The sequence below is a fragment of the Trachurus japonicus genome, chromosome 6, assembly GCF_045865225.1.
Source record: "Trachurus japonicus isolate A0001 chromosome 6, Traja_1.0".
NCBI classification, from domain to species: Eukaryota; Metazoa; Chordata; class Actinopteri; order Carangiformes; family Carangidae; genus Trachurus; species Trachurus japonicus.
The window spans coordinates 19531033-19591523 of record NC_140912.1 but is presented as its reverse complement, the minus strand read 5'-3'; the positions used below and the strand labels follow the sequence as shown (position 1 = coordinate 19591523).

General features: G+C 39.7%; 2 protein-coding genes across 3 annotated transcripts; both read right to left on the bottom strand.

Moving 5' to 3' along the window:
• Positions 1-6132: 6132 nt before the first annotated feature.
• Positions 6133-33906, bottom strand: pdhx (pyruvate dehydrogenase complex component X). The gene is made up of 11 exons (XM_085779620.1): positions 33746-33906; positions 30546-30629; positions 28303-28403; positions 21992-22200; positions 20506-20604; positions 15561-15726; positions 14785-14932; positions 12922-12980; positions 11446-11604; positions 8056-8120; positions 6133-7130 (listed from the first exon to the last, which is right to left on the bottom strand). Exons 1-11 carry the CDS (start codon positions 33879-33881, stop codon positions 6875-6877), a joined length of 1482 nt encoding a protein of 493 aa, XP_085635746.1. The 5' UTR covers positions 33882-33906; the 3' UTR covers positions 6133-6874.
• Positions 33907-39703: 5797 nt separating this feature from the next.
• ehf (ets homologous factor) lies at positions 39704-47600 on the bottom strand. Of its 2 annotated transcripts, none has more exons than XM_085779618.1 (9): positions 47407-47600; positions 44600-44714; positions 43843-44100; positions 42680-42724; positions 42534-42578; positions 42394-42447; positions 42207-42251; positions 41914-42109; positions 39704-40540 (listed from the first exon to the last, which is right to left on the bottom strand). In XM_085779618.1, exons 2-9 carry the CDS (start codon positions 44673-44675, stop codon positions 40441-40443), a joined length of 819 nt encoding a protein of 272 aa, XP_085635744.1. In that variant the 5' UTR covers positions 44676-44714; positions 47407-47600; the 3' UTR covers positions 39704-40440. The 2 variants fall into 2 exon arrangements, with proteins under 2 accessions (XP_085635744.1, XP_085635745.1); XM_085779619.1 differs by having other exon boundaries at positions 44035-44100.
• Between the last annotated feature and the right edge of the window lie 12891 nt (positions 47601-60491).

Genomic DNA, 60491 nt, shown 5'->3' with positions numbered 1-60491 from the left:
TGAGGAAATCCCAAGACTATCTGCAATATCTTAAAATCAAGAGCGTTTCCATTTCCCATTATAATAAACATGGCAACATTTTTTTAGCTCAGGCTTCATGCAACATCTCACTTCACAACATAAGAGTTGGAGTCATCTCAGGTTTCTGGAATGACCTTAGTGACAACATCTCCTGTGCTTTTTCCGTGTGATTGTGCAATACCTCAAATAAACAACTGTGATAAGAGAGCATGACTATTCGTCTGTAATTCTGTGACTTCCTTACCAACGAACCATAAAGAATGTGAATGGCTCAGCATGGCCAGTAACTTTGTAGTCATGGGAACAGGACTCAAATAAACTGATGTGACCTGGAGCCTTCAGTCGAGGACCGTTATTAGGCTGCTACACTCAACAGCTTGTGGCACTCAGAACATTTTCGCCTCATTTATATCAGGATGTGGCAAACTGGGATTTTTGGGATGATTGACCGAGACCAGTTTAGTGGTTGGGACCATGGGGAGACCATGGGACTGATTGTTCAGTCACTAATGTAAATATACATAGTAATTGAAGCCATCAAACTATAAAAATTAAATGAGTTACTTGTTTTTTTTAAGAGACATGTTGACCCTCAGCAAGACAGCAGTGCTAATAGCTTAGAGTAGTCTTTTGGGAAAATCTTGATTCTGGGAATGAAGATGATGCATATACTCACATACAGATATAAAAAAGAAAGAAAGAAATAAAGAAAGAAAAGAAAAGAAAAGAAAAGAAAAGAAAAGAAAAGAAAATTGTGAGCAAAATCCTCATAGATCAACACAATGAAATTCTAAATGTTTAATGTTTATCATGTTCACCATCTGTGTTTGGTTTGTTAGCATGTTCGAGCTTCCAATGTAGCACTAAACACAAAGCATAGCCAAGAATGATGTTGAATCGTGTTTATAAATCAAAGTATTGAAGTTTGTTCTGGTTTTGAAAGTGGCTTGTTAATGTCACCAAGTGAAACTTTTCAGAGGGGAGGACCCTGTTATAGATAAAGATAAGAGATATTTAACGCCAAATGACAAATGACAAATGACAACCTCATAGGCTACTGATGTAAGATGAAAAACTAAGGGTTCACCAAACATATCATCAGGGCAGCATGAAGATCTGCACCACATTTCATATTATAACTGCGGTATTTCAGACTGCACTGATGGGTGCAGCTGTCTATAAAGCCACACGCCAGACTGTACCTGAACACAAAGAGTGACATCATCAAAACCCCATCGCACAGCTAATAATGATCTATAAATATACATCCAGGAAGAGGGTCAAGTGGAACTCAAACAATACTGAAGAAAAAACTGAGAACAATGTACTTCCACTGGATCTCTGGGACTAGCCCCTGGACTCCCTGTGACCTTAACTGACACCTGGTTGGGGGCAAAACAATTCAAGTGGTTTCACATGAGACTGATACTAACAAGAGTGGGGTTTTTTTGTTGTTGTTTTTTTCTAGTGGCAATATTCACGCACACCCATGATTTCACCTAAGAAATAAAGGTCAAAAACAACACTGCATATGATTCACACTTCCTACCCCTGACATACAAGGCACATCCTGTTTTAAAGGTTGTCATAGTGATATTTGCTTATAGCAATAACATCAAAGAAAATAAGGATGTTTACACCATATACTGTAGATAAAACCATGTAAGGTCGTATTTAGCTCATGGTTTCTACTTTTTTCTTTTTCTGTGAACCACAGTAAAAAAAAACTGCCCTGTGTAGGACTGAATATGAATATGAATACATTGAAAAAAAACAAAACAAAACAAAAAAAACTACACCTCAAACTATAACTATCTAACAAATAACTATCTAGCCCTAGTTAGTTTTCCCTCTCTGTCCTAATTTCTTACTCTGGAAAAACAACATTAACACAAACGACAACAATCATCCATTATTCTAATGAATGGATGAGTCAATGTGTAACATTTGCTGTGACTGATAAATCTCTTTTCAAACAGCTGAACATATATGCGGCCCCATGCAGGCTAAGAAAGGCTGAGTCGGTCAACACTACAACGCTACAACGGAATGCATGAAACTCTCAATCACTGTCAGTTGAAACAAGTAAAATATAAGTTCACCAAGTTGAACTTAAACATTGATGTTGAAGAGTTTGTATGAACATGAATATGGCCTAAAGTGGGTCATATACTAATTTAAGTTTGAAGTGGCTATCAAAAAAGACCGTTGGTCAGAAAAATAAACCGTTAACCCAGACTCCAGGGATATTATCTGGCTATGTTTGCTGTATGACATCACAGCAGCAGGAAAAGGAAAGAAGTAGGAAAAGAAAAAAAAACCCGCCAGAGGTGAACAGCTGTAAATGGGACATGACTGAATCCTGAATTAAACATCAGACTGCTGAATCAGCCAGCAACGAAAACAAAATTTCCATGATGGTTACTCAGCGAGGACACACACATACACACACACTCTTTCTCTCTCTCATCAGACGTCCTTGTGGTCGAGAATCCTTGTGGTTAATGGCGCTAATGGCACCTCCTCAGCATTCCTCTAAGGCAACGTGCCTTTTTCCTCCCAACCAGTGCAGTCACTGGAATGTGAGTAGAAGAGATTGCAAGATGTCCTTATACGTACAGATGAAATCCTCCAATCCCTATCCAAACATTCACTGAATATGAGTGTTTGCACTGTTTGCCTACGTGGTGCGGTGATGAGAACTACAGGGTGTACAGTAACCAAGTTGAGTAACAGACAACATGAGGTTTTTGTTTCCTCTTCCTTTTTTCCTTATGGCGGTAAGAGAAGCTATAGTGAGTCAGACTGTCAGTGCTGCAGCCTGTGCTGGGATGTATCTGAAGAGGTGAGGGAGGTTGCCAGGAGCACGTCCTTACTGTGTATATTTGGCCGATGGGCGAGCACGGCCTCTCCCTGCAGTGTCTCGGACTGGATGAGCTATCCAGGCGTCATGGGAGCATGACTGGACTGCTTCAAAAGGCCGGGCTTTGTGCAACAACAACAAAGCAAGGGCCTCGCTTGTGTTTGGGTGCTGGGACAGCAGAGCGGGCGTGTTTGGACAGTGAGTGTCACAGAGTACTGTATAGCCAACTGGAATGCCCTGTGTCATCCCCCATCTGGGTCATAGTTTCAGTCAGCACGGTGAGGATAAGCCCCAGTAATCTCACAGGTGAAATGTCTGCAGATGCCACTCTGGGTAATTCACATGTTTTTTAACCTTTTGAAACCTGTACGTTAGGGACAGTTTGGCCTTGGTAGTGCTACTTTTTGGTGGGTTTTGGTTTTTCCCCACTCGGTTTTTCACACAACCTTGACATATTAGTCATTGTTTGGAAGCTCTTAACATTTTAGGAGTCCCTTGTGACTGTAGCAGCTGTTGATATAGATGTGGCTCAGACTTGAGGTTATGGCTGAGTGTGCACCAAAAACAAATGAAAAAGAAACGTTATTGCACCTTTTCCGAGGGGAGAACACAGTTATGACGATAATCAAAAGGGTTGAAGAACATTTATCTTTATCACTTTTCATGGCCGTGCAAAAAACTGGAGGTTTTCTGCTAAGAGGCTGAGGAATGAGATGAGCGTTTCAAAGAAATGACATAAGGGTCCAAAAGTAGCCGACATGGCGCTCAGACGGTAGAAGGAAGTGGACACACAAGTTTGCCATATGACGGCTGGCTTTGCAAGCGTTAGTCTACAACCCAGTTAAAAGGTGAATGAATGGAAAAGTGCTGGTAGTAAGGGAAAATGGAGAGACCAGAGGAAATCCTGTCAACAATGGTTGAACAAACTTGAGCGTGAGATAATGTGGATGAGGACAAGCCACTCCCCAACCCTGATGATCAGTCACAGAGCTTATTCACACACAGATGCTTGTCTGTGCGAGAGAAGCTGTGGAAAGAGATAGGGATGGATTCCTGACACAAACCATTATTATTAGATAATTATTTTGTTTTGTTTTTGAGATATATAAGTGGGGAAATGATTTATCAATGATCCTCATATTACCCTCCAAAACACTGCCTTCCTTGAGAAGATATATCAATAAGAATACACTTGATTTTATTTGAAAGCCTTGCTCATACTGTACATTAAAGTTCCCAAGCTTTGATACAGCCTAGGAGGACTGGCAGGGGCAGGTAGCGGTTTAGAGAGTGGGTGGGGAGCAGACTCCAGACTCAACCACACCCTTCCACCCTGTTATTATTATTTTTTTGACAATCAAGATCTGGTTCCTGCTTCTGAAATGTAGTCACTAGGACCACTTCTGCTATTTGGACCAACATAGTCATTAGATGATGTATCTGAAGGACATCCAAACATTAGCTCAACATGAAACGCACACTAGCCCACTTTGGTCTCCATAGCAACTGCCACCATCACTCTGCACCATGCTGTGTGTCCATGAGTCTGACCTACACGTCCGCCCCAAGCCCCCGCACCATCTTCAAGACCCTGCACACAGTTCATCAAAACCTCTGCGGGAGCAAATCTGATTCCTTCTGTGCGGTGGCTCTCTTTTCCAGCTGTTACACATAACAAGATTGCTGGGCAGAGATTGGCGGGCAGCACTCAGAGTAGTAAATGTCAAACTGTGATGGGAAAGCTGAGGAAATGTCAGAATCTGTTTTTCTGCATTCACAGAGGTGATATTTGGAAAGGCGTTGTTCAACTGCTCCAGCAGCTGTCAAGCTAATAGGAAAGAGACACACTGTATAGCAGGAACATCTAATAAGGGAAAATGATTTCACCAGCAGACACTGCTGCACTAACAGATAAAATAATAACAGAATATAAAAGGTATAGAGAGCAAGAATGGTCTACAAAAAATCATGTCATTCATGAGTGCTAAAGCCACAAAGGCTAGCTTCACATAGTCCACATAGGTACATTTATATTCACCAACTGTCATTCAATTCTTGATTTGTATGTGCTTTTATGGAAGCTTACAGAATAGCTTCTGCTTTTTAAGCAGTTGTCTCAATTTCTGCTTTTGACTTGGTCTGATCTTGACTTGCACAATTGAGTGGCTGGATTATGAGCACAGCTCACCAAGCAATACCACATTTATATTCAATAAGGAGGAGATAACAGCGGGATGAAGGCAGGGATTAGTCTGTTTGAAGCTTGGAAGAGATGATGGCAGATGGTGGAACGTGGCCTTCGATATATTCAATATATTCAATATATTCAATATAATAACCAAGGTGTAACATTTCAAACTGAGGGAAGAACGTCAGGTAAAAAGTTAAGGAAAATGCTAGTGCTTGTGATTAACATGCAGTGACATGTGTACATCAGCGAGTCCTTTCCACATTAGGAGCCCCTTTTCTGTCCTTGTGTACTCTGCCATGTCCAAATGCAGAATGCACACATCTCTATTTAATATCACAGTAACCACAGAACAAAATGCTCTCAATCAGTCATTGAAGAGGTCATTAAAGGGTTGCAGTAAAAGCTGGATAGTATAGAAATAGACCATTATTGGAATTACTGTCACATTAGATATTAATGCTCTTCCTGTCCTTTTGCTGCCTGTATTATCCCCAAATCACCGCAGGTAATTTATATCCTGAATTAAAAATGTAGAGAACCCACCTTGTAAATGAGTTAATGTTGCACATAAAGAAAAGCCACTAATTCATGAGTGTCTCTGGAGCTGCATCTTGGTCAAATGACAAACAGCATTTCTATTTTCACTTTCAGACCTTAGTTCCTTAGTAGTAATATTTGGTTTGTAAAATTGAAGTCTACACTGGTCACAAAAGGAAAGTACAAACTTTTCCCTCTTCTGCAATCTGTAAAAATGAAACAACACCAGACTCTGCCTACACATGTCTCAGATAAGCTCTGCCTGGTGATGATACATATGTAAACAGCTGTTCAGCCCACGCTTACAGCAAAGATACACATCTGCTATCAGAGGCTGACCTGTATATTCAGCCCAGCAAATTATCCTAATTGGCTGGCTTCTTTGAAATAATTATTATGTAATCTCTTTTTTTAATTAAATAGAAACACACACAGACACACATCTGTGGTTTCCCTAGTAGTTATGCTACATCATGTAGGTGGGGAGATGGGGAAGTTTTTAATGAAGCACGCAGACATCTGAAGGTTGAACGGTGTGTTTTATTGGCATCTAAAGACACCGAAACCTACATGATTGTAGTCTAGTTAGACTTGAAAGATAAGTTTTCAGGGATGGCATAGCATCTGTTTCAAATAAGTTAAAACACATTAACATGAACAATTAATCAAATCATTAATTTGGTGGATTTCATAGCAATAGGAAATGTATGGTATGAGGGTTTTATTTCATTAGACAGTGCATTGCCAGTGATGGTCAGTAATAAATATCGCAGACAAATGTAAAATAGGGCTTTTACGCTGCCGTGTACTATTGCATGTGTGGCACAAGATAGATGCACTGGTACTGAAAATAGAACATGAACTCGAATAACCACTTTATATATATACGTATATACACACACACACACACACACACCACTGGTGTGATAGAACAACCACCCCTATTGCAGTGTGTGGGATGCACCCTGCTATGCCACTTCTGTCTTGGTAATATTTGGCACCACTGCTAGAATCCTGTACCAGTCTAGCAGAAGCCCACTTTTAACTCCTCCATCACAAAGCCTGGTATTCATCTGTCAGAAGCAAGCCATAAACTTGAAGTTTACACTATGTACAAGACTAAATTAAGCCTAAATCCAAGCCATGAATGGGAATCAACTTTTTGGGAGCTCTCTGCTTGTTAAAGCATGAAACAGGCTTTGTCATGCAGGGGTTTCCTGCTATGTCTTTCCAATAACTTTCACAGCCGTGTCTTCTGTTACTCAGGCTAGGGCCATGCGTTGCGGTTGTTCTAGGTTGACGCGGAATTTATCGAGAAACCGTGAGGCTAACTCGTCGTCCACTAGCCGTCCGTCGCTGGACAGCGTGACCGTCATCAGCTGCTGAGTGCGCAGGGTCTGGTCATCCTCGCACAGTCGCAGCTCTGCCCTGGAGGTCCCGATGGCGAGGATACACGCCTGGGGAGGGTTGATCACAGCACTGAAGCCACTGATACCAAACATCCCTAGGTTTGATATACTGCAGCAGGGAGAAATGGAAGAGGGAGGGAGGGGATGGGAAGAAAGAAGAGACGGTACACATATTACATCATTAGTCAAGCTCAGTTGGGGAGAAAATGCATAAAAATGAACTAAGTGGACATAACAGCGGTTCCAAAACCAGCTCCTTGATGCTAAAAAAGAACATAACCACTTAGAGAGAGTGAGTAAAAATTACAGGGTAAATTAAGTCTATAAATATAATTGGCTGTGAACATCTTGTTTCATAAAATAGAACATTGATCTGTTAAGATGAACAAAGCAGCACTAGCCTCCAAATCTCTCACTAAATATTGCATATGGTGAGTAAGACTGACCTGAGGGCAGTTTGCTGTTTGCCTTAATGAGAATTCTAGCTCAAGGGGAATGGTAAAAAAAAAATAGAGAGGAAGGGCATACACACATATCCTCAGGAGGACAAAGAAGTCTGCATCTCTATAGGAATTCATCGTTTCTGCCTGACACAGAAACCTCATTTATGTCTCAATGACACCATTAATTCTAATGAGCTGAAAAGCCTCCCTTCCACTTTTCTGCAATTGATGGCACAGTAACTAATGGGCCTTGTCGCCCCAAGACCACATTCACTTCAGGACCACATGAAATGTAGAATATGCATAATATACTGAGTCTTTGTGAAACCGGATTTCATCCATAATAGTGGAAATTTATGATAGCTATCTTATCTCTGAGCTTGAAAGGAAATTGAAGAGATTGAATTAGGTGGTAGAGACAAAAGCGACTCTATTCCAACACATAAGTAACAGAGATCAGTTTATCGGATTGAGAAAATTTAAAGACTCTTCGGAAAGAAGAAAGACTGGAGAATAACATTACGTTTTATGGTATAATCTCTTTCCATACACTTCCCTTTGCCTGATAAATGATGTGTGTCTTGAGTTTACCTGAACGAGCCTCCCTGATACTCCTCCGGTAGAAGTTTCCCATCTCGAGCCTTCTGGGCCAACGCCTATGAAAGAAACATTACTCATCAGTCATGAAATGTGTCAACATTCTTCTGATTTGTCCACATAAGCACACATGGCAGAGAGCTTATCATCAATGTATCGTCTTTGGATCTATCTAATCTGTACCATGTCCAAGCAAGATTCTTTGCCTGTCTCTCAAACAGATGTGACGATATCTCACAGGATGTCCTATTCCATCCAATAGTGGAGCAACGTGATGAACCATCGCACAACAGACATCTCACAGTGCCATCCCTTGAACCATTGTCACTAGTCAAAAAGCCTATAATGCTAAACAGGGCTATATGGATTTACACAGTATACATCAATTGACAATAAGGGTGCTCGTGCCATCTGTCTTATTTCTGGAGATAATTTCCCTTCTCACCATTGCTCCCTGTCTTTATGCTGTATAGATAAGGTGTACAGTTATAGAAATATCTATTTTTCTTTTATGAAAACATATTTTATGGAGCAAATTTATTCCCTCATTCTGGGAAAGATGTACTGGTGTGGGCCGAGTTGTGTTTTGTTTATCACTTTGGTTCATATCTTTGCTCCACAAATACTGAAATTATGCCATGATTGTACCCAATTGTGTTATGACCTCTGCTAATCGCTAATTTACATGTCTGACCATGGATCCATGAGTCTCACCAACGTTTATCACTGACACAGTGTTAAGCGGAAGTTGAAACGCAATCAGAAAGTGACACCATGTTTCCCCAAACCATGTCTAGGATTAGGGTTAGCTAGTCAACAAGCCACAACAAACTTGTATTCGATAAAACTTATTTTCCACAGCCAATACATCAGATGGAGAGGAGCCTTTCAGTCACAGTTTTGAACCATAATAAGTTTTAGATGAAAGGCTTCACGGGTCAATTTTCAAATATCATGTTCAAGAATGATTACATGTCCACGAGATAAATGGAAACTATCAGACTGTGCAATGCCTACATGAGAAAAGGGAACTGAGAACTCCCTGGAGTAATATGAGGTACCTTACGAGAAAAACGAACGCTTTGCTGCAGCCGTGTTCTGTGAATCCTTGTTGTGTCAGAGCATGAATGAAAGTGACAGCCTTGAAAAAAACAAAAGATATCTGTCGTATGAGAACGCGGTGGAACGATGGTATTGTTTCTGTGCATACTCGTGATCCACTTCACCTTCACCAACACAGATTCCTGTGTGTCTAGAAGTACACACAGTCAAATCACTGATGCAGCCTTTGAATCTGCAGGATATAAAGACTGTGTGTGCATTATACTGAAGACTTTCCTCAAAATGTACCGGTAAACTCATCTTTGTCCAATATATTGCTCTCAGTTATAGGTTGAAAAATACTGGATGGCTCTTGTTTCAACATGAACTCCATTCAAATGTAAATGTACTTTGAGGTTAATGTAGGGACACGACCAGCACAGAACATTGAGAATGAGTCACAGGACCTTTGACAGACAGTGGGACACGGTGGGCACATCTGCGACAAGTACAAAAACAGTTTTATGTTCTGCTCCATTATCAATAGCTTGCAGCGACCTCACCGTGCTTTATTCAAACCACATGTTGGTTTTAATTTGAGACCAATAAGAACTGAGCTCAAGGCAGCAGCGGAACTAAACTGAATAGTGGTGGGTGGCAAAGTGCATTTTGAAAGCTTCAGAGGACTGAAGTGTCTTTTAGTGTAAGAGCCTTCAAGCACATATTGGGGTTAGAGTTAGTAGACTAGCACATTTCAGCCATTAATATGACCTGCAAATTAGAATGATCTAACTTGAATTAAACTTAATGATCCAATCAAAAACACCCAACAAATAGCATAAAAATGCTTTTCAATTCACTCCAGAAACAGCCTCAAAAGCAAAAAAAAACCCTACATCACCCTGCTTAACATCCATAGCAATAAATGGAACAAAAAATGCATTTATCTTTTTTTTTAAATTATTATTATTAATAAAGTATGGGGACATATTGTAGCAGTTCCATCTAATTATGGACACAGGAACATGGTAGAAATGTAAATAAAAGAGGTTTGATGAGAATAGAAATAATTACAATGTGGTTATAAAATATCCTGTGCTGCATTCAGCTACAGCATATCAAATAATACTATTAACACTCATACTCCGTAATATCTTAAACCAACTAACTACTGATCTGCAGCACGTCATACTCACATTCGCAGCTAGTTTTTTGCTAACACGTTATTTGCTTACACTACAGTTTAGCATTTATGTGCTAAGATGCTATAACCTGTCCAGACAGACAGCACCTCACAGTGTGAGGCAACCAAATCTACTGCAAAATCTGATTGCATGGATTTACACCATTGCAACATAGTCATAAATGCTGGAATTTGAGTAATAGCATGTCTAAAACCTAATTACACACCCACTGACTCCTCACTCCATCAACACAACCTGCAACAACTCTCACTGATAGTCACAGACGTTCTGTGTATGTTTTCCAAAAAAAACTACCACACATATTCCCACCCCTGCAAAGTTGAAATTGATATTGTCACTACTACAGAGATGCGACCGCTGCCATCACTGCTCCTATTACTACAGCTGACACCGAAAAGAGATGGGAAAACTCTTCAGGCAACATTGTGTCACGAGGATAAAACGCAGTCTGACAACACTGTTTTTGTGTTTTATGGAAGCACTTCAGAGCCTTCCATGTTTGGTTGCTGATGGTTGATGAGTCAGGATTATATTTTCACAGGGACATAACATGCATAAATATGAATATCAAACATTTGGGGAATGTTAGAGCTGGATCTGTGTGTCTCTTTAATGAGAAAGAGATTGAAACATGACGTGAAGTGTGCATGTGTATCAGATTTTCAGAGCATGTTCGTCAGTTTGTGAATAAATGTTGCGCATCCTCAGCTGCTGACTGTGAGCAGGAGAAAGGGCCGACCATTGTTGCTCTGTACTCCACCCAGTGACAGCTAAGAGCTGCAAGCCTGCAACCCAAGAATCAACTTGAGCTGAGTCTAAAGGGGTCTATACTGTTGAGAGTATTTCGACTACTGGTGGATAACAGGGGAAAAAATGTACCAGCCAGAGGGCCTTAGATGAATAAAACCCTACAGATGCCAATACTTTGTTTTCCCATACTGCTTAGCTACAGTCAAGTCTTGACTCCTTATATATTACCACATACAGACAAACAACAAACCTTGGAAACTCAACACCCCCACAGCCTGAAGTTATGATTAACACAAAGAAAATTCCTTGCAACACAGCATCAGGAAAACAACTTTCACATTCAAGTTTATGAAAAACACACTGTACCAGAATGGCAGATAAAATCTACCTTAGCATTGGCTGAGATCTCCTGGACTCCTTTGACTGCAGCATCCTTGATGATGGGGGTAATGAGGCCCTTGTCTGTCGCCACAGCGATTGCAATGTGGATGGAATCAAGTGCACGGGGTCCATCACCAGACCAGGTCACATTTACTTCTGGCATCTCCTAAAATAAAGAAGTCAGAGTTCAGCCCAGAATAACAGAGACAGATAAAAAGTCTCCTGCTTTGGTTTCACGGGTGTTTGCATGCAGTTCATAAGTGTGGAATAACAAATCAAAGCCAGTTTTCAATGACAAGCCCTGTAGCATGCCATGGACTCAATTATGATAATAGTCAGAAAAGATTTATATCATTTATATTATGTTGAATGTGGCAAATTATTATTATCAGTTTGATGTTTAATGTAGACAACTGCTTTAAGGCCAGCTATATTTACTATGTCTATAAAGAAACTGTAGATAACTCTACTAGAATGAAACCTCTGTGGTAGAGCATCAATAACTGGGTTACTCTAAATCTTTGTTGGGTTATGGACATCCGGCCTCAGATGCCACTTCCTGATTTACGTAAGTCAACTCAGGAGAAAGTACATTATGTACTTATCATGTATCTCAGTTTAAAGCAGAGGCCAAAGAGGTATTTTGGTCATGTGGGATGTTGTACAGTAAAACATTATGTCTGGACTATCTTGTGGTGCATTTTACACTCACATTAACTGGGAAATGTACACATTTTTGTTCCACATTTCTCACATGTCCTGCATCACAGACTCAGTTGCTGCTTCATATATCAATGTGTCTACATGTCTTCCTGCAGTCTTCACAGAGAAATGCGGAGCTCCCATGAAGTCTAGTAGATGTGAATGCTTTAGGTTGACACATATTCACTGAAGCAGATGTAATACTCCATGATAAGTGATAAAAAATATGTAGGTTGATAGGCAGTGCTGTCGTTATCAGATGCTGCTGAGACATTCTTTGTTGGAATAACTACATTACCAGGAAGCGACATCTATTTTTAACCTGCATCCCCCCATACATTCCATGAATCAAAACGACAGTGAAACAGTAGCTTTCTTTACAGTACCCCCTCAAAAAAATAAAGAAAAAGTGCAAGCAAACATTCATTTTGGAAATTCTTACTCTATTTGTGTTTTCTTAAATCACTCAGAGAGGTGGACGTTTTAGGAATTTCCACATGTTTTCCATAACGAAACCAAAAATGAACTAAGAGTTTCCATCTATATTTAGTTGCGTCTTTAAAGGGCAAAGCTGTTGTTTCACCATCTGAGTAAGTTAGCAACAGGAACAACAGGGACTGATTAGGAAATCATTTACAGTACAAACTCTCTGTGTGACACAACGCATCCCTTGACAGCAAGTTATAACAAATAAACAAAAAGCTTGGCTTTAAACTTAAACATGATGCTTAGGGAAAGAAAAAATGACAGCAAACAAAGAAAGATTGTAAACAATACTTACTTTAAGTGCGACAGCGGCTGCCTTGATAATGAAATCATTAACGGACACTTTGATCTGTTCTGAAAAGAAAAAGAAGACACAGTGTGTGAGACTGATTCAAGCTCCACTGAGAATCAACAGAGGTGGTTTGTGCTTGTTACAACGGACAGATAATAAAGCCGCTATTGTAGGCAACATGTAAATATGTACATGTGCATGTATTCTGTACAAGACCTGTGATGTGTGACACTGTACAAAGCAGCTCCTTTAGGAGCAATTTCTAAATGGAAAACATTATCACAGCATGTCTCCATTTCTCAGTTGTGGAAATGAATAATACTGCACACTCCCTTGGGTGGAAAAAAAAAATCAAATCAAATCAAATATTGGTTTGACCTGTACTCCAACTGATCAGAATCAGTCCCTCTATATCTGACTCAGTCCTCAGGATTTGCTTTGCTTACCTCTCTGTGTCTGACACCAGGAAACCAGGCTGGCTCAGCCCGGCATCGCTGCCAACTTTTACTAGTGTCCATTAGTGGTGTACCAGACAGTTATGAATGCTGTGAGCGGGATGATTAACGAGCTAACCGTGAAATTGTGCTGCTCCTGAACAATGAGAGTCCACAAAAACAACCGGAGAGAGAATCCCTCAAACACACACAACCTCGCTAATAGGTCTGGAATGGCCGTCCCGTTTACTCCATCAAAAAGACACGACCCAGAGAGATTTACTGTTTGTTTGACAGCTAGGCAAAGTTAAGCTAAATAAACCCAAATATGTGATAGTGTGTTGAACTAAGTGTTTAAAAATAGGAAACTGACCAAGTGCTCTTGCTGTATCAACATGAAAAATGGCCCAAAGTAAGCAGAGGGTTAGATTTAAGGAATCCATGAAAAGCAGCCGTTGAGGATAAATGTTCTCTTTGCTGAATATGGCAAAATGCTGAAGGGTGGCTGCTGTGACACAACTTTATGTTAAAAAACACACACACAGCTGTGTGTTGCACAAGAAGTTTTACTAAATACCAGGTGGCAAGCAAGAGGGAGATATGGAGCTGAGAAAGTGAAAGAGCTGCTTGCAAAAACATGAAAAAAAGAAAAAAAAACTCCAACTAGCTCCTGCTGGTATTTTATTTATTATTCAAGGTCTACCAGAGTTCCACTATCCATATAGTACCTGCCTTATTGATAATGTATGGATGGGTCAAGCTTATTTTTTCCTCCTGCACACGTTGCCCTCATAAATCTATTTCTCTGGAGTCTTTTGATGCTCATCTTTGTCATAAACACTGTAATTTACCACACAGAACAAAGCACAGAGTCATGACTTAATAATCCATCCGAAACACTTTGAACCAAAGAGAAATAATTCACTTTGGTAAAATAGTTAACTCTTCTGTAAACTCAAAGAAACAACTATATGAATGAAATCTCAGTGCTGTGGCTGAAAACATCTTCCGCCCCCCACTAGTTTTTGAGAGTGAAAATGTTTGTTGATATCATTTGCTGCAAGGCATTTTGAAGTAGCAGAAGCAGCCACTTTCAAAATACCGTTAAGAAGAACTATGTGCTAAGACAGTACAGGCGTCTTATCCACATATGATCAGCCTCATGTTGATGATGTGTGGTGTGAAGGAACATCAGATCTGAAGAACATGACTACCCTGACTGAGAGGACATGTACCACAGGTTCTTTCAATGACTGTGGCCTTTGTCAAATGACAAGTCATGTGAAAACCCTGAAATCCACATCTTCATGGAAAAGTTCCCTTCTAGATGTTATATTGACTGAAGGAAATGTCACTAACGTGCACGTAAGGAATTGTGACGATGCTTTAATGTGCGCTAATAGTATACATATAAGTTTATATTTCTTTTTACCTTTGGCCATGTCACTGCGAAGCTTCATGACGGCAGCCATGTCACAGTCAACAGAGGCGTATGCGTGGGGGATGGTGGTCTTCGATTGCGTTAGTCTTTGAGCAATCACGCGGCGGACATTTGAGGCGGGGATCTCTGTGAAAGTGCCCTGAGGAGGACAAGTGGGGGGAAGGAGGGGTAAATAATCGAATGAGGACATTTTGAGACAGACAACAGGGGAAAATGAGGGACAAGAAAAAAAAATGATGTTGTCTCGCTCGCCTGCTATAAAACTATCACTGAAAACATACGTAGTGCTGACAATGTAAAGCCTGTTCCAGTGAGTTTATGGAAAAAGAAAATGTGCCCTATTGGTTATTTATAGTTCATGCCCTTTAGATCAGTGGGTCTTAAAACAGTCACACCCCATGATAGTTAAATGACTATGGTGCTGAAAAATAAGCCAAACTAAAAAGGTCAACAAGATAAAAAGGAAAGAGGAAACCAAGATAAAACCTTGTTGGTCGATTATGATGCTTGTAGTGTGCAGCGCGCAAGCCAAAAGAAACCTCTGAGCTATCAGAAGTTACATAACAACAGATGCACTTTATGTGCTCGCAGGAAACAAACACATAAGGAGAGATGACGACGAGAGTCAAGATACCAACTACAAGTGTGGTCCCTTTAGTGCCCTGACACAAGATAAAAGTTTGAAAATGTGTTGTGTATCACAAAAGTGATGCTATACTGTGTCAGTGTTGTTGTGTAAAGAGTTGATGTAAATAAGGAATGCTTACTGGTGCTCCTGGCTTCCCTGGTACAGAGAGAGGAGGTATGTTGGGTCTGCCGCCTGGGGGTGGAGGGGCAGCTGCTGGGGTGGCAATAGGACCTGGGGCAGGCTGGGCAGCCATGGCTGCTGTTGGTTTGACAGCAGGAGTTGTCTTCAAAAGATTCAATGCATCTCTGGGAAATAAAATACATCATAGTAGGTAAAATGTAAACAAAACCCCAAATTAATTGCACACTTTCACAAAAATGTGATCAATCATATTACCATGACAACAAACGCCTCCTCTGATATTTTGCAGGCTTAGATCATGCTTTAATGACAATTTTATCCGGGTCTGCTGTTGTCGAATTGCACCAGCTGATTCCCTGTGTGCCACTGCTTAGGAGGTGAACTCTGACATTTCAATACCAATGGCACACTTTTTCTTTTCATCAAGTTTTTCTTTATTTCTGATATTTACCCATTGCAGCCTTGTATTGTATGTATTGTAACTATTTACATATCTTCTGCATTAAATGCTGTATAGAAGAACAAAATAACACTGACACAGATAATGATGTACTGATACATTATTAACCCATACACTCACACTTGGGAAGTACACACGTAGCTCTTAGTCAGTTTTGTCTGGTTTCTATTTGTGTCAGACTTGCAGAGATTCAGGGATAACGTGTGGTTGTCCCCTGGTGCATGAGTGTCATGAGAATCATTTGCAAGTCACAAACAAACCATCAGGCCAGGAAGGATCAGGTGACAACTGCAGCGAGGGACCAGCTTATTCAAAACCCTGGCATCATTCCACCTGCCACTGGAAAGGTTCCGCCACACACATCCCTACTTTTCATACAGCATCTTTTTCCAAAATAAACTAACACAGACTTCTTGGTGAAGAAGCTGTTTCATAAGATTGTGTGTGTGTTTCATAAGTACAGTACTGAGTGATTTGCCCTAGATTCTTTTTTTTCACCCATTAATTTTAGTCTTAGCAGCAAAAGCATTGGGAAGGGTGGGTATCAGGTGTGCCCGCTTGAAGCTCTGCAGTTTCAGTTCAATGCACTGGGGTCCACCTACCCACACGCATCCAGCCTTTTGTCTGGACCAGCTGCCTCTGACCTCACCATGTAGCCAGGAACCGTCTGGGCCCCACAGCTATTTTTCTCCCTGTTCCTCTCTGAGCCGTTTCTTTCTTTTTTTTTCAATTTCCTCCATCACACTAGTTCCTTCTTGTCTCACACTGATAGGGTATTTGTTTGCAGAGGGACTGAGGCAGTTTGGGAATCCCCCAGCAAACCATACTGACATTTTTACAGACCACCACAAACTAATATATCAATAAAATGCATCACAGAGATTAGATATGACTTATTTGAAAAAAAAGTATATATGCAAGGAAATAAAAAAAAATGTCATAATGAAATTAAACATTACACAGCAGATTTTTTTGTAAAGTACATAGGAAGGGGAAAAAACATATCTGAGGATTTAATCTGTGTATAAATTCAAACAATGTTTCTGTTAGGAAACAGGAGGAGGCCGTGTCAACAGCAGCCTTACAGTGACCACTTGACGGTGACACAGATACCTTTTGTGTAGCTGGCTGGCATGTGCTTTTCATACCCACCATGTACACCCCTACTGACAACCAAGGCAAAGGAGCCTCCGAAAGGCTGGGGGAGAGTGACTGGAATATTAAGAAGGGGGTGAGGCAGTGCTCACATGCACGCTGGCACACATGCACGCACACACACAAAATGAGCATCAAATGTGCGCAGACACACAAGTAAACTTCGTCTTCCACTGCCTTCTAAGACAAGCCAAGATTGGAGAAATGGTGTTATAGACAACTGCTCCAATGGATCAATGTGCAGGCTGCCCTATTTTGTCCACATTCAACAATCTCAAATAAAAATGCTTGCAATTAAAACAATCCAAATTGAGTCAGACGACAATGCTGTTTGACATTTAATTAACACTAGGGAAGTATCAAACACATAAAGTAAAAATATTATATATCTGCATGGCAAACATCAAAATATAGAAAAATTGGTCCACATCAATATAGCAGTACTTTTACAGTCTGCAAGACAGTGACATTCTTTTGCAAGACTCCCTTTTAAAACTTAGTCATAGGTACACAACAGTATAGTTACACTGCGTTATTTTCAGTTCATTCTGCATCTATGGTCTCAAGTCAGTTTGTCCTTTATGCATTCTGAATAAAATCCAAGGTTTGAGCTTCAGCTAATGACAGAGAGAGCCGGGGAACAAACAAACCTCTTGTTACCAATGAATACCTGTGTTGGTCAAGGTCAAACATGTCAGAAAAAAAAAGAAAACTACTCTCTTGGGCCAACCTCTATGCTATTTAACCCTTTTTTGTCAGTTTCACCATACAGGATACTACGATGCTATTTTGACACAGTAAGTGAAATAAATACAGTATAGGTACCACAATTCAGTAAGCCTGAACAAATATCAATTCATTATACATATGTTAACAAACTCATGTATCCCTTCTGAATCTTTACATTGAAGCAAGACTATATTAAACTTACTGGCACAACCATAATAGCTACTTGTAACCAGTAAGGGAATGAGCTGGTGGTTTAAATGCGCAACTGTGTCCTTCTGAACTAATGGAATACTAATCATTGAAATCATAATGGATAGTGATTAATGTATTCTCCTACTTATCTCTGATTAAAATCAGTGTGGTAAAAACAAAACAAAACACTGAAGGCTCTACCTGTTACTGTGTTGGCCTTGCCTCAGGTAACATGGCTATTAATGGCACTGATGAATGAAGATAATGATGAAAGATAAGAGAAAAAATGTAGTTTCTCTGTACCTAATCTGTTTTTAAAGCCTGCTGTGTATTATGTAACATGCTATGATCTCATCTCTAGGCTGCATGACCTCTGCTATTCATGCCCACTATGGGGCCTCACTAGAGCAGAGGGTGGAAAGGGGGTGTGGAGGGGGTTACCTCTCCCTGGTTTCAATCTTATCTGATGTGCCAAAGGACAAAAGAAGGGAATTCAGGTCCGCTTTGCCCTCTCTTGAAGGAGCTAAGCCAATGTGAAACTATTCGCACAAGGAGATTTGGTTTCCGACAAGAACAGAACTGTTCAGTCTCACTACATACCTGATGTAGCCTGTGCTGTGAACCCACGATCAGTCATCTTTATCTAAGTGTCCCAATGACATTGGCGAGAAGGAGAAGGGGCTAAATCACACCACCTTTGGCATCAATTGGTTACCATATTTGTTCTTCATGTTATTTTTCCCTAAGCTTATGCTAAACAAACATTTCCATTTCCAATTGACCATTGCATCCATGGGAGTGGCACAGTTTACCTACAGAGTTTTTGTAAAAAAAAACAAACAAACATAAAATGACACATCAAAAATAGGGGAAATTCTCTATTCCAGGGAAGCCAGTGTGGTGACTTAAGAGTGAAGGTTTGCAAATGTTCTGTTCACAGCCCATCGCTCCGTTCGAGAAGGAGTCACAATAAAGTGGTACATTGTTTTTGCTCAGAATTCTTTGCTTGCATGTACTTTCATCTCCTGCTGAACCCCCATCTGCCTTCTTTCAGCATCAGCCCTCCTGTCTAAAGACATTCGGAGCTAATTAGCCAGTTTATGTGCCAATAAGCAAATAGGCAAACCATTCATGCGAGTCCCAACACATCGTTTAAGGAGAGCCGACTGAGAAATCATGTCAAAGCAAATCATTGGGACATAATTAAATGGCATTACTAAAACAATCTAAATTTCAAAACCTAGAAATCATGTTGACATTTATACAGCGAGGAGCACGCTTGTGTTTATTTAACCCAGTCAATTAATTACAGCTTTTACACAGAAGGAATTGGCTTCTCTCAACAGTGCTCCCTTCTTGCTAGTTCATAGCTTGTATTGTTAATTTTGATGTGTACTTTTCTTTAGGCAGGTACAAACTTGGCACCAGAAATTAATATAATATAGTATTTTTTATAAATATTATTTTTGCAGTTCTACCATTCAGCTTTGCATGAGACAGTTTGCTACATTTAAACAGAGTATGGCTAAGAGGAAAGCTTTTGCTGAAGTCCTATTTGTGAACATTTGTTTTACAGGCTTCAATTACATGTATTTCTCTTTTCTGACACACATCCCTGAAAACATATGGTCTGCGTTTCTATGGTCACCAGTGGGTCCTGGAGAATGGGTTGCTATGGCGACAGAAGTTCTTAATGAGATTCCCCAGCAGGGTGTTAGGTGGGTAACGAGAGCATTCAATCAGGTCCCCACTGACAGCAGGTAGCATTAGAGCTGCGCGTTTGTTTGTGTGTGTGTGTGTTCACAGTTTTCTTTAGTCTGAATTTACCACTTAACAGGATTAATGCACCTCAAATCTTATCCACCTCTTAGTCACACTTTTTCACTTATCTAGTCTTCCCACATTTTCATTTTCATTCACACTGCCTACACTGTGGCTACGACCTGCTTGCTCTGGCTGACATCTCATCCCTGCAGAGATACTATGATAGCCACAAGGGAACCCTTCCAATCTGCTGGGCCTATTACAATGCTGAACAAGCACCTACCGCTGACACATCACTTCCACTTTAAACAAATGACAGAGTGTTGGGAAAATATGAACCCAATTTATTTATCCTGGCTGAATTTAATTTTTTTTTTTTTTACCTAAACAATTGATCTGCAAGGCTTTTCCTTCTATCATTAAAGCTCCATTGCATGAAGCAACATATATGCCTGCTGCTGAGCTTATTTATATCTAGGTTTCCATCTGAGACACACCAAATTCCCCAATGTTTTGGTCCATCACCATCAGGCTGCCAGGCTTGGAGTAAATGTGTGAAAACTGAGATGATTATATATCAGAGACTGTTGCGTTACAAAGAGCAAAATTTGCATGCACTATGAAAGCTAACACATTCACTCACTCCTTTGTGATAAGTCCTCTTGGTCCAGTGGGTGTGGCCAGTTTTGGATCTATACCATGGGTGTCCAGGATGTGTCTTGCTGCCGGACTCAGACGTAAACTGAACAAACAAAGAGAAAGTATGATACAATTAGAAAATAGTCACAGGTAAATATTTATGCTTTTTCTTTAAAGACTTATTATTCATCCTTGTAAAAATATCACACCAACCTTTATTGTTTTACTTTTAAAAATAAAAGTAGATAACCAGAAAATGTATTTATAAACAAACCAATGAAAACACTGTCAAAGTTGTGTTTACATCATTAAATCAATTCTTACTCCTCAGATCAACATGCTTCTATGAAGTATATTACAATCTGTTACTGTTGTTTCTTGTTCAGTCTAAATTAGAGTGAACACAGTTACTGCCAAACTTTCCATTAGTGTTACTTAGATAGACTGCCTTAAAGTGACCCATTTCTGCATCTATTTCCTCATAATCATGCTTGCAGCACTGCACATTTCATCTTTCACCCTGTCAAAGTGATGCATCCAAGGTGCAAATCTGAATATGTGGACGGGCTCAGCATCAAATGTTTGCATAACAAATAAGCCCTGTTTGTTCTGTGGCAGCTCTTTTGCTTTCCATGACAGTATTGTGAAAACAGCAGGGGGGAAAGATTTCACAAACGAGCAGAGGAAGATAATTGTATTCACTAAATTACATGGTAGTGGACAAAAAGCCTGAAAATACTGAATCTGTTTAAAGGTTTAAAATACTGGCATGACCCCTTGTCTCTAGCATCAGCTCATTTGCTAATCAGATGTTTTAACAATGACAAAGAGCTGACTCATACTGAAGGTAATTGGACAACATGCTGACATATGAGCAAAGTCAAACTTATTTAAAAGTTCAATATAACACTGTTTTTCACCCATTTCACATAGATCTAAGTGGTCCAACCACATTGTATTCGGAGTGTATTGCCCCCAAATCAATCTGTGGTTCTAAATCTCAGTAATCTAAAAGTAGCTCTCCAGAGCTCTCCTGAGAACAAGCTCTTTCTGTGTCTGCACCTTGAAATGCAAATAAGATGTGTAAACCACGTCTACACCCGTCACGGGGAGAGGGTGTGGCTTTCGTTACCTGTACCATGTGCTAATGTTGACATTGGGAATAGGGATGGGCAATGATTTCCGAATGTTCGAATAGTAGACACCTCCAGGCGTAATAGAAGAAACAAATATAACCGCTACAAAACCAGAATAAAGTGGATTTTGCATAATATGGGCCCGTTAAGGCCTGATTTATGTTTACATGGCTAAATTTTAAATGTACATGTCCACCTCCACCTCCGCTGCAGCCCACAAGCTTATGACCCTCCATTATCACCACCATGGTGTGTTCCTAGACCTCTTTTCACTCTAATTTACTATTTGCGGACAGTTGATTAATAGTAGACAGACATGAGGTAGAACAGTTTGGAACAGTTTAAATGACTCACGGTCCTGACGTGGCTGGTTTTGGTGGAGAAGGTGGAGAGGGAGCGGCAGGGGGGATGACCGGGGCAGCAGCTGCATGTGTAGCAGGTGGAGCTGCAGATGGAGGGACCGCATCTGGAGGGGGGATCTCAACCTGCTTCCAGTCTTGCCCTTCCTCCACCATGAGGGCGATGAGAGTGCCCAGGCGCACATTGCGACTGCCCTCCTCCATCTGTAAAGAGGGTGAGAGAGGTACTCGTACATTATGGGGGTCTTTTAGCAAAACAGATTCAGTCATTTTATGTGCAGCTGAGATTATTATAATCAGGGTGAAGGTCTACGGTTGAATAATTTTAAATGAACAAATAAATGAAGGGAAAGTGATACTGAAGTTTAATCAATTTGCCAGTGGACACTGAATAGATAAACCTTTTGACAGCCATTATTAGAGAACCTCTTGAAAAATAACACCGACTTCTCGGTCGCATCAATTTCCATCACTTCTCTTCTGCTGCTATCATGACAAAGAACCTGACTGTGCTGGAATAGGTTCTTAGAGTGCAATAGATGTGTTTTCATGCTGTCCAAAGCTGTCAACCATTGATTCACTATCTTGTTACAGCGTACTCCAAATCCACTGCAAGCCTTTCGATACTTTCCCCAAGCTGTGCAAGGTGTTGTTCCTCAGTCAATATTGATCAGTGTAAATAAAAGGCCAGGCACAGCACACAGGGCAGGTCTGCTGCACTTCGTCTCCTTTCAAAAAGGCATCCACTTAGTGAGCTGCGCAGCTCAATACAAGGAGAAGAAGAAGAGATTGGAACGACAATGGCAAGAAGACACCTGATTCTAGCTGTGCTGTGTCATTCATCCTCCACCCACACAACTCATCAGCAAGGAGTTGACAACCTCCAATAAACTAAAATATAAATGAAAAGGAAATGAGACTGAATTTCACAATAATATAGTGCAAAGTGAAAGCATTATTAGGGTTAGGGTAAATCCACAGTTATCATACTATGATGTCATCCCCTCCTTCTAGCAGATTTGCAAAATCATAGGTGCAACACTCTAATAATCATATTCACCAAACTAGCAAGGAAACTAAAATATATAAACACCTGCCAGGGGTGGGAGAAAAAATCGATACAGCGTACTATTGGGGTATTTTGCATGGCAATATTGTATCAATATATGGACGCCAAGTATCGACCTGAACAGACTAAGACGTTTATCTTATTAAAAGAAACAGACAAAGTTTTCATTTGGAGATATCATTTGCAGTTGCTGGAAAGCTTATAAATGACCATTTATCGCAGCTCATTGCAATATTTTGGATATTGCAATCATATCAACACACAAATAGCGTGATAATATCACATCTCAGGGCCTCTGGTGATTCCCATCACTAACACCTGCGCTCACTGGTAGAAAGACATGCAAACACCTGCGCTCACTGGTAGAGAGACATGCACTTTTGCTTATCCTGTGCTACTTTAACTTTAACTGAGATGATGGAGATGACGGAGATAAAAAGATGATCCTATATATATTTTTCTAGCAGTGTTATGCAAAGGACTGTCCCAATGAGGCCGGGCAGACGATTTAATCAGCAGATTATGCTTCCCTTACGACACTGAAATTCACCTTGAAATAATCTCTCTGCAGCACACGTAATAACAATAATATCTAAATGACAATTAACACAAAACTGTTTTAACCTACTGGAACCACACAACAGTCAACACAACAATATGCTCCAGGTTTTAAATGACAACCTGTCATGTGTGCTTTATCTTCACTTTTTTAAAATTTTGATTATCATACAATCATATTGATTATCATGGGCTTTTTTGTGCATGCGTGTACGTTTGTGTGTTGTCTTACGCCTCGTTCTTCATGTTTAATGTCTCTGCAGCACCTCCCTCAGCTAGTGGGAGGTGATGGATGAGGGTAAAGCCTAAGGGCTACTCAGGGAAATCCGGACTTCGGTAAATTTCCACAGAAAATCCTTCGTTTCAGTCGCACAGGGGTTTTTCCACCTGGTAGAGACTAACAATGCAACACATTTCCTACAATAAGTGTGGTACCCATGTCACAAGCGACTAAATAAACAATATGTGACATGTTGTTAGACCATACCCCCAAAGAGAACAAAGGACCAAGAGAAGGGACACCTAATACCGGTATACTGCATGTGTTAAATGCAATGTGAAGTGCTTCCATGTATAAAAAAACAACAGCATGTGCTCGTGCTTAATCAATTTACAACCACAAAACAGCAAAAGGTCATAAGCAAATGCGTCATAATTCTTCTCCAAGTGAAGCAACACAATATGTTTTAAAAAATGACACATAATGCAGAACGTATTATTTACCCCGCACAAATCATTTGCAGCCTGTCATTTGCATGGAAAGTTTGTCAAATAAAGAGAATAAGTACAGACAGACTGGGTGGCCTTAACGGTGATGTTTGGAGTTACCAGTTAGCTTGTAATTTCAATCCTGATTCTCTATGTTCACAACTGCACAGTAGAGGAAAACTGTTCCAGAGAAGAGCAATAGACAGAAAGTAAAAACAGAATATAAGCCACATTTAAAACTCAAACTACATCAGAAAAACCAAGAGTGGTTTCATGGTTTACCACTTTAGGAGTAGTTTCACTCTTTCTCTGTCTTTTACTCACTCACTTGCACACACGCGTGCACACCGCACACACAAACACTGAGTACAGTGGGTAGCTGCAGAAACAGTACACTGTAGTGGTGTGGGGCTCAACACTGCCATCAAATGGTTACTGAACACAGTGGAACCTATGGGAAGTGTAAATGATGGTTAAACCTCAACATCTCCGCAATGGTTCATACATTCACTGTGTTTTTTGGAAAGGCTGGTTTCACTAGTGCCTGAAGAAGTGTTGCTGTCAGAGGAAAAGCTAGATGTAAATTCCCATCTCATATTAGAAGAACTATTCACCTTATCTGTCTTTTTGTACTTATATCTGGACATGTACAATGTTGTGCAAACCTGCAAAATGCCAAATGTGAAAGGTGAACCTGTACCTTCAAAATGTACTAATTGTTCATGTGTGCATGATGCATTCCACGTGGGTTAAGCATGGGTGGTCACCTTTGAATGAAATAAGTGGGTAATGCATGACCTACGATCATGTCATGTCTTCACAGCCATCTCTTCTCTGGTGCCCAATGTAGTTTGAAAGAAAGACAGTCTTCAGCTCTCATTCAATCGTTTGCCATTTTAAAGGCAACATTCTCACTGTGAAAAGTCGAACCGATCTTTGAAAGGGCTCTTAAGGGAACCTCTTCAGAGCCCATCAGCAAAGCTAACGACATTATAGTCAGACTAGACCATTTAGGAGGTTTAACCTTCTTATTACCAAACTGTTATCATGCAGCCATACAAGCCCCCTGAGGTCTAAACAGCTCAGTTACAATAAGCCAGACCTCAATAGTTATCAACATTACTTTTAACTTCAACGAACTGCTGGATGCTGTAGCCATGAGGCTTTTGAGACATCCCAAAAAACCTTCATGGTAGTCAGTCAGTTGTTCCAGAGACAACCGCTCATGGTCAAATAGCATGCAGTGAAGGGTTTGATGGATTTAGCCTCCACATACACATAAACAGAGGAGAAAGAATAGAGATCTTGTTTTTTGGGAGTGAGACATGATTTTCTCTGATCAATAGAGCATGACAGATATTGCACAAAGAAGACTGCAGCAGCATCCTTAGTCATAGCAGCAATATGTCCAGATCAATGTAATCTAAACAAACAAAAAAGGCAACTGACACAAGATGTACAGCATTAATCTCCTGGTCTCTTTTTTCGACTCATACTTGAGCTTTCTAACCATATTACTGTGATGGTTTCCAATTAAACTGTCAAGGAAAGGCATGATCCCGTAAATGCTGTGTCACCTCTCCAGGTTTCAACAATGTATTGCTGATCTTTCTTGAAGAAAAATAAAACATTTTGTCACCATCTCACAAGTTATGTGCTCTTGTTTTGACCAAAACACAGGCCTCTCACCTATTTTGACCTTAGGAGGTTAGAGAGTGATTTACACCAACTATTGATTTAGAGGACAACACATCTGTTGGTGTTTAAATTGATCTCCTGGAGGGCAGTGTGTGGAGATGAAGAGAGGAGGGAAAGGGAATGACGAATGGGAAACTGACAGGCCAGTCTCACAGAATGTGTTGGACATCTTCATCAATTTAACAGTCTTAGACACTATCTATCAGTCCTAACTGCCATGTAAGTCATTATATCAGCAACCAATTCATCCACTTTTATCTGCCTATCAAGCCATTTTTAAAAAGACGTTCTCTTTAACATACGTCTGAACACAGAGGAGCAATGTGCATCTGTGGTTTTGCAAACGTGTCATTTCCCACGGGCAATGATTGATCGTACCCAAGGCAGATTTTCAGATTGAAGCCCTCAGGTCAGGGTAGAGCAACGCAGTAAGAGTATGATGAGATACAGTAATCTGTGCTCATGGTGCTGGTGCTCCAACCCCCAACCCTTAGTTCCCAATATGAGCTGGATCCCCCCCTCCATTCTCTTAGCCCCAAGAGCCATGGCTGGAAATTGGTGGAGGGCCATAGTGGTACTTGACCCCCATAAATAACCCCTGTGGAGAGCAGGAAGTTCCACGTCTACTGCAGCCTTTCCAGGCATTTGGCCACAGGCAGGTAATTACAGCAGCCTTTAAATTAGAAACTTACAGGGCGCTAGGAGCCACAATTACACCATTGAGGGCTAATGTAGTCTGATCCAGACAAAGTGGATGCTACATTGCCAACGCCATGTTAAGGGAGTGTACAAATCTCCCGAATTATTGCCACAAGCTGCTATTTCTTTCTTCATAACAACACATATACTCTCTATCGAACAAAGCGAGAGAGAGAGAGGGATCTATGGGGCTTATCTAATGCAGACCATCTTTCTCTGCCAGCTTCAGCGCTAAAGCCCTTACCCCCAGTTCTTGGGTGGTTGCTATGGAAACTACCTCATCCCCACTGCATCCAAGATGGATGGAGTAAGGGAATGTGGAAGAATGGAAGCAAGTGAAGTGAAAGGCAAGAAAAAATGAGATATACGACTGGTTTGTAGCTGATACTCATCCCTCTGATTATTAATTCATTCATTTCACTTCTATGTGTGTGACATTGTTTTAAAGGAACCATATATTCTTAATGGACAAAAGGGGGGGGCGGGATCATGTATGAATTTGCTGTTGCCCAAACAGACACGTCGCCTAATTAAAACCTGCTCCGCTCAGGCTTCACCAGAACATGAGCATGTCCAAAATTACACGGCCGAGGAACATGTCGTGTTATTAGATAAGACACTCTGTGTGACATGGAGCAAGGCTTTTGGCTTGTTGTGCACACATGGGAAAACAGAACAATGCCTCACCATCATCCTTCAGATTTTAAGATGGTAAAACTGAAAAAAAAATCATCTCCATCCCCTTCCAAGTGTATTTAGATCTCTCACAGATAAGTCAAAAAGCAAACATAATCTTAATTTTTCTGTTCAAGGGAACAAATGTGGCTGATAAAAGACAGCTGATCGCTCAGTCTTTGGCAGCTGATTAAAAATTCAAACAACAAACAGCACAATGGGGGATGGAAGGAGGGACATATTTGTCACTGAAGAAGCCCCCTCAAAGCTTTGCTTTCTCTGTATGGGGAAAACAGATTTAACAAGCATGGCCAATTACTATAGGCAACTAAGGAACCCTGCAAAACTTGCACGCAAATGTTAACAGAACCATTATCTATGTGAATATAAACTCAATTTAAAAATGTCCCTATAGCTCTTTCAAATTGCTGACTTGACATATTTTCAAAGTATAATAACAGAAGAACTGAAAACCAAAGACCAATCTTGTCTAAAAACACAATTTAAAATCCTGGTGCTGACACATAATTAAATACTAAGAATTTAAATACCCCCTCAACCCTCTGCTTTCCTGGGCAATTCACCAGAGCCATATTCAATGTTTAAAGGTACAGTGTGTAAAATGTGGGGAAAACAGTGATATCTAGCATTGCAGTTGCAGTTGCTCACTCGTTCGCTCGCACCTACCCCTCCCGTCGGCAAAGTGATGGTGGCTACGAAAACCAAACAAATGTTATTTTATAGAAATTATACACTTATACAAATATATTCAGATTTTTCCAATAAACCTTGCCAATTATTACACACTGGACCTATAAATGTGTCTGTTATTTGGAAATGAATTGCCTTATCTAATCATCTCCTGCAGAGGAGGTTTATGTGTGTTTTTGCTCACTCACCAAAATCTTTGCCATGACGCCGTCATCATTCGACTCCATGGTAACAACAGCCTTGTCAGTCTCAATCTCACATAGGGCATCGCCTGCTGCCACTGGTTCACCTGATTTGAGTAAAGAAACACATCCTTGCGATATAACATAAACATTTATTTGGAATTCCAGGCAACAATTTACCAAACTCATACACACATAAGATTGGAAATACATGGATAATATTGGAAATACCGTACATGAAACGTAATTATGAGCAGCATGTTGAAAACAACCGCTTTCTCTGTGGCTTTTCACACACAGAGAACAAATTAGTAGCTATAGAAATGAAAGAGATCCATTGAGGGGATGGAAAGGTTATGCGGGAAGATATATGCTCTGGCTTTGGCTGACATGAGCCTAATCAATGTTTCATGGGAAAGAATGAAAGATACTGAAATGCAGTGTGTCTGATAGAATGAGAGATCTTTGCCTATCCCTAGTCCCAGTCCCAGTAGATTCCCACTGGTCTACTACATGAGAAAGCTGGAATATATTAGCATCTGCTTAGCAGTGAGAGTGGATGGCAATTAGGGGCCACTGCCTCAGTTCTTCTTCCATGCTCATACAGCCTTTCTGTGCTACACTTGTTTGTGCAACAGCTCAAATGGGCTTCCAGTCAAAAAAATGGAGCTTATTGTGTCCACTGACAAAAAGAAGAGCAAAACAAAAAGCACTGTTGTCAGTGGCACAGCTTGCTGGAATCCCTAGTTTAATATTGAAGTTAAAGCATGTTTTCATTACAGATAATCAATAGACAGTGTCATTGAGACTTCTCTGTGACATGTGTCCATGTGTTAAGATGCAACAGAAAGGGTATAGGGTATATGAAATGAAGGTCAAGGGTTATCCAGATCTCACATTTGGTCATGTTTCTATCTCTTAACAGAAAAATCTGTGAGAGGGGTCCTTCTGGGGATACAGTAAAGAGGAGGAAAATCAAGGGCAGTGCCATGACAAAGGCAAAGAGTATCTCATAAAACCTCACATTAGAAGGTACATTGAAAAAGACATGATTTCGTGGGCTGTGTTTAGGAACGGGAGACGTGTGGGAAGGAAAAGGGGGCGGGTCAAGGGAAGAGTATGGGAATGGGTGAGGGGAAGGTTGAAAGAGCACAGGCAGTATTGACGTTGGAAGCCCATGAGAGCGGGCAGTAGTAGAGTCAAGATTGGATTTGTATGAGGCTTTAACACCATATGACCCCAGGGGTTAGGTGTGATGTGCAATATTAAAGATTAAACAGGCAACCCCGAGCCTTTTCACCTCTGCTCTACCATAAAGGCAGTGGGAAAAACAAAAAAACACACCCGCACCCCTGTCTTACACTTTCCTCAGCCCCTTAAAATACTGGCTTAAAGTTTGTAGGTTGTTTAATACCTTAGTTAGAATGTATAGGTAATCTAGCCTACATCAGATTTACTTTGTATAGTGTTAGGCTGTTTATTAACACAAACAGTTATTCCTTCTGGTGCAGCAGTGGTGGTACAATACAATTTACAATACACAAGCTAATGTATGACCATGTTAGCAAATCATTAACTCATTATTCTTTTGATGACAAGCCTTTCCACAAGATCACGTGATGGATTTGGGGACATAAAGTAGCATGTGTTGTTGCTTGTTGCTGAGAATTTATATTTCCTTCTTTCCCTCTTTCTCTTTTCCTCACTTATACACACACGTACGTATCTCGCAACAAGACACAAGAAGCACATGGCAACACAGCAGAGCAGCCAATCAGAAATCGGTGTGCTGCCTCCTGATAAATGAGAGTGTGGCTGCGGCGCATGGGTGAGCAGAGTTGCTAAGCAGTGATGAATAGTGACTGCTGCGCTTCCTTGAGCCAATTAGCCACCAGAGGCCCTCAGGTGCTCCCCCTGCTCACGCCTCTGCCCTATAGAGCAAAGTGATGTCACTGATTAAATAATTAGCACAGCTGTTGGTCTATCATTTTGAGAAAGAGAGATGATCAGCTTTTGGATCTAAAGAACACAGAGTGCTTATTACCTTTAGAATTGCATGTGTTTTGATTGGGAGCAATCGCGCAAAGGGAGAAATTACATGTGGAAGTAAAAGAAGCAAGCACTCACTTTGGATTACATATGATAACACACAAAAGTTTAAACATGTTAGTTAAAATAAAAAGAGTCAAGCAGAACAGTGTGGTAATGAGAGCTTGCAAAGAAATAATTAAGTCATTTATTTCTTTTACCTTCCTTCTTCAGCCATTTGACTATGTTCCCCTCCTCCATGGTGGGGGAAAGAGCAGGCATTTGCACTTTGAGTGCGCTGACATCTAGAGGATAGAGTGGAAATAACATGGTTTACAATGGGACAATGGCAGTGTCAGGTCATCATGCTAAAAGAAAATGAGAAATATTTCCAAAACTATCATATTCAGAACCGTTCTACAGCTTGGTTTTAGAGCTTTAACTTGGCTGTGTGAATGTCAAAGTAAATCATGTAACAGGCCCAGAAGAAGCAGTGTTTGTCGGCAATTTGGCCTCAGGGTTTTAAACATGTTATGCTGGGCAGGGAAGAGACACTGCCGCTATGACAGAGGAATGCTGGCAGGTCACTTATGTAATTGTGATTCTGGCTGACACAGCACCGGAGGCTGCAGAGAAAGTCCTGCTGTTGCAGGGGATTCCAGCTACCGTCAAAGACCCCTAGTGTCACCAGCTGCAGCCACTCACAAGGCCAGGGTTCAACTAGCTCACAGCTCTGTGTTGGACACTGGATCGTCAGACTGCTGGAGGAAAGCACAAATCCAAGCGGCTGCGGCGGCATCACTGTTTTACTACAACTAGCCTGCGGTGCAGCAGATGAAAAGGCAGCGTGGGTAATTTCCCCAATATCAAACAATTCAATGTGAATACGCTTTGTTGAGAGTATTCTGCACGCTCAGTTAACTACACAGACTCGACATTTAGGATTTATACTTATAGCCTAAGGGAAGGTGATATAAATGCAATATACTGCTAGAAAGAGTGAATGTCTTAAAAATATGGTGCTGCTTGTGCCGGAAGATATTTCTCAATTATCCATCATAGAATCTCAATGAAATCACTGTAACAAATGTGATGTGTTGTTATCAATTCTGTACCATGAATCAAGAATAAAAAAAACTGGCATGTGGTTTTGTGAACCCAGTTGTATTTTTCCATGGCTTAATGCACTGAATGAATGATTAAAACACAAACAGCAACAGACAAACAATTAAAAACACATCAAAGTAAAGTATAATAAATGCTGTAGGGTTTGCTGCCTGTGCCTCACATCAATAAATCCACCTTTCTAACAGGAGCTGTGTGGTGTCTGGTTGTGTTGTGTGATGCTGCCATCTGCTGGATATCTGGACATAATTCTACACTTTTGAGTGGACAGAGGCCAGAATATTCCTATATATGTTATTTCTTCACTTGTTATTACATTTTGCAAGATTAATCTGATATTTAAAAATGTTCAACCTGTTCTGTGAACTTGACAAATATGATAATAATAAATATAATAATAATAATAATAATAATAATAATAATAATAATAATAATAATAATAAAATGTTTAACAAACATTTCATACTGATCTATTCATCAGTCATGATGGTGCCATTTCAGTGAGTCACCACATATAACAACATAGTGTATGAACTCTGAAACCGGCTCACCTACATGGAATGCAGCCTTCATTAATTCTGCTGTGGAAAAAAGTCCAAATATCTGCCATACAAAAGCACTATTGTAGTAATCCGAGCACTGGATCTGATCACTTTTTTCCCCCCCATCAAAGACATACTTATGTGTCACAGTGAGAAAAGAACAGGTTTAAGTACTAGAATTAATGATGGCTGAATTCCTTCTAACTGCTTTCATTTCACAGTTGAGGTACAGTGTGACCTGAACTGTCAAGGCTCACTAGGGCACATAGAAAGAACAGAGCCATTGTGATCATTATTAGAAACACCTGCAATTTCAGTCCAATTAGAAGTCTTCATGTGTACTGTGAAATTTCTCTTTTAGTTTATATACTGTGCCAAGAATTCAGTTCTGACTTTCATGTAGGGCAACCTCTGATTTAAACATTATGAATGCAGAATTGCAGATTCTTCCATACACAAATGTGTAGATGACATTTAGTCATGCTATAATGCAGGTATAAAAATGCCGAGGAGGCCGAGCTGATTCTGAATTGTGTTAAGATGGCAAGAGATTAATAATAGCTTTAATCACAGAAAGTGCTCAACTGTTTCAATACGAACAAGTGACTAAAGTTGGCTAGTCTGTGGGAAAGACATCTGTTGATAACCAAGGCACAGGTGCATTATGGAGAAAACGCAAACAGTTTCTTGTTTTAAGAACGATGCAGGATGTGATCTGGCCATGTGTCAGCAAATATTATCATAGAAGGGTTAGGCTACACTGTAAATCAGTAGAAGTTGTTGTATTTACTCCAGTGACCACAGATTTACCCTTTGACGAAACATTTCAATCCTGTTCGGAGTGGTCACTTGGATAAAGGTGTCAATTGTGCTCCGATCAGTATGAAAATGATATGAATCATATGTTATTGCCTTTACATTCACCAGATCTGAATTCCTATGGGCAGGGTTGTTTCTAGGAATTTTTGGCCCCAAGAAAAAATACTGCCCCCTGACTTTCAATCACCATATTTTTAATAGGCTATTGTCTTTTCTTTTTTATATAGGCTATCAACTAGGTCAACGATGGCAGTGAGAGACATTAACAGACAACTTTAGTCAGTCGGTTATGTTGAATAATTTAGTCATAGAAAAATTAGGCCACCTTTCTCCCCTATGAAACGGCCTGCCTATAGGAGATTAAGGACTGGCATGCCAGCGCCCTCCATCACCATCATCAGATCATTAACGTTAAATGAGGAGATGTCTTTTGGGACGATGTTGTTCATCCCTTCAACAGTCTTGGAGATAAACGCCTGTGAGGACGGAAGCTCTTCTGGCAGTAGTGACCCAACACAGACAGCTACTTCATGTTGTTTTTTTTCCTAATGTGTCACTCGTCCGTACATGTTTTAAAGGTTGAAGATGTAGGGTTGCCGTTGCACACTCTGTTGCAAGTGATAAAGCACCATCGGGATAAAACCCTCCGGCTTCCAGACTGACAGACCAGAGACAGGGAGCATTGCTGAAGAAGCTGCTCCTTCACCTCGCATAGCTAAGTCACCTACAGTCTACCAAATAAGCCGTGACAGTTGAACTTGAACCCAACAGAAACAATCTTCTGCTCTTTGGTGACACGTTACGTCCACTTTCCTTTAACAACACTATTATTTTTTTAATCTATTACGTTAAGAGAAAATGCCATAAGTGACCGATGCACCAAATAGAAGATGCTGCTAGCTAATGTCAGCGTAGCAATGGACGACTGCACTCACCGAGATGCCATGGTGACTGAAAGAAGTGTCTGACTTGCTCCTGACACGGGTTAGTTGTCCACAAACATTTGTTTAATTTAGACAATCTGAGGCCGAATAAAATTCCTTGACGACCCAGACGCAAGGAGGCCGCCATGTTGTCGTCCTCACCGTCGGTGAGCTCTGTCCTTGCTGGTGCCTGATGGCAAATCACCGGGAATGGAGGGAGGAGAGCGCCGTGTAAAAATAGAGGCAATACTGGGATTACCTTCACACCGGGAAATATTGAGACAGACACGGTACGTTTTTAAAATGTTCACATCGCAGATGTGATGTTGTGCTAGTTTTAGGGATACAGACGACCAGGCTAAAAAGAAGTAACATCTTGGGTCCTTCGAGGACATCTACGACGCTCTTCTTTTGCCTCTCAAATGCTCCAAATCCCAGTGTTCAGTGACCTACTGCCCCCTACTGGTATAATGGGTTTAAAATACACTGCCTCCAGTTCATGCTAGAAAAAAACTTCCAAAAAGAGAGGGACTGCTTGGCATATTTGACGTCTCATAAAACATAGGCTACTTGGGCATCTACAGCCAGGAATGACTGATTGGTCTCTTCATTTTGGTCTGTACCCACTGATTAGCCTATACATCAGTCACATAGTTATACAATGTAGCTGCATGAAGTGAAGGCAGCGATCTTTTTTGAAAGATGTAGGCTGTATGAAAACATAACAGATTTTTCTTCTTACAATTTTTCACATTGTGTCATGGATAATCTGACTTTAGAAAGACTATTTTGACTTGAGATAAGCTTATTTAGATATTTTCCACTCCCACCGAAATATAAACCATAGGCCTAAGTCCCTTCACACATTACGGGACATTTTTATAACTTGGATAATTTTACCTACAGTAAGTAATTTACAAATAGACCATGCAGATTGAGCTGATAGCCTGAAAAAAGTAAACATGTTAGCTTTCAGTGTTTGATATCATTATCTAGCACTACGCAATTGAAAACTCCAAAGTTTTAATTAGGCTAGCTCTTTATGTAGTGCATGACTGTATGACTGACAGCTGATCCAGCTGTGATCCAGCTGAGCTATCATCATCAGAGGCTTCTGTTGCTTCAGATGAAGATGTTACATCTCCTCTTTTGTTGGGGACACAGTAGCCTACAAGTAAAGGGGAGTGAAGTGGGAACATTTTGATATGAAGAGAATCATCGGCTATTGTTTGTGTGCCTAATAGATTGAGTAGGCTATGTTTCCCTGTTACCTAATTTCACCTTTCCTTTCTCATCTTGCTCTTGTAGTGTGTGATTGTCATTTTCTGTCACCTAATTGATATGAACCATGAACAACTGCTGCATTTTGAAAATACTTTCAGAATAAATTTACATCACCGTCACCCTGATTTCTTGGCTGATTGTAATGAATGAAATCAGCCATGTGTTACGACCGCAAAAACACATATAGAATTCCTCTCTAATATAAAACCAAGAACTGCATGCCTGTGGGGAAAGGCGTGTCATCAATCAATAACTATGTAACAAAGGATGTATTATTCCTTTGCTCCCCTAGACACTTTTTAAAATACGTTTCTTCCATGTGACAGGACTTATTCAAGCCAAGATGTGAAAGTACTGTGTGGTGAAGTGAACTGAATTTTGTTTGTGAGTAGGAGTTTTCCAGACATGTGGAAAAAAACAATGCCCGGCATGGAAATCTGCACATGACATCACACAACAAGGAAATCATTAGGCGAGTTAAAGGTCATGGGGTATGTGGGGAAACTAATATTAATAGAAAGCATACACATCTGAGCAGGAAATTGGTTTCAGAAGAGGCATGACAAAACATCCTTCCATTGCCATGAACACTTCCTCATATTTTGACCTCATCAAAAAAAAAAAAACTGTCAATCACCCATTTACTGTGAGTTGTTTATACTAGTACTTTGACACCTGGGTTTGCCTATATTACATAAATGCAGAATGAGTTGTACGATTCCCAATTGTTAACTCCTCATCAGTGCAACCAAACTTTGGTAATCTTGTTTTACCTTGATGCCTTCCCACACTTTTCCATAGATACATATGTAAAATACACACACACACACACACACACACACACACACATTCACATGCAGATGATTCATCGGGGGCAACTTAGAGACAAGGACACTTTTGACATGTTGACCAGTACAATGCAGTTCCAAACCCCTGACTTTCTGATTAGTGGACAAACTGCTCAGCCCTGAGCCATTGCTACACACACAACTTTTTATTTGTCTTGTTTTCTAAATGGGCAGTGAACTGCAACGCACAACACCCCACAAAAAGCAAAACTGCATCCTTGACACAGTTTTAATCTGTCCAGCTCACAGTTTGGACTGAATGCCTCATAATTCCATTTGAGTGTGAAGTGAAAATGATGAGGCAACCTGATAAGCCTGGCCTGTATATCTGCTGAGAGAACACAATAGGGCCACTGAGCAGTCATGGGATGGGCACAAAACCTCAGCTGGTTGTCTTTATGCCCATGCTTAGGCTATCTTTCATCACTTCCTTGTTCTCCCTCTTTCATCTATCTGATTGAATTAATGTTTCCCCTTTTAAATAATAAAATAGGCCTTGCGTGGCTCATTCAAATCTGAAAATAATTTACTGACAATAGGAGATAAAGGCACTTGTGGACTGATACTGCATATTGTTTCTGGCAAAACAGAGGCAACCATTGTCTCATCTAGCCTAGTGTGACACACCACACAGGTGACCTTTTTTTCCCTCATCTACCCAGATACTACTTGGTCTTCTGAGGTGCACAGGTTTTATTTTTTTCCCCCTTCCTTCACAGATCTATTATAACCAGTTTGGGTGCATGCTTGCTTACGTGCCATCAATGCCTGCTGCCAGTGCCCTAAAACCAAATGTTGTAAATACCAGTCATGCTGGTTTAACGGTACTTATTAAATCATCTCATAATTACAGGTAACTTTGAAGAATAATTAAGGTCAGACACGTCAATGAATCACACACCTTGTGGCATAAAGTGCCGTGCATGTTACAGTGTCATGATTTCAATCAAATGTCAGTGGCTGACATGGAAGCTTGCACACTGCAGACATGCCAAGTTTGCATTCACAGGGCAGTAGCTGGGTAGGAAAATCAAGCACCTGTCTCTCTGAGCCGCCAAGACCAGATCAGTCTAGATGATTTGCCTAACTGTTCACTTATCTTCAGTCAGTTACATCAAACATGCTCCCATATTGCAGCTCAGCAGCATTTGCACTGTTAAAAAAATAAAAGTGAGACCAGATTGCATTCTTTAATTCCTAACTTCCCTTCTGATTACTCAATCGAAACTACCATTAATATCCATGGCTACTTCTTTATGTAATATTAATGTTCATGGACAATGCACAGTGTCTCAAAGCTATGGCAATGCAATACAATGAAGCATTTGAGCTAATGGTTAAATAATATGTTTCCTGTCAAGAAGAACACATTTTTTTTAAACTTAAAAAAAAAAATTAACTGTCAGGGCAGTTGATTGAGCTTGAAAATAAAAGGTTTTGGTGATTTTTGAACAATATAAAATATATAAATTGTTCTAGTCAAACCTACTTGATATCAGTTCAGTTTTAGGCCTACTGAGATGATTTACGTAACTTTCCAATTCTCCAGCTGAGTCACCACAACCTAATTCAACATGTGTTTTGAAAAATATTTAGGTTAAGTTGTCTGCACTTGAGGGCATGAGGCCATGACATTCCTACAGGAAAGACACAAACTATTAACTCTCAAACAATGTATGCTGGGAATGCTGCTGTAATATGCTAATGTGTGTCTTTCAAAACATAACGTAATGAGTTGAACAAATGCATTTCATTTCAAACCCAGACATCAAGTTAGAGCAGCTCACATTTTATATATGTTGGCCTCATCAAAAAAACTAAAATGAAAACTTGACTGTCAATCACCCATTTACTGTGAGTTGTTTACACTAGTACTTTGACACCTGGGTTCATAAATACAGAACGAGTTGTACAAGTCCCAGTTGTTAACTCCTTATCAGTGCAACCAAACTTTGGTAATCTTGTTAGTTTTACCTTGATGCCCTCCTATACTTTTCCATACAGATGCATATGGGAAAATGCATACACAACATCAGTAACTTGGAGACAAGGACACTTTTGACATGTTGACCAGTACAATCCAGTTCCAAACCACTGACTTTCTGATTAGTGGACAAACTGCTCTGGCCTTGAGCCATGGCTACACACACAACTTTTTCTTTTTCTTGTTTTCTCAATGGGCATTGAACTGCAACGCACAACACGCCAGAAATAGCAAAGCTGCATCCATGACACCTAATCTGCCCAGCTCTGTATCTGTGATCTCTTTTCTATACTTGTGTAATGTTAACAAGAAAAAAACAAACAGATTCCACCAAAGTGTTTTGTATATGAACAAGTGAAACATTAATCACAGGACCATTTAATGTTGTATATGTTTCAAACTAAAAGTACATGTTGGTAATTTCAAGTGTGTCTTCAGAGAATCTAAAAATTGCTCCATGTGAATAATGCAATAATGTAGAATCTGAACAATAATGTTGAGCAATTTGATTTGAATTAAAATTCCTGCTTTTTTCATGTTGTGTAACAATATGGCAATCAGCAGCTATTATCTCAATCTAAGCAGAGGTAGGTTTCACAAATTCCAAAACAACAACTAGCAATCAAAATTACACCAAAATCCTCTAATCATAGATGATTTTCTGCCACCAGTGAACAGTTCCCTTTGATAAGACAAGATCATTATCTACTTTTTTACTAAAGACGTGATCTAATTTTCTTCAGCTCACATCACAACATTGTAAGTTTCTGACAATGATGTGTGTGCGAGCAGAGCGACAGACCTGGGATTGGTACAGCAGTGCAGTGGGCAAATTTTGAATCCATTTGGAAAGATGATAACAGAACATTGTGTCAATCAGTGCCACGATATGTAAAGAAGGATCACAAACGTGAGATAAGTCAGAGTGAAGATTAGACACGGATTTGCCTGTGAGCGCAGGTCAGAAAAAGGAGCCGTTTATTGACACTGCCTTAATCTTGTTGGCCATCGAGGCCCAGTCATTCATCCGCTGCCTGTAGGAACCTGCATACCAGCTATGCACTGGCGAACAATGAAGTGTGTGGCACACACTGTCACACACTGTCATGGTAAAACAGAAACCACCTGTACTATCTCTAAGTGCATCAGAACATAGTTTAATGGGAGCAAGGTGTACAGCAGTAGATTTATGTTGCGCTCTGTTGATAGTCTGACCACATTTGGGAAAGAATATTTGCAAATTGTGTTGTAGATTGAAGCCAAAATACTGATTGATATAACTGATTAGAATAACATTGTTCAGTCTCAGTGTACTACAAGACTAGGTCAAAACTAAAAAAAAAAACAAAAGTAGGCTATAAATCTGTTCAAATTCAGATTTTGTAACTGACATGTTGTTTGATAAAATCTCCCAACAGACAAAGACTGTGATGCATTTACAAACACAACACAAGAAACTTAGGAAACTATATTTCAGGCCTTTGCCTTGGTATAGAAGAATCTATGCTAACGACAAAGCCCATTGTGTGTGTGCTGTACCAGATGAGTGACCAGCGCGACCTAAGATAGACTATATTTTCTATTTTTATCTCACACACAGAGCACAGAGTAATTCAGCCTTCATTTACTTAGTTAGTATAACGTCTCTTTATTGATGACTTAGTACCTATCCTTTAATACATAATGAACGTAGTTAATTTGCTGCAATGTTGTGGAGGCTAAAGTGCTCCTCTGTTTCCCAGCAGATCCCAAGCGACCAGGTAAACCAGGGCAACTTGATAACTCAGTGGTTGAAGAACCATTCAGTCAGTCAGTCAGCCAGCCAGTCAGGGATATTGATGTTCAGTCAAAAATAGCTTTCATAAAATAAAAACAATCACAAACTTTATTCTTATTAAACATAAACAAACATTTACACACTTATTTTACATGTCAGTAAATGAAAACGATGAAATGAGCCAAATAAGACAAACCACAGTGTTATATTGCCATAAATATTTGCACCTTATCACCTGTTTCTGTATCCTTTTTTAGTTATTGCTACATTTTTCTAATTCACATTTTATGTTCATTATCATTTCTTCTTCTTTTTTATGTAGAGATCAGGCATTCTTCCTGCAGGATACTTCACATTATCAGTGTCAACACTAAATATACATCTGTTTGCTACTTGTGCTTGAACGTTATATGAACAACATGTGCTCCTGTGGGATGTATGTGATTTAGATAAAAAAAACAAACAAACAAAAAAAAAAAGCAAAAAAATAAAAATAAAAAACATTCATCAGGTCGTGTTTTGGTTTTGTGTCAGTTTTGATATTGGTTTCTTCAATATAGTATTTTCTTAACACGTGCCTGTGAGGTTTCAGTGCTGGCATGTACATATAATAAGAAAATGTATTTTAATAAGGCACAGAACAGCTCAGTGCAGTGTCACAAAGAGACAAAGTGAAAGGGAAAAAATAATGAAGCAAACACACAAGTATCAACAAATGTGTAAACATTTCAAACTTTTTTTTTTTATCAAAACAGCAAATAAAATGAAACATCACATTTGCAGACATTAAATAAAACATAAATTAATGAAACTGTCACTTCTCTGTCTCCCTCCATCCTCTTGCATTCCTTCCAAACTTGTAAACGAGTCTGCGTCCATCTACCCGTTCTAGGATTTCCCTTTTGTAGTAATATCTGTAACAAAGGACAGATGTCATTACTGGTAAATTGATTTCAAAATGAACTCATGAAAGATAGCCAAAGCATATTTGATTTATACCTGGCTAATGCATGATTTTAAACTGCTTCCATGTTTTTCACCTGGCAGTTTAATTGCTTTAAATGCTTTTGTTAAATGACATCTCAGCTGCTTTTATTTTGTCTGTCAGCATACCTTTACAAATGAGGCATGAATTGACAGTTCAGCGTCATTTGGTTATACCTGAGGAGGTTTCTGTGTGAGTGACACAGCCTCTTCTTATTCATTTATATAAAAAGTTGGATAATTTGATTATAATTACCACATCTGAGTATTTGATAGAGTATGTGATGAAAGAATGAGAAGAAGGACATTGGCTATTTAATCATTTTAAATCACTCTATCATCCAATCACAATATCCTTTTAAATATATTTTTTTCTAGTTTGGTCATTAATTATCCCTGTAAATGGATGTTAATAGGTTTTTAGAGAAAAAATACACAAATGGAAAATGATAACGTAATCCTTCGTTAACAATATCTTTAAGATTTCCTTTAGAGATAGGTCCAATAATGCATTTAAATAACTTTTGGATGGTGCATGTTTCTTGAGTTAATGGAAGTAATTTAAATGAAAGGAATTGTTTGAAACCAAGTTAGAGTGGTTCTTATGCCTTTGCATTTGTTATTCATAACTGAGAGGACCAATCTGTTCGGTGATGCCATCAAGCTGCAAATCATTTTGCCGCATCACAGTAAATAGAAAATCAGCTTTGTGGTCACAGTGACAATACCTGTGGGCACATTTTGTAGTTCCCAGTGGTTTGCACTACAATGAAATTAAGCTCATTAGATTAGCTAATTTGAATGTAACGCTGTGTGACTATTGCAGCAGAAAGGAAGATTTTTGGAGGAGAGATTTCAGTTTATTTGGAGAGAAAAAAAAGTGAAACTTGTAGCAGTTCAAAAATGACTCCATTTAGGTAATCAGCAATGGGGATGGTAAATATGTGTTTTAAAGGCTAGAGTTCTTTGGTTTTAGATGCATAACTTTTAATGATGTCACCAATAGACTATTAGGTAAATAGGATTAGGAACAATGCAGTGTGAAATTTATTCTTCATCACAGTGTTTACCAGCTATTGCTAAACTGAAGAAAACCCCAATGTAAATGGAGGGTGTTGACTTATTAAAAGGGCACGGAGCTTTATTTGTCCCACTTTCACAACCTTGACGGGAAAAATTACAAAAAAGCTGTGTCACAGCATTTGGTGGCTACAGTCTCGGTGCCTGTGTGACTGTATGTTTATGGTATGCAAACCTGAGGGTTTTATATTTGTGTAACAGTGTGATAGCTGTTTGTGTGTACCTCATTGCCCGACTTAGTTTCTCATAAGTCATGCTGCTGTTATTCTTCTTCTTGCCCCATAACTGTGCCACCGCTTCTGACTTCAGGAAGCGGAAAACCCCCTCTGTTCGATCCTCCCACTTGATCAATCCTGGGTTTCGCTCTGGGTTCAGTAGAATGTCCCTGATGAACTCCCACAAGTGTGTTCCTCGTGGGTCTGTGGGATTAGGGGAGTAGGTTCAAGAGGATTATATACATATAAATTCTGGAAAGAAAATATAATGAAAATGCAATTATATATGTGTCAAACTTACTGTGTTTTTTGACCTGATGTGGGCGGCTGTAAGATCTTTTTATGTCTGAGGAACAGAAATGAAATTATTTTTGAATGTTGTTGTGGAATCCTTTTCTTTATCCCATTTGAAGTAGGATCATGTGATCAGGCTTTAATATGATAGCATAGGAGAGCACATTTATGTTGGATGTATCATAATCCCTCACCAGGACTAGATGGGGTGGAAGAGGCTACAGGGTGAATTGCTGGATCGTAGATCTCTAAGGAAAAAAACAAGTTTATCTGTTATATGATTTTGAATACAGCAATAGTTGTACAGTAGCAATGACAAAGACATCTACAATACCTCCAGGTGGATAGCTGACATCTGGAAAAGGACAGGAGAAATCTACTGTAAAAGAAAAAAAAGAAGGGAAAATGAATATTTTAATATTCTTTACTGTCTGTCTGTTCTATTTTATTTGCTCATAAAATTAATTGAGAGACTCTTACATTCTGGTTTGAGTTCCAGTTGACCTATTTCCACATGGTACTGGCCTGTGTGGAGATGAGAAGGAGAAATATAACACCAGCAGGAATGAGGAAACTAAAATCATCAGTGTTATGAAATACTTGAAGATTCATCGTTCACATTCACATTCATTGTGAGACATCAAATATATGAACCAAGCCATTGTATAAACCACTAAAAGTCCCTCTTTGGCCCTGCGTTGCATGTTAAACTGTGAGGCAGTCTGGGATTTCTTTCTTTATGTGAAATTCAGACACTGTTTCAGAGGCTTAAACAAGTGGGCAGTGCTACACCTACGGCCAATGCCAAAACATCTCACTAAACAGGGTAATTTATAATAGTGAGAGTAATTGAAAAATTACACATCACACTGTTCTTCACCCTTTAGAGAATCAGAGGTACAGTAGTCACAGTTTACAGCAGGAAGTAACATAGTAATTAAAGTTTTGATTATCACTGGGTCTAATAATTCTGGATCTTACCTACAACACTCGCTTCAACTTGGGTGGTAATTTACCCAGATATTAACGATCAATTTGACTATTGTATTAAATTTACATTATACAACATCTTGGCCTAAATTCTCCAGCTGGCTTCTTACGGACAGCAATAACAATAGCAGTATTGTGCACTTGTTTGGTTTCCCCTAACCTGGAGGTTAAACCTGTAATGCCTGGTCTACTCTACTGTTGTTTTGAAATGCCAAATTCTCAGAAATGACATGATGATATCATTTACTACATTTGTATTCCTTTAGCTTCTTCTAGGTAACATCTACAGAATTACAAAGGTGAAGCCTCAGGCCTGTGAACTGCAATAAACCTCAAACTCTAATTAAAAAAAACAGTGGATGAACCAGTTCTCAGCTTGTTTCCTAGCTTCACACCCCCTCTGTGCTTTGTTAGAAGATCCACTCCAGTAAGAGCAAACAACAAATCCATCATCTCCCTTACTTTAAGCAGTCCTTCACCCCTTTACAGCACCATGCAGTGCGACCCCTGACCGGCTCTGTGATCCCTTCTCAGCATCACTTCATCACAACTGCTGCAGACCCAGCTCGAATCACACAGCTCCTCTTTTACTGGGACTAATCACCATCCTTTCTTTCACCCCCTTTTAGCCCCCCTCAGACTTTCAGACGCACCGCTCCACTTGAGCTCTGTGATGCTGTGGAAGAGAATGGGTCCCATGCTGCCGGCAGCACGGATGAAATCCTGGTAGCTCAGGCTGCAGAGCTGATGGCCGTCCATGTCAAAGTTTTGGAAGGGAATGTTGGAGGCATCGATCTGGTGCATGTCCATGACTTGCTGCAGCCACTCCCACACCTGGTACTTACTCCAGAACTGAGGCTGGGAGTCGTGAGGCCACAGACGACTTGTGTAACCAGACATCATCATCGGCACTGGAGAGACACACAAGTGAATGAAAACATCCTAAAGACCCCATTTGTCTTCATCAATGAATTAATTTAGTTTTATGTAAATAGCATCTGATGAGGGAAACATGAATTCCACTACCTAATCTATTTATCAATAATTTATCTAAAGAGCAGTTTACAGGAAGAGCTGTTGAACTGCTTCTCAGCTGGGAATCCCTAATTCATGCCTTGTGTTTCTGAGCTCTGCAATCAGCAGGTGAGCAATACATCAGCAGTTAATTCTTGAATGATTTTCATTTTACATTGCAGTTTCACAAGCAATGAGAGAGCACTGGATTGTTGAACAGAGAGCAATCAGAATCCTTCAGCAGAACAAATTAGCATATTTTCTTGAGGCATTTTAGGATATTATTCAGACAGTTTAATTAACTGATTCACGTCGGTAAAGAGTGCATACATAATGCCTACAAGGCATACAGCAGGATTCATGATGAGTGCATTTGTGTGGGCATAAAAGCCTCACCATCAGGGTAGGAGTTGGTTGGGCCCCAGGTTGTGGGCAGTTGGCTGTCCAGGGTGGTGGATGGAGTAACGCTCATGTTGCAGCTTCTACTCTCTGATGTACCATGGCCCAGGGGCTGAGACAGGAGAGGAGTAATTGATTGTTTGTACAGATTAAAAAGGAAACAATATTCTTCAAAGACTTAGGTCATCATCTGATAAAACAACAAACAAACATGTTACATTATGATTTTGCTATAAAAAAATACTTTTTGAAACTCATTTGATATATTAATACAAGTTTCCCAAATACACTGAACTGAAACTCATTACACTGTGTCAGCGATGTATAAAATAAGTGCTAATGAAACTCAAATATTGCGACATCACAATGCATTAGCAGCTGGCTTTTGCCATGTTGTTGTCTGTCACTGCAGTTAGCACTCGAAATCTGCAAAGTAGAAGATCATTGGGTGATGTTTTTACAGTAATCATAGGTGTGGACCAGTTAACCAACCCTGAAGTCATCACGATTATGAAGCTAAACTGCATAAATGAGTTGATTTAATCAATTTAAAACATTAGCCATGCCTAATAAGCCACTAAAATGTAATAAATCTTAGAAACTCTATGCGAGCACAGTTAATGGGTTGTTTGAGCTGTCCATTGGACAAAGTTACGGATGAATAAATCATCTGGGTTTTTACGCTTTAATGGAGGTTTATTTGTTTTTACACAGTGTAAAATTGCAATTTCCATCTGTTTGTCACTTTTATAATTGTAATATTATTGTATAATAATAATATTTCTTTTGGACTGCTTGTTATGTCTTCACTTCAGTAAATGCTCAAAGTGCATTATGTAACAGAAACTAGCAGTACATGTTTCTGATGGTGTTATGTTTTCAACACAACGATTTCACATAATTAAAGCTGCCTAATCCCTTGTGAGGTGATTTAATGTTTTGCAAAGGCTGCACTCCCTCTCTCGAATGCTTCACACTTGCAATTACTACTGAGAGGTTTGCAGGGCTGTATACATATAGAAAATAAAGACATGTTTCAGACTCAGCCACAAATATATTTGCATCTCATGTAAATAAAGCCTGTCAGAATTATAGCAGCTCCAGTGTTGTGCCCAATTGGAGTGGGAGAAGTGTTGCACACTCACACACAATAGCTGAGTCATGTCTGACACTGCCAGGACCTGGTTTTATGTATCTTTGTGAAGTTACATGGAAATGGATTCTGAATGTGTGAGACATGACACATAGTTTGCCAAAGTGCTTAGTTTTTAACATTGCTGCCAAAATAAACGAACACGTTCCATTCTACCATCCACGTTCTACTTTTCATTTCCTTGTGTTCTATCATTAATTCATTCGCTCTATCAATGCCCCTTTTGTGTGTGTGTGTGTCTGTGTGTGTGTGTGATGGCTTCATTTGTTTTAAGTTGTGCTTTAAGATTGTGCTTTAAATAGGACATTAATCCTATGTCTAAGATGACAAATGTAAAAAAAAAAAAATTGGTTTGTGACAGTTAGGTCAGTGTCGTAAAATATTATTGTGTTATCATATCATTGAACTCAAAGTTCAACAGGAGTGACATCTGTTTCCAACTAATTCTTAACACAGTGACCCATACTGCACCTGCCCCCCTTACAGGTCTTGGTTATGCCTTTATGGTGGGCTATAAATAAACTGATGCCAAGCCTTGTCACACATTTCAACAGTAAATACTTTGCTGCCAGTTGAACAGATCCATGACATGCTGACAGGGTACTGATCTCCTTAAAGGTCTGGTGAAGCAGTTTTATAAAAACCAAAAGTCAAGATTCCTGAATAAGATTTCCCATGGCGACAGGTGTCACATGCCATCATGCCAAAGTAGATCAGCTCCTCAACTGCCAAGTCTGCTCACAGGCTATGTGTGAACCCTCCACAATGTCTCCCTCTGCCAAACAGGTATCTTATCAACAAGGCAAGAGGTTTCTGAGAATACAACGATCACGTAGCAGCCTGACAGGAAAGGAGAGGAAGACATAATCACAGTAATCAATCTATACTCTGTTTGTGGAAAAATCACTCTGAATATGCTTTTGTTATGATGTGACAAGATAAGCATCTCTCATCTGTAGAATTTCACACAGTCCAAGTTCAAGTGCTGTGCCAACCCTTCAGACGACTGTTGGTTTCATTTCTGTGTTACTGCCCACACAATAGCACAGGAGCTAATTTGATACTTTTGTTAGAATACTCTTTCCTTTTTTGCTTTATTTTTTTCATATTTACCTGTTTTTACTGTAAATATTGCTTGGTGACATTAAATACGCAAGCTTTCTGCAACACAAGCAGACTGACGTAGGAGGTGCAGTGTTGCTAATGTGAAAGTGTGCTCAAAAATCACAAGCACGGGTTATTAGATTCAACTCAGTGCATTATTGTGCATTGCACTCCATTAAACTTGTTTTAGCAGTCTGGCAATATTGGTAAATGTGAGGTAATTGCTGACATACATTTAGTCTTTTAGCTATGTCATTATTATATAATTGCGGATTGTTGCAAGAAGAGGAATCATGTGTAAGCCAGCTAAACTGACTAGAAAAGAAAACAAGGAAAGCATTTCTTGCTATACACAAAAAAAGAAAAAAAAAACATTCCTGAATATCCATATCTGCATGAATCACAGAGAAGCAAACATGCCAATAGAAGCATGTCCTTTAGATTTAAATTGCATTAAAACACTAAGCCTTTTAGACCAGTCATCAGTTTGATCATAGCGTGAACTGAAAAGCCCTGTTGGTTTCCCAGCACCAGTATTACAGCTTACCAGAGCAGTAGAATGGGGTCCAATCAGGCCTGAAAGAGGTCTCACGTAGATCCACTCTCAACACAGGTGAATTGAATAAAGTAGTTTCCGAAGATCCCAGTCAGCTTGACTGGACTAATGTTTACAATTAAACAAGATGAGTCCCTTTGCTTCTCAAATGTTTGAATTAACAGATGAAAGTATGCAGGCACACTAGGTGCTGCCCCACCACAATAGCTGTTTTATCCTCCTAACTTCCTTATCCTGCTCCAATTGGTTACCTGTCCAGGCTCATACCAGGTGAGTATTTGCATAATGCACACCCACACACCAACCTCCTACCGTGCACACAACCCACACTGAAATAAAACACACTCACCTGACACATTTTTACATTCCCTGTTGGCACCGTTCTTTCAAACTTATACTCGCAAACACACAAACAAATGCTTACTCAAGCAGAAGGGCACACGCTTGTGATGAGACTTGGATCCAAACACTCTGGAAAAACCCACAGAGGGAGCATTAAATTGCTTAAAGTCACTGCTCATATAGTCGCTTAAAATAGTGTTTAACCTTTAGAGAAATGTTCCCTCGTGTTATTATGTAGTGCAACATTTGTTTTCCTTATTTCATCATGATAAACGAGGTGCTGACAGTTTAGGTAAGAAGACCTAGGAGAATTTGATTCTTTTCCTTTTTGAAAAAAAAAAAAAACATTATCGGTTGTCCGTGTGCTTGAAAAGACTGCAAGAAAATACCCTCATTCCTTTATTGCACCTACAAAAACATCTCTAATTTCCAGCTGGGTTAACACAGTGGCCTTTTTGAGTTTTGCATTTGCAAATCAAGATCATACTTTATGTGATGATAACTAATTAGGGTTAAGCTTATTTTCCCTATGAGCTAGGGATGACCTTGCTTCAATGCATATCAAGCTCTGATTAAGTCTTCAAAGAGCTTCTACCAGCATGCAGTGATCTACAGGCATCTCATTGCAGACTGGCAGTTGACAATTAACTGCGGTATGTGGCCTACAAACAACGACAGGAGCAGAGAATCACAAACAGTTTTGTCGTGCGTGAATTCTTTGGCAGCACTGATATATAGTGAACTGGTTACTTTTCTGGTAATCATATATTTTCCTCTATGAAGAGGACATGAAATACTACAATTGACATGTTGCACTGAAACACTGCAAATGCCGTCAACTAAAAGGAGAAAAAGAATTCATGTCATTGCTCAGATGAGGCACTGTGCACTGCGAGGCTGCTCTAATGAAGAAACTGAATTTGGCACAGATCGCTCTTTTTAAATTCCTCAGAACACGTTTGTCCTGTTTTGTTTTGTTTTTACAGTTGACATCAGTCAAATGCAGAGTCCTTCCAAACTGAAAACGGATAGATTAAATCCCATACATGCTGAGGTAATGTGTCAAAAAAGCATTTTTCCTGAACTTTGCAACCCTTTATAGCTGTTGTTGCCCTGTACTGACAATGATCTCAGGGAGTTCAAACATTCTATTTTTTGCTTGACGCCAATTAGGGTTTGGGCAAAATGTAACATCTTTGATCCGAGATCTAAATCTGATCTGTAGTATTGTACCACTACAAAACCTCTTGGGACCAGAGGTACTAACAGTATGATCTTGATAATTGAAGTGACTTTGAGCAGGGTTGAACTCAATAATAGGCTGCAGCAATGGAGAGGTCTATGAGAGTAAACCAGCTTCCACAGCCTCTTCAGCACAGCCTTGAGGAGGGAAACAGGAGGTAAAACTAAACAGATCAACTCAATGAATGTATTCTTATATAATATGGCTATACCCCAGACAAATAATTACATAAAAGCAATACCAAGTCTTACAACTCAATGAATGTATTCTTATATAATATGGCTATACCCAGACAAATAATTACATAAAAGCAATACCAAGTCTTAATAATTTCAATAAATTTTAAGAAAAATTATAGAACATGCACTGTATTTTTAACCAGAGTATCTTATTACCCCATTAGACTGACATTAATGGTTTTCCTCATTCCATAGATTCCTATGATCAACATACTCCCTTATGTAGTCCGTACAGTTCACACTGCGCTCACTTTAGAAACTCACTCTCCTCCTCTGTGCGTGTGACTTGGACTCCTGCCCACAGCTCAGCCTCAGAGATAATGAGGGAAGTCAGTGTTAGCATGATTATCTCTGAGAGTTCCCCTCATCTCCCCCTGCACGCCAGATCGCAACAGTCCTAATGCTAAAAACCCACCACTACTGATCTCCCTGCAACTCTCTTTGACACAAACGTACCTGCAGAGATTACGGATAACTTGCCTGTGGCCCTCCCCATGGCCTGTATGCTACCTATTTGTAATACAGGTGCTATTTTCTGGATTTTTTTTGGAGCAGGTTCCCATCCTCTTTCTAAAGGGTAAACTGCCTCCAGGGTGTAATTTGGGAACCTAAGCTGCATTTGGTGCCATCCCACTGTGAATGCCTGACCAGATTTTATTGCAGCAAGATTAATACGCCCATCTGCAGTGTACTGAACTCACACTTCTCATTATGGCCGACAGTTTGGCCTGTTTCTCTGCTTCTTTTTTCTATTATTCTTTTGTTTTGTTTTTCTCTATCACACTTTTTTTTTTTGCCATGTCACAAAGAGAACCTTGTATTTGGCATCTCATTTCATGGATCTTCGTTCTGCTTTTTCAGGGTGGATGTGGGTCGACATATGCAGAAGTCCACTGGGGGAATAGTAAAACGGAGAGACAGAGTGGGAGAGATCAAAGTCTGTCATATCAACTTCACTCTGTGTGAGTCACCCCGCCAACATCGTGAGAGGCAGTGAAGACATCCTCCCAGACACAAGAAAATGTCATCAAAATACTGGCATTATAGACAGTGTCATCTATTTTTGAATACAGAGTCAAGTAGAGGCTTATGACACCCTCCAATAATAGTACACTACTGATCCATTTATAAAGAGGCTTATAACTTGCTTAGTGCCACTGTGGAATATTAATGCTTTATTTGTGGATGCGGTCAAAAGTTTCCCTTTGACAGGAAAGGCTGTCAAAGCTGTCAGTCACAAGAAACAGACAAGACAGGAGGAGGGTACAGTTTGCATGCTCTAATGAACAGGAACTTATTAGCAGGAGTATGTCTATTACTGTCCCGCTTGCCTCCCCTCTTTCATTAGCTGCTTATCACGCCCGTTAGTGTCATCTTTAATACTTCACATTTTGATTAGCATATGATCCACAGGAAAAGAAGGAAAAATCATTTTATTAGTGTCAATTACAGCTACAAATTACGATTTCACTGCCTAAATTGTAATTTTACGTTTCCCCCTGTCAAAGAACAATGACTGTGTAATTACAGTAATGAGAAGTGCAACAGAAAAATGAATTATTCACAATCCTCTTCCTTTCCCATTCTTTTGAACTACGCCATTTCTATTTGCTTGGTAAATGGGTGGCCGTATTATCATTCAGCTCAGAGAGCAAAAGTTCTTTATGTCTAACAAGTGATATGTGTAGGTGTAAAAGTGCTAGGGCAGTATGGTAAGGTGCCTTTTCACCTGTACAGTGTCCAAGAGCTTTACTGCTCTTTTTGAGGTGAACTGTAGGTTTCTCCTTGGCCTGTAGGTGACACTGTTGTCTCATAAACTATGGGCATTTGGAAAGCAGGGATTTGTGAGGAGCGAACAACACAGATGTGATATGAGAATGTGTAGCCAATGAAACATGCTTCCTGACAGATATCGACTGCGATACCTATGGATGTTGCTACTCATATGGATTACAGTAAGCTACATACATTATCAGCTCTAACACAGAGGGATAAGAAAGGCAGGCTATGAATGTATGTGTGTGTGTGTGTGTGTGTGTGTGTGTGTGTGTGTGTGTGTGTGTGTGTGAGAGAGAGAGAGAGAGAGAGGGAGAGAGAAAGAGAGAGAGAGAGAGAGAGAGAGAGAGACAGACAGACTAGCTGTACTGTATGCTTTACCATGGGTTTGCCAAAGCTAGAGACAACCCTTTGTGCTTCAATTAACACATCACCAAGATAGACCATCAACACAGTTCTTTCCTGGGCATAAATGATTGCTTGCCTGTCAGTGTCCTAACTGCAGGTAAACCACATCAATCAAACAGCCTGTGTTTTAAAGCAAAGACAGTGAAACCTACCCTGTAGTTTTAACTGCAGACCAGCGTAAATGAGCAGCATCATATTATAGAAAGAGAGTCTTGATCCACAACTACAGTTATATGCCATTGACCACAAAACTATAATGATTAACAGGCTGCTAATCAATGTTTCTATATATTAGGTTAAGCTTTCACAAACTCAGAGACAGTTATGGAATTAATTTCCCTTTCCCCTCAGGTCTATGGAAAACACAGCTATCTAATTCATGAATGTGGTTTTATAGTTACTAATCTTACTGTTTCTTTTGTTTTATTTCACTTATCTCATTATAGTGTCAGTTGCAGGTGCAGCAGCTATTTTAAATCACCGATGCACCGATGCACTATACCTGTTGGCTAACCAGTCAACAATGAACACTGATTGACTCGAGAGTTGGTACTGAGCAAACAGAGAGGAAGGGAGAGTGAATATTGGACAATTTGTCAGGCAGCCAGAAACAAAAGGATGTTAATGTTGATATGTGTCCACTAGTTTGTGAATACTGTAAGAGAAGGATGATGCTATCCTGTTTGCTGAATCTACTCAAGGTGCAGTCAGCAGGATATTAGCCTGCCACGCCTCCAAAGGCTGCATATCATCTGTTTGATCAGTAGAAAAATCAACATGTCTTAGTGTCATGAGGTGAGAGCTCAGTAAGAACCCTATAAAACTAAAAAATAAAAAGGTAATCTTAACTCCATGAGCAGTCTAATGATGATCTACACAAATACACATACCTGCTCATTAGCATTAAGACCAACACCAGTGGGAAAGCAGTTGAAGAAACAAACAACAAACAAATAAAACATTTAAAAAAGTAATTTTAGATCGCCAAACATCCTTCCCTCTTTCACTCCCTCATCATAACGCATGCTAGCTTTATAATGAATGTAGTAATCACTGGCACACACTTGCTGAACTGAAAAAAAAAGAGTCCTTATCCAATTAGTCTTTTAGGGCAGTCAATCAAACAATTTAAAAAAAAATGCATCAAATAACTCCACAAATTGACAACTTGATTTAATTCCCAATAACAAGAACACATCCTGAGCATATGATGAGCTTTGAGGGTTATGTGAATGATTTTCTGGAGACCACAGAGTAATCAATTTTAAAATAATTTGTTTACTAATTGGCAAATTGAGGAAAATGAGAAATATCTATTACCACACATAATTGTGAAGACAAGAATGAATCATAAAGACTACATTCAACAACATACGGTCTAATGATTAATGCTACAGTAAATCTGTATTTAATAGTGATAATGAAAACATCAAAGAGAGATGTGCTGTGAAGATTTATGCAATGGAATGATTAACTGGCTGGTAGCTGATTGATAACAGCTTGTGTAATTAGTTGGACTTTGATAAGGCTTATAGCAGCTGGCATGGAAAGTATGCATCTCAACTTTTTTGTCCACCCCTTATAGTGAAGCACCTCTTCTTTGTACATGTTGGAAATCGGGAACTGGCTAGTGATGAGTGGCAAAATGTGGAAAGATCAGTTGTAGAACCAGGATATTATGTGACTTACCCAGCTCTGAAGGTTGAGCAATACTGTTAGCTAACCACCTGCGTAAGCAGGGGGTTGATATTCTAGCTTAGTGAATTAGCTATAGTGCCTTCAAAGCTGTCAACCTTTCCCTGAAATGACTAGATACCCCTCACTGTGTGCATATGATTCTGGTAGTATGATAATTCAGTGACACCACATGTTGCAGGGCAGATTAATCAATTTTGACCCTCCCCCGTTGAGTAAAAGCTGCTGTCGTACCTCAGGATAATGCAGGATAATATTTTTCAGTTTCACACACTTTACAAGTACTTTACGGGTTCCAGAAATAAGAAAACAGCAGGCTTCCATAATAATGAGGCATAATATATGCAGGTTGCCTTATTTTATTAGTGGAGGAAGTGGCGAGTGTGATTTTAGATTTCTGAATAAATGGTACTTGTATTTATTATATTGTGGGAAATACTTTCACACAATTGCCTTGTAAATAAGCAAAGCTTTAATTATATAGTCAAAGACACAGTTACAAAGTACTTCTCACATTAAAAAATAAATTTAAATGAATGAAGAAATAAATAAGAAAACATAAAATAAGAATACATTACAATATAAATAACAGCATACTGAGACAGAAATAAAACCAACCAAAATTATAGCTGCTGTGCAGCAATGGTCGGGGCCGGGCAATTTTAGGCAAAATTAGGCAAAATTAGGCAATCTGAAAGTGAAAGTTCCAAAGCTGTAGCACGTATTGTTGATTATGAATTTTCAAAGTTTTGAAATTTAGAGGCTTGCTGTAGTGCCGCCATCAGGATTATTGTCTTGTGTTTCCAAATGGACATCTTGGGACTAGACCACTTGGTGAAAAGTATGGACTTCTAATATGGAAATGCTGCATGAGCTGAAGCTTGAACTCACAATTTTCAACACCAACAACCATCCTCTATCTCACTGAGCTAATTGACCCTTCGCGTAAGCCCCGCCCCCTTGGTTACTGTTGCTACGGCGGGCAAGCTTTCACTCCCAGCCATGCTCCTGGCAGTATTTGGTATCGATTTCAAAGGAAATATCAGCAAATTTCTGGATAAACTGTTCTGAGATAATAGAGAGAAGAAGTCACAAAGATCATTCATAGTTTTCAGTGACGTGACTCGCGCAGGAGGATAAAACATCTGTTCAACGACACGACTGGACAATGTACAGAGCAGCAGTAAGGACCGGTAATTTTACCGTCTATCAACCCACGAAGACTTACGTCATCTCACTGGTCATGAAACGTTGTCAAACTGCAAGTTTTTGGGCGATTGTGAACCACATACAGCTTTCGCTGCTGTTTTGTTTTCTCCCACCGCTGTATCAGTCAGTGAAAGCAGTCCCTGCCTGGAGGATCCCTCGCCTAAAAGCCCAGGTAAACGCGGTAAAAGTACAGCTGTCATTTCGGAGGTGAACATATGGTTATCCCCATATTTACACTTGCTCAAGTCGAAAAAAAAGTCCGCTCGTATCTGAACATCTCTATATTGCTGCTGCCGCCGCCGCCACCGCCATAGTAGCAGCAGCAACAACAACATCCTTCTCTACAAACAAATGTTTTTCGTCCTAGTCTCAAAATGTGTCCACAAAAGCAAACGTAATGACTCACTGCGGAAAGCTTGCCAGGCCTATAGTTACGGTTGCTAACGTAGGATTGGACAATAGCCGTTGGTGGGAGGAGTTGGCGAAGGGTCAATTGGCAAGTGAAAATGTCACATGTAGCTTCATAAATTGACTAAGCCAGTCATTCACCTGTGTGCAAGACAGCAGCTGTTAGTGTGTAAAGACAGAGTTCAAACGGTTGTCAAAAGTTCAGTTATTAAAGCAGAAGTAAGCGATCCGTTCGTTTTGGCTAACTTCTTGTCAGCCGATGGAGTTAGCAGTCCCCGGCCTTGTCACGGGTCTATTGGTCCTCGTCCCTACGTCACCACATTCACGTGCATCCCTTGGCTGCACACACAGCCCTTCATGCCGTTCTCTCTCCTCTTTGGATAAAGGTTGTAGGATACAAGGAATTATACAAAAAGTTTTCTCCTCGGCTTACAGCAGAGCAAAGTGACTGACAGACCCGTGTTTCGGACCAAACACTCTATGTAAGTGATTGCTGTCAGAAGATATAACTATTTAAGACTTATATTAACACAAATATTCCGCTTAATTCTGCTTTAAGACAAAAATCCGTTAGCCTCATAGCATAATTGCCTAAAGTCATTTTTTGGCCAAATTGAGATATCTGCCTAACTTTCCTCTCCTATCACTGCTGCATCACCTTGCCTTATTGTCTATGTCCTCAACCAATCAGGCAGATAGTGATTTTGGACTCTAAAAGTGTTCCAAGTCATCTTTTTGACTTTGCTTGCTAGAAATTGTGTTTTTTCTTTTTTTTCCCGAAAATTTTCAAATATGACTTAGGCAATTATGCTATGAGACTATTGCATCTACACAGCATGGAGATGTTGGTAATTTGTTTTTAACAATGATTTATTGGCTCCATAAGTGAAAAAAATTAAATGCCATTTTTGCATTGGCTCTGATTGTTCGCATGAGAGTGAAATTCAAAATGCTGTAAAAAAAAAATCTTTTTTTGAGATCAAATTCTGATATTTTCCAAACGACTCCAAAGTTGTGTCTTGTTTTTAATGAACATTGAAAATGTGTTTTGCAAGAATTTGCATGTATATGTTTACAATACCGTTCACAGTCAAACATTATGATGCACTGTAGGCTTAATTTCCGATAAATCAAAGATCTGTGTGGATCGTTTATGTAGGACAGTCTGAAGATGCTCTGTAGCAAGTTTGGGGTCAATTGACCAAAAATTGTGGGAGGGACTTTTACAGACTTCATAATTTGCAAAAAGTTTCTTCAGTATTGGGGCTACATTTTGGTGAAAGTTGCAAATCTGTGCAAAGTTTGGTGATTTTTTACGCATGGGAAGTAGGATTTCCTCGGAAGAAGAAAGAAGAAGAAGAACATGCAGGATAACTAGAAAAAGCATATCTATAAGGAAAATTTGAGTGAATGCTGGCAAGTAATTGCTGAAGCCATGCTCAATTAGCAGAATAAATTGACAAAGAGATGATGTACAGGATTAACATGCAACAAACACAGACAATTTAAAGAGAAAAGTTCCAGTTGCTTTTTTGGCTCTCCTGCGCTCTGATGATGATGTCACTCACTCTGGCTGACGCAATACAGACTCATTGAGAAGTGTGAAATTGGTTACTCATGTACTTTGAAAGGCTCAATAATGGTAGAATATTATGCAAAATCTGTATAGAATTTTAACACTGTAAAAGTTTGTGAACAATTTAAGATTTTAATGAAGGCTGTAGGTGAAAGCAGTTGATTGGTTTAAAGTAGGAGCAGTACTTTAAGATTTTGAGGACCATTCCAATGCAAAAAATCTGAAAAAGTTTAATATTAGAAAAAAGTATAAAGAGTAGAGAAGCTGCACAATTTGATGTTTTAATTGATAAAGTAGCACAAAGTATGTGGGACTAGTTAGACTGCAAAAAAGGCCAGAAGATGTGAGAATAATAATAAAGAAAGATGGCCGACACAAGAGGGGTCGAGCGGGTCCTGGTCCTTAGGCTGCCCGGCCCAGAGCTTTACAAAGACTTACATGTATAGATGCTTTTTCAGAAGCTATAGTTAAAACTGTCGAAATATTCCAAAAATTGCGGGGTTTGCGGCTTACACAGCATTGGTGCAATCACCTTTTTTGCAGCTGGAGTAGGGCATGGATAAAAATCTAATATTTGAGAATCTCTGGCTTTGTCGAAAGAGGAATATGGAATAGGGGGATCAGAAATGAAACAGCTGGCAACAATAGCAACCAAGTCACAACACCATGATACCTTGAGGGACAGTTCAAATCAGTTGCAGCAGGGTGGTGCCCGTGGGCAAAGATATGGTTGCGGGAGCCAAATCGATCCTCTGTATTGCTGGAGACGGAGGGTGGAAAGTCCACAGCAGCGAAGAAGCCATCAGCCGGCTCGGGAAATGGAGGCCTGGGCAGATGATAGATGGTCACTCAGCTGGAGCCTCAGCGAACAGCAGAGCCCATCCACTCTGGCCAGTGCTCAGTGCCCAGTGCCCACTAGTGATTGACCCCTTTAAGGGGGGATGGGGGTGGGGTGGTGTTTTACAGTTTGGGCTCACTCCCAACTCAGAGGTACATAGTTGATAGAAAAAGAGCTGACTGTCTTTTTGTTTACCCTTTTACTTTTTACTTCAATTCGGCACTTCACTTCTTCCTTTTTGCAGCATGCCTTTATTTGATGCCACTCTGTCGGCTCTTCTTGTTTTTCCCTTTTTTGCTTTTTGTCCTTCAAGATTTTCTTGTAATTGCTCACTAAGCCTCATCTTCAGTCGTGTTGTTGTATGCATTTCAATACCAAACAAATTAGGCAAACAAAAGTTTATTCATCCTTTTTTTTGTATATTTTTGTGCTGCACTTAGGCCGTGTTCAGACTGCAGGCAAAGCGCTGTCCACACTGTTTTTAGCAAGCGTCCAAATTGGATTTGGCTATGTTCAGACTGGGCCACATTATTGACTGATCTGACAGGTTGCTGTAGCAACGACGTCGGAGCGTTGTGTGACATCATATAATTGCGACAGCGACAAGAACAACAACAAACGGAGACATCTCCCCACAGATTAATGTGGCAATACATTTCGTCCTCTGTCCAAGGACTGATGTTTTCGACATCTTCCGTTGACTGCTCCATTCTGTTGATATCGCTCCACCGAAATAAGTGGGCGGTCAGAGGGTTGTCAGACGTGCCGTAGAGTGACGTCACGGACAGTCAAAACCGATCTGAGTGTTTGGAGCTGTTCAGACTGAGACGCATCTGTCCAAATGCGATTTGAAACTACCTCCCAAAGGTGGTTTCGATCCTGTTTCATGTGATTTGTGAAAGAGCCATCCGGTTCCAATTTGGATTGGCTAAAAATTGGATTTTGGCTGGCAGTCTGAATGTGGCCTTAGTTCTGTTTTTATTGTATTTTGAAAGTTTTGTAGTCTGGTTGACAAAATATACTTTCAAGACTATTCAGTGAGTTTGGCCAAAGAATGTGAAGTATAGCATACAATATGTGGGTTAAAAGTGGCACCAACTCAACTTCTTCAAAGGAGAAGCATTGAGACCATTCTGTAAAAGTAGACTGAACTTTTCTGGTGTTGTCTGTGATGAGCTGATGTCAAATAGTGCTCTGAATTATTAATCGAAACTTCAACAGAAGGAGATTGTCCCTTAGAATCCTGCCATTCTCTGGTAACTCTGATTTACACACTTTATTTCACAGATAGTAACTTAATTCAACCATCTGATACTGACCTCTATGTCATGTGTACATTATTAATATTGCATTTATTTAGTCACTTATGAATTTAGTAGTGGCATCTGGAAGTCTGGGATGACTTTGGTTTCAGAATTTTGGTGTTTTTATTTTATTTTTTATAAATAAATCAAAATCCATAAGTTATACTTCTGCATTCCTTCATAGCAGGCAGAGATCATTGCATTGACGGGTTACATCGGACTGTACTAATTAATTTGGTATTACTATTTTCCTTCAACAAAGGGAGATGCTCCAATTTTTAATGAAAACAAATTTAAATTCAAGCGTGGTATCTTCTACACAGTGCCATAGTTCATTATAATATCATAGTTCATTAAGAATCAATTAATAGAGATTGAAAGGTTGGCTGCAGACAGCACCAAGCATGAATTTTGGACACAAACAAACAAACAAACATTAGATTCATAAATGAGTCCACGGCTTGTTTTCCATTCACTATTACTTAATGATCCCTTTCCATGCTCTGCTGTTGATGTCTGATGTTTCACTGTGGACTTTTTGCTTCCTGGCTTCAGTAATGGCAAACAGTAGGCTATGCAATTACAGTGACCCCTTCCACTGACCAACTCATCAGCAAACATGTTTTGCTGACCTATTCCCCTAAATGAGCAGTCAACAATGGATGATGGAATGAGGGGGAGGGAATGAAGGGGAGTTTTTTCAGCACATGTGAGTCCCAAAAAAAATTGACCTAAGCCATACAGCCCTGCCATTCATTTGCTTTTTTGTATCACTATGTTACCATATATTATTAGCAAGGACATTTAAACTGTAATTCGAAAGTTTTTCTGAGCAACTTGAACAGACAATCTAAAAAATCTGCCACCTGCTGAGCAAACAAATGAGGGGAAAGAAGAAGGATTTGTGAAACTATACTGAAAGAAATGAGCGAGTGAGGGGAGGAGAGCAACAATTAGCATTCCTGGGGCTGCATGTGTAACTAATTATGTGTGAGCATTGTGACAGGGAGGCTGTTGAGTGCGGTAATGGGATCCCTGCTGCTTAATGAACATGTCGCAAGCTTTTGTCTGAACTGAAGGAAAGAGACTATGTTTGATGACCACTGGCTGCAGACATTGTGTGTTCTGCATGTGTATATGCGCGTGGTGCCACTTTGTGTGTCTGCATGCCTTTGAGGCTGCTCTGCTCGGGGGAGTGGCATGTGATTGCAAGCTCAGAACTCATTGTGATAGAGAGAGAGAGAGCCGCCACTTTCTCTTGCTGACATTATTGGCATTCGACATATTGTGTGTTAGACCTTCTACATGTTCATACCATGAATTCATTATCTGTGAGAAGATTTTTGTCTGTTAGATTTCCATGGCTGCATCTGTTCTTCTCCTGATAATCAGCTTCATTTAAATGTCTATCACAGCTAAAACAAAAAACAGGAAAGCTTTTTTTTTTTTTTTTTTTTGCAGAAACTGAGCAAATTATGGAGGGGGAATATAGCTGTAGCTTTGAGAAAGAGGTCTTAAGTAGAAGAGGATGTAATGAGCTGTTTATGGATGAAAATTTTGATTTGAGTGCCAAGCTTCAAGTCTTTACCTTTTATAAATAATGACTGTTAATTTGCTCATGTAAAATCAATATTTTTTGCAAAAAAATATTGTGTGTGTGTATATATATACTATATATGTTTAAAAAAAATGACTAGTCATTTTCTTCTAAGATTTTCAGCTGTTCATTATTCAGTGGTTGAAACAAAGAAACTGAATTGGGCCGTTCTAGCCATACCATTGGCACAACTCTGTGGATGACATGTTCATTAACTGGTTTGTCTCCCACTTTCTGTCAGACTGAAAAATAAATGAAATATTATACAGATGGTGTTCTCCTGACTATTCCTGTTGTGTCAACCTGAGGTAAATGTTTTCCTGGTGAAATATCTCAAAATTACAGAATAGCCCATAATTCTGCAGACAGTCACAGTGTGTCAGACAAGGCATCCTATAACATTTTCTTGTTATAGACTGTTCTGTTCTGTAAAATATGGTT

Excerpts from the sequence above, each read along its gene's own strand:
- ehf (XM_085779618.1), bottom strand. The coding sequence starts at position 44,675 with ATGAGCGTTACTCCATCCACCACCCTGGACAGCCAACTGCCCACAACC. Across the intron at positions 42,448-42,533 it reads TGTCAGCTATCCACCTGGAG|AGATCTACGATCCAGCAATT; the intron begins GTATTGTAGATG and ends TTTTTTCCTTAG. Across the intron at positions 40,541-41,913 it reads AAACTAAGTCGGGCAATGAG|ATATTACTACAAAAGGGAAA; the intron begins GTACACACAAAC and ends CCTTTGTTACAG.
- pdhx (XM_085779620.1), bottom strand. The coding sequence starts at position 33,881 with ATGGCGGCCTCCTTGCGTCTGGGTCGTCAAGGAATTTTATTCGGCCTC. Across the intron at positions 12,981-14,784 it reads TCGCAGTGACATGGCCAAAG|AACAGATCAAAGTGTCCGTT; the intron begins GTAAAAAGAAAT and ends TTTTCTTTTCAG. Across the intron at positions 7,131-8,055 it reads TATCAGGGAGGCTCGTTCAG|TATATCAAACCTAGGGATGT; the intron begins GTAAACTCAAGA and ends TCCCTGCTGCAG.